The 72,089-nt window shown below is 36.3% G+C and overlaps 2 protein-coding genes across 3 annotated transcripts; both read right to left on the bottom strand.

Annotated features, from left to right (window-relative positions):
* Positions 1-35,394: 35,394 nt before the first annotated feature.
* Positions 35,395-39,368, bottom strand: LOC143575954 (methyl-CpG-binding domain-containing protein 9-like). Of its 2 annotated transcripts, XM_077060186.1 has the most exons (7): positions 39,171-39,368; positions 38,054-38,625; positions 37,699-37,974; positions 37,302-37,628; positions 37,113-37,211; positions 35,796-37,017; positions 35,395-35,717 (listed from the first exon to the last, which is right to left on the bottom strand). In XM_077060186.1, exons 2-6 carry the CDS (start codon positions 38,585-38,587, stop codon positions 36,589-36,591), a joined length of 1,665 nt encoding a protein of 554 aa, XP_076916301.1. In that variant the 5' UTR covers positions 38,588-38,625; positions 39,171-39,368; the 3' UTR covers positions 35,395-35,717; positions 35,796-36,588. The 2 variants fall into 2 exon arrangements, with proteins under 2 accessions (XP_076916301.1, XP_076916300.1); XM_077060185.1 differs by lacking the exon at positions 39,171-39,368 and having other exon boundaries at positions 38,054-39,152.
* Positions 39,369-46,559: 7,191 nt separating this feature from the next.
* Positions 46,560-48,710, bottom strand: LOC143575950 (uncharacterized). The gene is made up of 3 exons (XM_077060182.1): positions 48,217-48,710; positions 47,561-48,109; positions 46,560-47,211 (listed from the first exon to the last, which is right to left on the bottom strand). Exons 1-3 carry the CDS (start codon positions 48,708-48,710, stop codon positions 46,560-46,562), a joined length of 1,695 nt encoding a protein of 564 aa, XP_076916297.1.
* Positions 48,711-72,089: the final 23,379 nt, after the last annotated feature.

The following is a 72,089-nucleotide window of genomic DNA, read 5'->3' on the forward strand; positions in this document are numbered from 1 at the left end:
CACCATAATGTTGGTTTAGAGGCCTCAAACAGCACATGATATAGTCTTCCAACCAAAAGCGAGCGCTCTTCAATGGCAGGTGTTAGGCAAGAACTCAAACATGAGCGAAAGTAAACTCACATGTCACACATGTATCCTGCTAACCAATGTTGTTCAATATATCCGATTAAAAAGCTATATTTATAGGTATAAGGTTATTTAAAATAGGTATATATGAGTCCGTTGGGTTTAGATATAAAAGTTTTATTTAACAGTTTGTCAGGGTAGAGGTACTTTTGGTAAATCCATGGAATGCTTCAGAGGTGGCGTTTTGAAGGTATGCTATTGGTTTTTTCTGCTCTATGTTATTGGTTTATTGATTCTTGATTACGTGTTAAAAGTTTATTATCTAGGTCTGATTAAGGTTTTATTCCATTACCAAATCTGATTTATGTTGATTGATTCTTTAGCTTATTTGTTTATTGATTCTTGATATTGAAAAGTTTATTATTTAGGTGTGCAGGTCGGTTGAAAGCTTCCTAAAAGTTTATTATTTATTGACTAAAAGATATGTGTTTGGGTTGTACAATTTTTAATTTCTATTTTCTGTAGGCATGATGCAAGACTTTAGTTCAGTATTGCAATTATTGAGGCCAACATTAGATCGCTCTGTTGACTCATATCTAATGGAACTGGTTGACAGTAAGTTTAGAAAATTACTATAAACGATAGTGTAAATCTTAAATTGGTGCCAATTTTCTTAGCTTTCTTAATTTATGGTTTGGATCTACATGTTTCGCTTTATTTATTTTTCTTAGCTTTCTTAATTTATGGTTTGGATCTACATGCTTCGCTTTATTAATTTATGGTTTGAATATTTAGGATTGGCCAATTGCTTCAGTTTATATATTTGCGTCGGCAATATGTTACTAATATACAATATTGCAACTGACCCGCTTAGAGACCTGTCTCGACCCGTCTGGGGAACCGGATCCGGGTTGTGTACCGGTGGCAGATTCTGGATGAGCAGCACATGAAGACCTAGGCATTATTAACTTTTTTTTTAGTTTATTTCAATTTCATATTTAAGTTTCAAAATTGTCGTTAATTGTGGAATTGTGGGATTTATCTTTATCTTTTGTTGAGATTTGTCTCTTGGATCGGCTTCAAAAACCTCACAGATTTATCTTTTTTGTTGGTTGATTATTATTGACGAATTGTTATTTGAAGTTTATCGTTCTCTCGTGTTCTTTTCATTTCATTATCTTACCCGAATCGTATCATTATTATTGCCATAACTTTGTATCAATCCAATTTAATATACCTACTAAAAAAATTTTAATAAAATTATTTGTTCTTACAAATACAACATGTACAATACAACCAAATAAATAACATACGTGTTTAATTGACAATTTTTATATTTTAGTCGGTGTACTACATGGGTCTACCCTACCCGTGTAGTATTCATGTTTTTAATTTAGAATATTAACTAGAATAATGTTACATGCAACGAAATTAGACTTCAAGTAATTTATTTAGGTATGCGTTTTATCGAAGGTACATATTAAAATATATGTTGTCATTTGAAATTATATGTGTACTTAACGATTTCTATATTTCCACTCGTGTCGTACACGGGTTAATAACCTAGTTAAAAAATAAACTAATAAACTAAATAGAAAATAAAAATTTTCCATCTTTTATATTGGGCCAATTTTTAATTAGGCATAAATGCCAAGATTGATGTATAAAATTGAAAAAAATAATTATTTAATGAAATTTATCATTAAATAATATAATGTTGCTAAAGTCTTGACAATAATTTCATGATAATTAAAAAAATAATAGTGTATTGTTCTTAAGTAAACTTCTAAAAAAATAGAAAGTTTTTTATTATAATATTTACATTAATTTAATTATGTTTTTAAAAACTGAAATTCATCTTTTATATTTGACCAACTTTTATTAGCATAAACGACAAATTTAATGGATGTTGGAAATTTAAATTATATACTTTTGATTATACTTGAAAGTTAATAAGTTTTGTATTAAATACACATTAATTTATTTGACCAATTTAATATATTGTTTATTACTTATTTCAAATTTATATTTAAAAAATCTTAGATATTCACTATAATTGCTTATTTATACTAAATATTCATCATCTTTAATTTTAATGATAAATTACAATCATTTATACATAAATTTATTTCTGTTTTTAAGAACCGAATTTTGACCACTCTTTTCTAGTTTTTAATAGTTTCCAATCTCAATAAACATTCCATCATTTATATTTGAACAATTTTTAATTAGGCATAAATGTCAAGAGTTACCGATTTGTCTAACTTATTCCGGTTAAATTAAAAAATAAATTAATAAACTAAATAGAAAATAAAAATTTTCCATCTTTTATATTTGACCAATTTTTAATTAGGCATAAATGTCTAGGGATGGCAATGGGTCGGGTTTGGAACGGGTTTAGGCGGTCCCAAACCCATACCCGATTAGCAAACCCGTCCCAAACCTGTCGGGTTTTTGTCGGGTAATTACTCGTGTCGGGTATTGGAAAACCCGTCAAGTTTCTGGCACCCGTCGACCAAAAACCCATCCGGTATCTATCGGGTTTTGACAAATTATAACTAATTGATTATAACAAATGAACAATGATATTTACTGTAAATCTCTCAAATAACTACCTAAACAAGTTTCATATAAATTTATATATGTTGTTTGATTTTCTATTTTGCTACTAAGGTATCCACTGAATAATAATAATAATAATAAGTTATGTCGGGTACATAATCGGGTAAATGGGTTAATGTATCTGGTAATCGGGTCGGGTAAACGGGTAATTTAGAAATCCCAAACTCGTCCCAAACCCACGAAAATTTCAAAACTAAACTCAAACCCTAATGGGACGGGTTTTCATTTATGTTGGGTTTTGGGTATTCCCATCGTGTTCGGGTTTCATTGTCATCCCTAAATGTCAAGATTAATGTATAAAATTGAAAAAAGAATTATCTAATAAAATTTATTTTTAAATAAGGTAATGATATTAAAGTGTTGACAATAAATTTCGTGATAATTAAAAAAATCAATAGTATATTCTTTAGTTAGTGAACTTAAAAAATTGGAAAGTTTTTTATAATAATATTTACATTTATTTATTTCTGTTTTTACAAAACCGAAATTGACGACTCTTGCATACGATATATTTTATAAAATTGTGGGTATGTCGTTACAACATACCATTTTATCTTTCTTGACTTTGGTTTTCTTTTATTTCATACAAAAATGAGTTATGTGTGGTAAGACTATGTGTTGTAGAGACTCCAAGGAGTACCACCATCATGCCACATCATCCTTTAACTTGATGAACACCATTACACATAAGCCAAAGAAAGTGTCATGACATTGATGTGTGCTAATAAACATAATGGAGGCGAGACCACTAGTAATCCAACCAATCACATGTTTTCTTTTTCTATTTCTCTCGTTTTCTTTTGATTAATGTTTACACCCATTTGATAGATTAGTTAATTAATCAATCTCCTTCCGCATGTGTGGTAGTGACGTAAAGCCCCCCACACACATAGTCTAAAATATACAAGTTATAGAAACACAAACGAATATTTTATCAAAGCTATACCTTTCTCGTTATTCTAACAAAATAATGCAAATCTTTATAAAACTCCTAATATACTATTGCCACTTGATTATTATTTTTATTGAAGTTTCGATACAAGTTTGTTCAAAATTCAATGGAGTAATTAGAATTGATTTTCTTCTTATTATTATCAAAGACAGACAAATTTCTTGACCATTTTAGATGAACTATATTCCATATTATCAGCCGATGGGTCGATGATATGAGACTTTAAATAAGCTTTTTCATCTAATAGAAACATTCTTGATGTTCAGCTATTAGTGAATGGAATAATAGTAACCCCCAAAATAACCATATCGATAACACCTTTTCTAACTTTAGCCATCCCTTACACTTAATACCCAAAATAGACATTAAGAACCGTCATATACGACATCAGCCTCCGATGAAACACGGCCGATAATATCCCGCCACATGTCTACATGTTTTTATCATACGAAAAACTGTTAGATCGTCTCCAACCTGTCAACCCCTAAACCTACATAACCAACCTCCATCTCTGTGACATTCCTGATCACTATCGGTGCCTAACTAATATTGAAAACGACTTGGTAATTAACTCTGAAACGACTAGTTAAATGTCTATTGAATGAAATAATGAATTAAGAGATAATGATGTGCTTTAATGAGTTGAGATTGTGTGAATTGGGTTGAAAGACATGGATTTATGGTTAAAGAATAGACCATGATCTCGAATCATTAAGAAGCAAATATATGATTATGTGCAGGAAAGCACATGAATATGTGAAGGCTTGGATAAAAGCCTTAGAAAATGTTTTTGTGCCAAGATGTTTATGATAACAAGAATGATAAACCGAGCTACTACTTAATGAAATCCTAGTGTCTCATGATATAGAAACCATATTAATATCGAAAGACTTATTATAATTGTGAACGGTAGATCAAAATGATGTCAAGAGAACCGAATGAGATTGGGCCAGCAACATGTTATGTTAGTGTGGTCTAGTTAACTCAACATATGTTAGGTAGAATAACTAAGGCTTGTTCGTGATAAGTTCTTGATAATTTACAGCCACAAGACCAAGATTAGTAGGGGAGGTAACATATAAAGAGAAAGCTTGGATATAAGCCTCGTCCTTGAAATAATCGACAAGTTTGGTAATTTAATACTTAAGGATAAAAACTTGGAACATTAATGCTTCACTAATAAATTATGCATGTCTTATCAGGAACCATCACAACATCGGTTTCCCTAAATCGATTATAATGACAAAAGACATGTGAAAACATTTTAAACAAGTAACAAGAATGTTTTACAAGAGTACAATACAAGTGGACACTATATGCATGAATATTATGGTTGGCATGCATGGTAGGAGTTGACTACCAAGAATCCCTAGGAATACTAGCAATAAAATGGAAATACACACCTTCCCAGACCCAAAAATAACTGCAACCTTACCTTTCCTGAAACCTTGAACCATCACCATAGAGAAGAGAGAGCATGGAGCCAAATTATGACACTAGCATGTGTTTGCAGAAAATAGGCCCCTTACACTTCATTTGGATACCCCAAGGACCCGAGTAGATTGTGCACCTTGTTAGCCTTGAGGAATATTCGGAATCGAAAGAACCAAAAGGTGAGTTCGTAGCCCCCTTTTCTCTTATTAATTTTACTGTTTTCGGGGGAGAAATATGCTTAATATAGTTATAAACTGTTATACCGAAACGTGACTACTAGTTGAATTATCTTACTATACCTGTTTATTGAGATGAAATGGTTTTACCGTAATATATATTCATACATATATTTAAAGCCTTGTTTGGAATTAAAAGGATTGTATATGTTTATGGGAAAGAAAATTACTTAAGTGATAGAATTGAAATTATGTGAAGGATATTCTCAATGTCGGATGTTTATGCTTGAAATGAATAACGAATGAATGATTGCATAAGTTAGAATTATCTCTTAAGTCCCCTTATTTACTATTGTGTAACCTTTAACTCTTGTTGATATGAGCCGGTGTCAATTGGGATAGTACTATCGGGGACGTCCACCCCATTCACGGTTGGTAGCGCCAACTACGTATATGTGAATGCTTATTGTCATTTTGTCTTTGTTTACTAACGTTCCGCGATAAAACGTTAGAGATAGCGGGTCCTGGAAAGGCATTAGCGGGGGCAAAGACGAATCGGCTAGGTTACGCGCTTATGCTAGATTTCGAAAGAAGTGATTTATTACAGATTATCATGACATATGATAAGTAGAGGATCCATACATAATGTGAAATGATACTTTATCGGATTTTGAATCTATATTATTAATGTTTTAAAATGGAATAATGATTAAGTATTTGATAGCTATGTCATTGGTATCTAAGTTGAAATCATGATTATAGACATGGGAATGTCAATATCGAGTATCTTTTGAAATGAATTTGTGAACATAGACATGGGAATGTCAATTTCACGTATATATGTTTTGAAATGAAATTTTTGAATATAGACATGAGAATGTCAATGTCATGCATTGAAAAGAAATGGTGAACCTTGACATGGAAATGTCAATATCACTTATATTTATGAAATGGCTTTTTAAACCATGAATTATGAAACTAAAGTTATTCTTGGTATAATAACGTATACGTTTTTAAAAGAATTATGATTGCTAACGTACACGTTTTTCTTGATGAAATTATCTTATGAAAGAATGAAACTAGTTGTATAAAAGCTACTTTATAAGAAAATGTAAATGCTTTTATAAAGATATTTTTGTGATTACTTAAACCTGCGAGCTCACCAACTATTTTTAGTTGACGTTTTCAAGCATATTTTTCAGGATACGCAAATAGAGGACTGCTTGCTAGGATAATATGAGGAAGATTTAGAATTAGTACTTAGTCTCTTGGTTGAGCATCTTGTAATAGTACTATACTTTGTAAGAATTGTAAATTTAGAATGCACGTTTGCATTCTCTTGTAAACAATGTGTTCTTGATGAATCAATATACTGTACATTCCGCATTTACGCGTAGGCAGGGTGTTACAGAATTTGGTATCAGAGCCACTGGTTATAGAAAATTAGGTTTCTATTTGTGATGCCTGAACTATAACCGTAGGACTGGCTCAAATACTTTTTGGATTAGAGAGACTAGTAGCATTATGGTACATTGCCTGATTATAGGATGCTTCTTACTATATAGAATTCCTCTCTTAATTCAGCTTCCTCAGCGCCCTTTGTTTTTCGAGACATGTTCTTTCATTAATCAGAAACGATGTGTCAATATTTGCTATTCTTCGAATATAAATGGCATCCATTGATGAAAGCATTTCCATTCCCGATCTAATGATGTGAACTTTGGAAAGACGTACACACCGACAAGGAACCATAGGACGAGTAGCTGAGTGAGTTCAAGAATGGTTGAGAACTACAAGAATGGTTGAGAACTACTCTTCCAGATTTCATGTTTAATCTACATCATGTGTTTCCAACTCCAGTGGAACACTTTAGGGAATCTATCTCCTAAATCTCCCTAAGTTACTATCGAATTTAGCTAGACAGCGAGTGAACATTGATTGAACCTCGCGATTACTTGATTATTAGATGACAACTTGTTTGAATAAGTACATATGCATCATGATTAATGATGGAACAAGATTGGGGTAATCATGTAAGGTTGAATTACAGTTACGGTGCGCAACGTAATGGTAAATCCACAATTATATGTGAACTCTAGGAAGGACTGTCATGCAGAATGTTGCCATGGAATAGGAAATTATTAGCATTTGTCGAGGATTACTTGTTATGTGTTTAGAAATATAATAATCATGTTTAAACGATAGTATAATGATAACGTTGCTTAGATGTTCTGCGATATCTCCTATCCATCCTTGCCTTTATCAGCTTATAGCCTTCTCAATATAGGTGTTGCTCTGAGCATGATGCTTTAGATACAAGATCTTGATATTGCTCTACGTGTGGAGAATGTCATTACTTTACACAAGTGTATAGTAAACGATTGACGTGCACGAATGATATCTTAGTCTTATTACCTAAGTCTTTAGACTGTTGTAAGTCTAGACTAAATGGGTGAATCAAATTACATGAAATAAAAATTTCACCTCGTGAACATCTCCTTTCTCGAAGATAGATGTTCTAACGATAAAATGTGTGTTTCCTTGATAAATAATTTCTATCCATAGGATGAGCGTTTGAAGTTGATAGTGACCCTCGATGAATTGGCTCATTGTTATGACAACAAGACTGCACGTCTATTACGAGAATATTTCAAGAGTAACCACTTTGATTGGCTGGTTGAACTGAATACGTTCTTTGATATGTAATCGTTACCAAAGAACTTGGCGAAACTAGTTGATTGTTCCAATGCTCTTCTTTTGTGAATGGTTTAAGTTAAATTCGACCTATCTTTTTGTCTTGACTAAGTAGTCATGCAGAGCATGGCACCACCTCCCATATGAATGCTGCCAAAGCTACATCGAATTACAAACTCCTAATATTTCTTCATTGATAAAAATCAACGCTTATGTACAAATCTAGTTTTAAAATTTTATGCGTAGAATGCCCATCGTTTTTAGATATGAGGGACTAATGTCTAATAATTTCAATGGCTCTATTTACGCTTAATCATGGTAATCTTTCTGTTCTTGCCAAGTTGTGGGCAAAGTAATGAATTATCGAAGAGAACATTCCTAAATAACTTAAGTGGATGGCCTCATTCTTTTAGTAATCCTATGAGAATTCTAGTATTAGGTTTCGACAACGATGGTAAACCGACTATACCATTAATTGATTCATTAAAGAGAAGCTTGGAACCCTCCAATGACGCAGATTATTGACAATTGAGTCCGGGGACTTTTTTCGAAATGTATCCGACCAAGAACCGCAACCGTATCGCTATAATGTACTAGTAATTGGCTGGAACCCTATATACAACCTTTTAACCGGTAGATATATGAAGAAAAGATGAATTACTAGTGAATACCCTGTTGGGTTCCAGTGGTGATCAGTCAACAGTTTAACAATTAAACCGGTTTTAATTGGTTTCATAATTGTTAATCAAATTAATAATAAACAAGAAAACGCAGCGGAATATTAAATCGAGTAATCACCAAAAACGGAACCGTACAGGATCCGGTTACATACGATACGAGTACGAGTCATAACAACCAAAGTAAATAAAAACATATATGACATTATTTAACTTTTACCTCAGTTAATAAATAACCGGTTGAGACACCGAGAGTTAACGAGCGGCGCTAGGTGACGATAACGAGAGGCGCGGCAGCAGCAGAGAACGGCGCGAATTTTGCGGCGTTATGCGGTGGTGGCTGGTGGCTTTAAAATTTTGTAGTCGTTCCGAACGGCCTACGTGAGATAATATATACCACAATATATAATAATGGGATTTTGAAATCTTGGAGTGACGTCCAAGATTGTGCTTGCGGCTGGAGTTGTCAGTTCCCAAAAGGGATGATTAAGTATATATATATATATTAATCATATAAAGTTAACCTACATAAACAACTCTCGCATCCCATATTATGGTTCGGCCCGAAACTCATTTAAAAGCCCGATATATGTTTATTTAACTAGTAAACAAACTTTATAATATTACTATTGTTTATATTTAGTATAAACAATAATACTCGTTAATTATTCGTCAATACCGGTTAACTAATTTAAGCTGATTTCATGCTCGTTACCCAAGGTGTAACTCTTACGGTTCATAACCCGGTCGGCCGCGTTGACTTAAGCGGACCGGTCCATTTTTCCAACAGTCTCCCACTTGGACGGATTCGGTTAAGTTTCTCAACGCTGACAACCAGCGGTGCTCTAGCTACATATGGCTGCCCCCAACAGGTTATGACATTTTAAATTCATTAACCAAAAGATCTTGGAATACACTATTGCAAGATAATGAAAATATAGTAATCGTTGTCATCTATCCTTTCTGTATAAGACATCAGTTGAACAATGAGATATGGATCAGATCAATCTCATATGGCTTTCAACCATTATCGTTTTCGTTCTTGAGTTAAAATGGTTCAATCAAACTCACAGTAAGTTTGGGTGAGGCCTCACACTTTACCAATTTGAATCAACGAATGCGCCAAGATGTCTAACTGTTACATATCATGTAAGAGTACGGAATCCCATCTTGATTACATACAACTCCCACTGAACTTCAGAATACTCCCAACCAATGCCTTTATGACTGGCAGTTACGCGATAACGGTTGACTTTGATCAAAGAATATATTTAGTAAACGAAAGTTCTAATATGTATCTCAATTCTAAGGATACTAAATGAGCATACCAATATCAAATGCATCTTATGACTAAGATCCATGAAGATGATTTGATGCGAGTTACATCCAACATCATTAATAATGAGGTCTGTGAGTTTGGAAGTCAACCCTTTGAGTCCAAAGTCAGAATAGTCTTAATTCAGAATCGCTCCCACGAGTCTGGCCAACTACGGATAATTTAGAATAAAATATTCATGGATTAAACGTATTAAAATGAACATAGTTGTATTATTCAACGTTTGCATTTAACCATTAAATCAAAAGTGAACTGAAAAGTACAACCGTTTAATGTTCATACATCCAAATACTGAATCAAAATAAATCACTAGCAAATCTAAGCCCGATAGCATCTCTATGCTGATCATGCTTGTCCTGAGTCATTGGCTTAGTGAACGGGTCAGCTAGATTTTGATCTGTGTCAACTTTGCTTATCACGATGTCACCTCGTTTCAGTATTTCCCGAATAAGATGAAACTTCCTCAGAATGTGCTTGGTTCTGTGATGAGACCTTGGCTCTTTGGCTTGAGCAATAGCACCTGTGTTATCACAGAACACCTCGATTGGTTTGCGAATACTCGGAACCACATCGAGATCAGTAATGAACTTCTTCATCCAAGCAGCCTCCTTAGCAGCATCTGATGCGGCTATATATTCGGATTCGGTGGTAGAATCTGCCACTACACTCTGCTTGGAGCTCTTCCAATAAATGGCTCCTCCATTAAAAGTGAAAACGAAACCCGACTGTGAGCGAGAGTCATCTCGGTCAGTCTGGAAGTTAGCATCAGTGTAACACCTTACAGTGAGCTCCTCTTCCACTCCCCCAAACACCAAGAACATATCTTTGGTCCTATTCAAGTACCTTAGAATATTCTTCACAGCAGTCCAATGAGCCATGCCAGGACTCTGTTGAAAACGACTGGTGATGCTCAAAGCATACGATACGTCAGGTCTGGTGCATAACATAGTATACATGATAGAACCAACCGCAAAAGCATATGGAATTGCTTGCATATGCTTAGATTCAATGCCCGTTGCCAGAGATTGCGATTTGCCAAATAAAACACGGTTCCTTTAGTCATTGGAACAGCTCCTTTCTTGGAGGTTTCCATTGAGAAGCGTGCCATTACTTTGTCTATGTAAGTACTTTGACTTAGCCCTAGAATCCGCTTAGATCTATCTCTATAGATCTTTATTCCCAGAATATAAGCGGCTTCTCCAAGATCTTTCATTGCAAAACAAGATTCCAACCAGTGCTTAACTTCCTTAAGCATAGGAATGTTGTTTCCAATGATCAGTATATAATCCACATACAAGATGAGGAATGATATAGTGCTCCCACTAGCCTTTCTGTAAACACAAGGCTCATCTTCATTTTTAACAAAACCAAACTCTTTGATTTTCTCATCAAAGTGAAGATTCCAGCTTCGAGATGCTTGCTTAAGTCCACAAAAAGACTTGTTCAATTTGCAAACCCTAGTAGGATATTTTTGATCGACAAAACCTTCAGGCTGTACCATATAAACATCTTCAGAAAGATGTCCATTAAGAAAAGCGGTTTTGACATCCATTTGCCATATCTCATAGTCATAATATGCAGCAATGACAAGTAATATCCTTATTGACTTAGTCATAGCAACGGGCGAGAAGGTTTCATAATAGTCAACACCTTGAGTTTGAGTAAAACCTTTCGTGACTAGCCGTGCCTTATAGGTTTGTACATTTTCATGCATGTCGGTTTTTCTCTTGAAAATCCATTTGCTCCCTACTGCCCGACTATCGGGGGGTAGCTCAACCAAGTTCCAAACTTGGTTATCCTGCATGGATTGCATCTCGGCGTTCATGGCATCTTGCCATTTCTCGGATTCCGGATCCAAGATAGCAGTCTTGTAGTTAGTAGGCTCTTCGCTAGACTCGGCTACTAATAAAACTTCGGGACCATCTAGATGCCATAAGTATCTAGAATTTGGTACGGGAGTCCTACTACTTCTGCGAACGCTCGTGTTCACGTCTGATGTATCAGCAACAACAACTTGTTGATCAGACGCTCCAACTTCCTCAGCGGTTGTTTGTGGTTCTTGAATTTCTTCAAGATCGACAATGTTATCTCCAGTTCCTCGATTGAGAAATTTCTTCTCAAGGAAGTGGCCTTTCCTCTTGATAGAAATCGTATTTGTATCAGGATGAAAGAAGTAATAACCGCTTTGGTTATAGTATCCGACGAAAACAACTTTTATGCCGCGGGGATCAAGTTTGTCATCAGACTCACTTGAGATGTAAGCATCACATCCCCATACTCTAGGTAAGACAATTTAGGCTTCTTTCCCTTGTGCCATATCTCATATGGGGTTTTTTCTATCTTCTTAGTTGGAGCTACATTGACAATGCGGGCGGCAGTCATAAGGGCGTAACCCCAAAAGGAGTGAGGCAAGTTAGTTCTACACATCATCGATCGAACCATGTTTAGCAAAGTTCGATTTCTCCTCTCGCTCACGCCATTATGTTGGGGTGTTCCAGGTGGAGTGAGCTGTGAAACAATTCCATGCTCTTTTAGATGAGTGATGAATTCTGAGCTGAGATAATCTCCACCTCGATCTGATCGAAGCATTTTAATGGCTTTACCAAGTTGTTTTTCCACTTCGTTTTGAAACTCTTTGAACCTTTCAAAAGTTTCGTGCTTGTGTTTCATAAGATACACATAAGCGTATCGACTATAATCGTCGATAAAGGAAACGAAGTATCTTTCATAGTTTCTAGTCATGGTTCTGAAAGGTCCACATACATCAGAATGTATGAGTCCTAACAGATCACTTGCTCGCTCACTTTTATGAGTGAAGGAGTCTTTGGCGAGTTTGCCGGCTAAGCAAGATTCGCAATCATCAAACGAGTCCGGTCCTGTGGATTCAATAATCCCTTCGGATTGGAGTCTTTTAACTCTTTCCTTGCTTATGTGGCCAAGTCGGCAATGCCATAGAAAAGTATCATTGATGCTAGTCTTGATACGTTTTGAAAGATGATATACGTTATTATCTGGTTGAACATCAATCTCATAAATACCATTTCGAGGTTTAGCCTCAAAATAAAAGATATCATTTAAGTAAGCAGAAATAGCCATGCCATTAAAAACGTACTTAAAACCTTGTTCAAGCAACAATGAAAATGAATTGATGTTTCTGGTCAAACCATGAGCATACAAACAATTATTCAAAGAAAAAACTAGGTCAGATGGACAAGTAAAATGAAAAACTCCAGTTGCCAGAACTGGTACTCTCTTCCCATTTCCAACGATGAGTTCCATGCTGCCTTTATTCAGTTTCTTCCACTTCTCAGGCTCCTGCAAGACATTAACAATGTGGAAACCACATCCGGTATCAAATACCCATGTGTTGCTAGAGACAGTGAAAAGTTCAATAACGTGTATGGAAATACCTCAAGAAGTGCCTTCACCATTGGCCTTCTTCTTTGCTATCTCAGCTAGATGCTCGGGGCAGTTACGCATCCAGTGCCCTATATTGTTGCACTTGTAGAACTGGCGCTCCTCAGGAGGCAACGGTGGTGCCTTTGCAACTTTCTTGTTAGTATTGGTGGCAGATTTGGCAGTAACAGTAACTTTCTTCTTGCCTTTTTCCTTATAACCCTGATTCTTGGTTTTAGGCTTCTTTACACCAGCAGATCGGATCATCAGAACTTGATTGGTCCTAAAAGGAAGGTTCATCTAAGCCGTTTTGAGAATGTTGTGCAGCTCCGGCACTGTCTTTACCCAGCCATTCATGTTGAAATTCATTACGAACTGGTCGTAAGAGCTGGGGAGAGAGTTGAGGATGAAATCCGCTGCCATTTCATCGGGCAGGGGATAATCAAGTTTCTTAAGCTGATCGATGTGCCCCTTCATCTTAAGAACATGTGCACTGACGGGAGACCCTTTTGCCATGTTGCAACAAATTAGTTGTTTCATGGTATCGAACCGTTCCTGACGGGCTTGTTTCTGGAACATGCCCTTGAGTTGTTCCAGCATCTCATAGGCACCAAAGTCTTCTAAGCCCTTAGCGAGCTCAGAAGTCATGGTGGCTAGCATAATATAGGAGACATCAGCCGAGTCATCCCTATGCTTGTCAAGAGCTTTTCGAGCAGCGGCTGTGTTGTTTTCAAACTCGGCTGGAACAGGTCCATCGAGAACATACAGGCGCTTTGCCATGGTGAGAACAAGTCTAAAGTTGCGGTGCCATTCGATGAAGTTGGAACCGTTCAGTTTATCCTTTTCAAGGATAGACTTAAGGGCGTAGGGTGAGTTTTCGTTTGATGACATCTGATTAAAAAGCAAAAGTAAATTTAATTAGTATTTTCGATGTAGTAGTCCTATTATTAATGACCCAATAACATTAATGAAATAGGAGTATGAGAATCTGGCTTCCAGTTATTAAAGGCAGCTGTAGCACACAACATTAATAAGTGGTTAGGCAGACTGACAACGATTGTCAATTGTGAATAGAGCACAACTCTTGGTTATGAGGCCTATAAAGACAACGATTGTCTGTATCGATACGTTTAGCCTCATCTTTGCCCAGTTTAAGTCTCCAGACAGCTGTAGCATATAACAGGAGAGTAAAGTAATAGTTGTCCTAGTACAGTGACGTGTGAAAGGGCCGGATGTGTCAACGAAGCGCTTTCACCTTGATGGGATAGGCTAGAAAACAAGTGTGGTGCTTTAGCTCCAAACACTCGAAATTTCGCAGTATGCCTCAAGTGTGACTTGTAGTAGGATTGGCATAAACTATTGGTTTTAAATTGGGATTAATTTTATAATTACCAAATAGAGTAAAAGTCAAATTTTACTGTATTTATTATTGGGACAAAATGATGAACTCTTTCATCTCTCAGGACGCTTAGTTTTAAATAACCTATTAAAAACTAAGTTTGTCGCGATACGACTAACCAATTTTAAGTTAATAGAAAACTATTAAGTTATAAGGTTTTGGAAAATCAAATTTAGTTTAATTTTGCAAAAACTCAATTGGTTAATAAAAAATTTATTTTAATATATTTGGTATTATGTTGGTGGTATTATAACCTATTATAATCAAGCAAGTAACCAAGATAGCAAACAAGAATATGTAAATCTTAAATGGCCAAAAAGGTGATTGGTCTTGCTAGAGCCTATTAGCAAGACCAATCGGGTCAAGGGGTCACAACACAAACAACCACAAGGATGGACTCCTGGTGCATCCGGTCATCTTTGCTAACTCCCACTGACTTCAAGAACTCCACGAGCTCGTCCTCGGTTTTCCTTCGGGTCTTCTTCATTACAATATTCAAAATACATATAATGAAAAACCAAACCCTATCTATTACAATCTTGAACCATCAAAGTGGCCAAAAACCATAAAATAAAATCGAAAAATAAAATACAACTTTGAACCATCCATATGGCCAAAATCAAACAACCAGTCACACAAGGTCGGGCCAGATTTATATATTCAACAAGAATAAAATTGAGGAATATTTTGGTCAAATAAAATAAATAAAAAATGACCAAACCAAGATTGCTCAAAAACATATCTAGATCAAAAACTTCAACTAGCTTGAAGTTTATGATGTAGATCTGGTGAAAACACCGGATACGACTCGTATGTTATAACCAAGGCTCTGATACCACTGTTGGGTTCCAGTGGTGATCAGTCAACGGTTTAACAATTAAACCCGGTTTTAATTGGTTTCATAATTGTTAATCAAATTAATAATAAACAAGAAAACGCAGCGGAATATTAAATCGAGTAATCACCAAAAACGGAACCGTACAGGATCCGGTTACATACGATACGAGTACGAGTCAAAACAACCAAAGTAAATAATAACATATATGACATTATTTAACTTTTACCTCGGTTAATAAATAACCGGTTGAGACACCTAGAGTTAATGAGCGGCGCTAGGTGACGATAACGAGAGGGGCAGAAGCAGCAAAGAACGGCGCGAATTTCGCGGCGTTATGCGGTGGTGGCTGGTGGCTTTAAAATTTTGTAGTCGTTCCGAACGGCCTACGTGAGATAATATATACCACAATATATAATAATGGGATTTTGAAATCTTGGAGTGACGTCCAAGATTGTGCTTGCGGCTGGAGTTGTCAGTTCCCAAAGGGATGATTAAGTATATATATATATATATATTAATCATATAAAGTTAACCTACATAAACAACTCTCGCATCCCATATTTTCAACCCGAAACTCATTTAAAAGCCCGATATATGTTTATTTAACTAGTAAACAAACTTTATAATATTACTATTGTTTATATTTAGTATAAACAATAATACTCATTAATTATTCGTCAATACCGGTTAACTAATTTAAGCGGATTTCATGCTCGTTACCTAAGGTGTAACTCTTACGGGTCATAACCCGGTCGGCCGCGTTGACTTAAGCGGACCGGTCCATTTTTCCAACATACCCGACGACAAGACGAATTATTCTTCTAATAATGTTTTTCACACCTAAAGTACTTCAACTACCTTGGTATTCTACGAGCTGATCAACATGCCTAATTGAAACCTGTATATAATCATTCTTTTGATATATGGATTTGTCCTCTTGCTCCTAGAAAACCTAACAACCTCATGCAAAATTACTTCTTGATATTTTACTTATTTCCGAGTTTGAATTAGAACCAATAATTAAGTAGATAACACTTAACCTTCAACTTGAAATAATCTTTTGCTTCGTTTATCTTTAGGAATCTTTTCATGGTTTAGTTCTTTGTGAACGTAATGACAGCCTTCAGAAAAAAAAAAAGTATGTGTGATCTTATCGAATTTCAAAAACTCTTATATAGTACCTTATACTCTACTCTGTCAAGATTTTGAGTTGTTATCTTGGACACCTATCTGTCCGTCTTGAATCGAAACTCATCAACTAGAATCCTCCATAGATATTTGGAATATTGATCTTCGAAAAATTAGTTTGGACCATCTTGAAACCAAATTATTCTATTTGAGTTATGATATAACGATCTCATGATGACCCACGCAAGGAGTAGCCGCCAATATTTAATCCTTTAAAGAAGTTGAAAATTTCTTCGCTCTCTTGTTTAACGAAGAATGGCTAGCATAACTAAGAGTATGTAAACGTCATCCTCGAGATACTTTAATATATAAATTCCGTGGGTTAATCCTTCTTATTTTATCATGTCAATGTAGTTGCCTCATGAGATGGTCTCGTGACATCCAGTCGTAGTAATCATGAATTATTCAATGACTTGCCTTTGCGTCTTCTTTTCCTTAAAGCTAAGATGATTAGAATATATATAGACTTGGTGATTCTATATGCAAAATTTTGGTGGAAACCACTCTCTTATTGTAGAAACGATATTATAGTTATCTCGTTAGATAACTTTGTTAAAATTCCATTCCTGTGTGAAAACAAGTTATGACTAAGTAGATAATGATCATGCCTTCTTCCTTTGGTACTCCTTAGACTTTAATGTCTAGTATATCTATGGTATATGAAAAATCTAGCACCGTGAATTCTTTTCACAGCAGTGTATGTCTCCGAATTGCTCTCTCATGCGAAAAAATGTATGTTAATCAGATCAGTAACTCTGTGTGCGCAGGATGAAAACCTGAATCTATTGTCAAAATCTTTATACGAGGACTAGTAGGTATGATAGAAAAGAATTCCAACAGTCATGATACATGGTACGATTACCTGTATAAATTGTTCTTGAATTGAATGTGTACAACTAATAACAAATTCGAATTGGTTTATGTTGATAATGCGTGCTTAGTTTTATTGTATTTTATAGGATTTAAAGAGCAGCCTAGCTCGTGAAGTTTGATGATAATGTTTTTCCGTTTGGATATCCCAAATATATTTAGCAAGTCCAAACATCAATTTTTCGAAGTGATAGTTTGTCATATCTCCGATGAACTAAATGAGACATTGTAGCTTCGTCTACAAAGACTCACAGGGCGTAGTGACAATTCACTCATGATTAAAGTACCTATGATTAGATGATACAATGTTGTCTTTTTCTCGGATGAACTATTGAATCACTAGATTCTATATCGTAACCAACCCTATCTAAGCTTTCTTCTTATGGGTACTTGGTTGATAAGGCGTCACCAAAGACCTTAAAAATGGAAATTAGTGTACTGATGTATTTGAGAAAGTAACCCTACCGTCAAGGATAGCTAATCCTCTGACATCTTTATTAGTGGCTCTCTAAAAGTATCCAATAATTAGTTATGCTTCAATTGGATTGTAAAGATTAACTCTCGATGATATGGCGCTTTCGAAATCCCGTTCTCAAAATCATTCGCCTATTGATAAGATACCTGAGAATGTGATGACATAGGTTTTCTACATTGCAAAGGAATTTGTGAGACTCCTAACCATTGTAAATAAGATAAAAGAGTATTGGTATAGTAATCAGCCATATCATGTTGATGTTGATTATTAGGCGTTGCTTTTGCAATCGTTATCGTGAAGCATAAATAGTCATAGTAAGAGGTGAATGCTTTTAATTAAATGGTTTATTTAGATGATGGTATATGTATTGAGATCAAATGCCTAGGTGTTCATTTGTATAAGGGTAAACATACCGATTTGACTATCTATAGCTTGATTTTTGTGACCCGTCCGGTACTCGATATTATGATCATGATTAAATATGTTTCAAGGAACAACGTATTCTTGATATTGATTTTGATTGAAAAATTTTCCGATGTTATTTTCACTAGAACGCTCTAAAGTAACCGTTCCTAGCTCAACTAATAATCATGAACTATTTTTCGATATTCGGCCATATGCGTTGATGGCAAAATTATTGTTAAGACTCCATCTTATAACTCGATTTCATAAGTGCGAGTTTGGAAATAAGCGCTTTAGTGTTCGCTACTTAAATTCAAGTTCAAGGAAGAACTTGTCAAAAGTTTATACTAGCTGAATTTCGGGACGAAATTCTTTTAAGTAGGGGAGACTGTGACATTCCTCACTATCGGTGCCTAACTAATATAGAGAACGACTTGGTAATTAACTCTGAAACGACTAGTTAAATGTCCATTGAATGGAATAATGAATTAAGAGATAATGATGTGCTTTGATGAGTTGAGATTGTGTGAATTGGGTTGAAAGACATGGATTTATGGTTAAAGAATAGACCATGATCTTGAAGGATTAAGAAGCAAATATATGATTATGTGCCAGAAAGCACATGAATATGTGAAGGCTTGGATAAAAGCCTTAGAAAGAACAATGTTTTTGTGCCAAGATGTTTATGATAACAAGAATGATAAACCGAGCTACTGGTTAATGAAATCCTAGTGTCTCATGATATAGAAACCATATTAATATTGAAAGACTTATTATAATTGTGAACGGTAGATTAAAATGATGTCAAGAGAACCGAATGAGATTGGGGCAGCAACATGTTATGGTAGTGTGGTCTAGTTAACTCAACATATGTTAGATAGAATAACTAAGGCTTGTTCGTGATAAGTTCTTGGTAATTTACAGCCACAAGGCCAAGTTTAGTAGGGGAGGTAACATATAAAGAGAAAGCTTGGAAATAGGCCTCGTCCTTGAAATAATCGACAAGCTTGGTAATTTAATACTTAAGGACAAGAACTTGGAACATTAGTGCTTCACTAATAAATTATGCATGTCTTATCTGGAACCATCACAACATTGGTTTCCCTAAATCGATTATAATGACAAAAGACATGTGAAAACATTTTAAACAAGTAACAAGAATGTTTTACTAGAGTACAATACAAGTGGACGCTATATGCATGAATATTATGGTTGGCATGCATGGTAGGAGTTGAATACGTACCAAGAGTTCCTAGGAATACTAGCAATAAAATGGAAATACACACCCTCCCAAACCCAAAAATGAGCCGTAACCTTAATTTTCCGGGAACCTTGAACCATCACCATCTAGCAAGTGAAGAGAGAGCATAAAGTCAAATTATGACACTAGCAATTGTGTCTGCAGAAAATAGGCCCCTTACACTTTATTTGGACACCCCAAGGACCTGCATTATACCTCTTCTAACCTGGACAAGTCGCTATCAAGCATGGGAGAAGCAAACAAACACAAAGTCACACACACATACATGATTTGTGAGCAACACACATGATCAGCTACATTTTCGACCCTTGGGTCAGTTTTAGATTCACCAATAAATTGCAAGTACATGGATCAAGGCTCCCTTTATATAGCAGCCCTTACACACTTCACAATACACACTAATCTAACACCAAACTTCATGTTTATCTTTTCAGCTTCTGCCCAGAAAATAAGTCCAGTAAAAACGATTATAAATCTCTATCCACTCCCCCAAATTCCGATCTACCACTTGGAGATGAAGCCTGTACCTCCTCCTTAAAACCTCCAATTGGAATCACTCAATTTGAATGAGGGTTAGACCACCAAACCAGCTGTGAGGCAGAACTGCGCAGATCCGGATCTGCACGTCGATCTTCTGTTAATGTCTATGTTTGAGGTATCAAACGACCTCCAAATCACTTGAATCTTTTTCCTACATTCTTGGAATTCATTGAATATAACATATCCAAATTTCATAGGCATTGGATCCTGTTAGGACCCCAAACCTGGCCTCATATGATACACCATTCTTCATATACTTAGCCTCTTCATTTTGGTGAGCAAGAAAGGATCGAGCAAGGAGTAAGAAGAAAGAATAGCTAGGAGGTGCTGAAAAAACTGTGGATCAAAATCCACACACCTTAAACCTCCTTAGTTCTAAGCTAACTCTAACCGAAACACTATAGTGTAAATTAAAGTTTAGCCAAGAAAGATTAAGGCTATGAAGCTATGACTAAATCCGGTCCTTATAACCAACACATGAAGTAAAGAACCATATAGTGTTATAAATATAAGTATAATCTTAGGAAGATAAATAATGAGTGTATGCTAGCCATACTAACATATTATATGTGTATTTGAAAATGAAAGGTGATGGGTGGAAAACCCTAATTTTCATAAATAATTTTATGTGCCAAAGAAAGAAGAATTTTAAGTAAAGTTCTATGGCTTCAAGTATTAGCATACATACAGTATAACTTAGGTTATGATGGAGGTAGGTATTGTGTGGTCAAATTTTGAAAGGATTTGTTAAAGTATGGAAATAAGGTTTTACAGTGTGATTTTGTGAAAGTAAATGAATGACCATATTTGGTTTGTTCATATCATATAGTTATGAAGAAATGAACATAGTTCATGAAAGAAAAGGAATAATCCAAGATATATTTGATAAATGTGGATAATAGGGAATTAAAAAGAAAACACAAATATTGTTAAAACATAACTAGAATGGTTAAAATGACTTGAGATGATAAACGAAATGTATGATCCATGAAATCTTATATAAGGTCCCAAATAATATAGGACCCGAGTAGATCGTGCACCTTGTTAGCCTTGAAGAATATTCGGAATCGAAAGAACCAAAAGGAGAGTTCGTAGCCCCCTCTTTCTCTTATTAATTTTTCTGTTTTCGGGGGAGAAACATGCTTAATATAGTTATAAATTGTTTTACCGAAACGTGACTAATAGTTGAATTATCTTACTATATCTGTTTATTGAGATGAAATGGTTTTACTGTAACATATATTCATACATATATTTAAAGCCTTGTTTGGTATTATAAGGATTGTATATGTTTTTGGGAAAGAAAACTACTTAAGTAATAGACTTGAAATTATGTGAAGGATATGCTCAATGTCGGATGTTTATGCTTGAAATGAATGATGAATGAAAGATTGCATAAGTTATAATTATCGCTTAAGTCCCCTTATTTACTGTTGTGTAACCTTTAACTCTTGTTGATATGAGCCGGTGTCAATTGGGATAGTACTATCGGGGACGTCCACCCCATTCACGGTTGGTAACGCCAACTACGTATATGTGAATGCTTATTGTCATTTTGTGTTTGTTTACTAACGTTTCGCGAAAAAACGTTAGAGATAGCGGCCCAGAAAGGCATTAGCGGGGGCAAAGACGAATCGGCTAGGTTACGGGCTTATGCTTTTCGAAAAAAGTGATTTATTACACAAATTATCATGACATATGATGAGCAGAGGATCCATATATACATAATGTGAAATGATACTTTATCGGATTTTGAATCTATATTACTAATGTTTAAAAATGGAATAATGATTAAGTATTTTATAGCTATGTCATTGGTATCTAAGTTTAAATCATGATTATATACATGGGAATGTCAATATCAAGTATGTTTTGAAATGAATTTGTGAACACAGACATGGGAATGTCAATTTCACGTATATATGTTTTGAAATGAAATTATGAATACAGACATGAGACTATCAATGTTATTATTTGAAAAGAAATGGTGAACCTTGACATGGAAATGTCAATGTCACTTATATTTATGAAATGGGTTTTTAAACCATGAATGATGAAACTAAAGTTATTCTTGGTATAATAAAGTATACATTTTTAGAAGATTATGATTTTTAACATACACGTTTTTCTTGATGAAATTATCTTATGAAAGAATGAAATTAGTTGTATAAAAGATACTTTATAAGAAAATGTAAATGCTTTTACTAAAGATATTTTTCTGATTACATAAACATGCGAGCTCACCAACTACTTTTAGTTGACGTTTTCAAGCATGTTTTTCATGATACGCAAATAGAGGACTGCTTGCTAGGATAATATGAGGAAGATTTAGAATTAGTCCTTAGTCTCTTGGTTGAGCATCTTGTAAAAGTACTATACTTTGTAAGAATTGTAAGTTTAGAATGCACATTTGGCATTCTCTTGTAAACAATGTGTTAATGATGAATCAGTATACTGTACACTCCGCATTTCCGCCTTGGCGGGGTGTTACAATCTTCATCTTTCTTATTTCTTCACAAAATCAAGCATATCCATAGTATAAATCGTTTAGTTTTATGAGGATAATACAACCATAGTGTTTGTTTTCCAAAAATCACATCTGTTGTTGAGAAATTCACGCAAGAAAGTGACGAGCCCTAGACTTTCGGTTAAGAGGTTTTATGATTTCAAGTTCATAACGTAAAATCCAACAAAATGGTGAAACCATCGGACCCAACGGAAGTAGCCTCCTGCACTGTCGGTCCGACTGTTTCTCTTCTGAAAGTTACTTCAAAGTTCCATCGCAGCCATACTCATTTCTGTCGGGGAGAAAAAAACATATTCACATATGGCGAGTTGTTATAGGTTACTGAGTTTCATTGGCGGCTCGTGTGCTTCCTTCAGATTTGATGGTAGGAGATGGCTAATTTTCCCATGAAATAATCTCTTGGGTCAAATAATCAAAATACCAAACTATGATTGTCAAATTAGACCTTGGAAAAACTTTCCAGCTTTATGGAGAAGACGGATTAAAGATCCTTTAGTAATCCCGAGCATAGTTTTGATAAATGGCTCTCTGCGTGGGAGTTCAATGTTGTCGGGAATCCGACAAGTCGACCTGCTAACCGCTACCACCGGTTTGCTATGATTAGGGCAATTTTTGAGAAAGTGTTGGCCTTTATGGAGCCTGTACGGGAAAAAAGGGCCTGATATAACTTATATATGTACATGCAATTGGAAAAAGAACGATAAGTGTTGTTACATATTAACATCAAACAAAACAATACTATTATAACAAAATAGTTTATTTTAAATAGTTGTACAAATCGTAAGACTTTGACTCAAATTGAAGGTTTTGAATTTAAGACTCTATTTTATAAACCATTTCATCTTATAAAAATATAATGGATATCTTTTATCATCTTTCAAATCCATGTTTAAAAAAACAATGCTACCAATTATTTTTATTAGAAACGTACGGTCAAAATAATTTTATACGATTTTTTATATCTTTAAAAGACATAATTGAAAGAATTAAATATGAGTTCTTCATTTACGGTAACAAGTAACATTTTTAAATTTAGGAGATCTTAAAAATAAATAACTATTTTGAGTATTTAAATAATAAAACACTTAATTTATAAAGTTACTATGACGGTATGTCAATTTTATAAACCTCTAACTGTTACATTAAAAATAATTCATTATAGAAAAATGTTTACTTTGTAGAAAATACACTACACAATGAACAAGTAACATATATTGTAACCTATTTTAAAAGAAAAAGTAGAAATAATAAAGTAGGTTGGTCATAGAAATAATAAAGTAGGTTGGTCATCTAATTCTGGACTCACTCTTCCATGTATTTTATGTTTGGGCTAAGCCCAGTAAATTATTCATATAAGTCTTTTTATTATTTTCTTTATTAATGGGTTGTTATTTAACATTATCATGGGCCCTATGGAATTGGGTCTTGTGCAGCTGCACAGACCCAAATCCGGCCATGGTTATGGTAACCTTTTGTTTTGTCATATTGTCTCCATGGTGTTCTGATATAAACATTTAGAACTCTAACAACGGGCCTATATAGTATTTAGTGTATGCCAATGATGTGATCATGTTGGGAGAGTGTTTTGACCAAGGACTTAAAAATAAACTGAAACGCAAAGAACTCGGTAAGTACTCTAAGGAGGTTTCATTTAATAGCCGGACTTAAAAATAAACTGAAACAAATCCAACTTGTTTAGCATTTGTGTAGCAAATCCTTGTTCATCCTAACAAATGGAAACTTCGACGATTGCGTTTAAATGATAACTTACATATGCATTGATGGAAACCATAGAGGTCTCATCGGAAAGCCTAATGTCATTATTTAACTTTGCAATTAGCATTTGAATGATAACGTATATTAATAGACTATCCGCTATTTTAACCAAACCACGTGAACGATATATGCAATTTACTAACATTTTACATTTAACATATCTAAAGAGCACATTAAGAGATTTACAAGTTACCACAACTAGCAAAAGTAAGTAATTTACATCCGATATATAACCCAAATAGATCACAAAACTTGATACCGATATTTGGATGTACGACATTCAAAGATCTCATGTCAGATCTGTTCTATCTATCTTTTCTTCAAGTTCTTCTGTTTTCTTATACTTCTTAGCCTTTTCTGATGATTGTTTCATTTTTTTACTGTTGTTCGTCAAAGGCAGTTTTCTGGTATCAAGTGGGTAGATAAGAAGAGCAAGGACGAATATGGTGGACGTATTTGCATCAACTGAAACAGAATACCAGTACAACTACTAACTACTAGGTGTTGTTGATATACTCCATCCTGATCATGGTACTTTTCGGTGCTAAAGCTGCCAACACAATCTGCAATGCAAATATGAACAAATTTTTAAGATGGGTCAAAACCCAAAAAGGTTGTGTTGTTTTGAAAAAGATAAAGCTTACCTATGGTATTGTGGTAGCTGATCTAACAAATGCACACCAACCATTATGCCATGTGTTTTCCCTTAAACTGTACTGAGCCTCAAGCAAAACCGTCTCCAACCCATTTATGACTATCCTGCCATCTCGATCTGTTTACATGCCTAAGCCCCAAAATATTCACCCAACCGAGCAATGCCCAAAAAGTACGTAGCTAGCTTAATTTGCTTTTTGATTTACGAATATAGTTGGTGTCTAGCGACATGCCAAAACGAAACTTATGCAGAAATATTTTCTGAAAAATATTCAAAATAAAACTTTGATCAGTTGATTTTTTTCTTATAAATACATCAGTAATTAGGCTTCTTGTTATTAATATAAACCAACCATGTGTGCTTCTAATTGCCCATACTCTTGTCCCTACTAGAAAAGTCAGTATATCCAAAAGGTGATTTCTTCCTCACAACCTCCCTTATCAACAAAATGCAAAATATGCAGATGCCACATCTCTGATTTCTTCTTGCGGAATTTTAAAAAAAGGGATATAAATTCAGCGTGTATGTGTGGAACAATGCTTACATCATTCAGTGTCACACAACAACACTTTATCAGTTTATCATTATCTTGCTTAATGCCACATCTTTGCAGATTTCTGCTTCCAAGGATATTTTAGAGATTTTGTAGGTCCTGAAACCGGATCAAACAACAAAACAAACTAAGATACTAGTTGTTCTTGGATCAACCTAACAACTAGTTGGCGGAAACAACTAGTTGGACCGAGATCTCGGATCTTGTGTGGATGTGGGGAGGCCGAAAGTAGGAGCTGAGGGTGAGAGAGTTGAGAGTGTTTTTGTTACTTGGATAATATTGAAAGATGCAAGTGTTAGGTTGTGTATTCTATACACACACTTTATATAGTGTGTGTATTATCATACACTATTCATTGATATGGCCCAATGGGCTTCAAATACAAGAGGCCTCGGGCCCAATACATGCAACCGTAAACTAACAAAGACGTAAACTAAAATGATACAAATACGAAAGACTCAATTAAACAAAACCGGACCTTACAATCTCCCTCTAGTCTTTTGGTATTTGTCATATTTCCTTCTCACCACTCACATTCGGACTCGTAGTCAAAGACACCATAAAGACACCATCTGGATCTTCTTCAAAAGGTTGCTTTTCGATAAGTAGTCTGACAAACTTGTTGAATTTTCCAACGCCGGTGTCCATGTTGTCACGACGGACATCTTCGACTGTACATAGAGGCGACTCAATTAGCTTTCTGAGGTCGCGGAGTCCAAATCCAGTCAATTGGTGCTCATCAAAGAACGTGAGCTCGTGACTGCGAGTGCAATGCATGATGACATCATCGAATTTGTTGTTGACTTTGACCTTGCTTGCATGTTTCCCAATATGCTCATGCTGTAGTATTTGATTCCTCTTCTTGATCGACTTCTAGCAGAATCAGCAACAGGAGCGACATCATGCTTGTCAATGGTTGGCTCAACATTCTTCCTAGTTGGTGATGTGTCAGGTTTAGGAGAATAGTTGATGCCGTCATCATCATCTTTATTTTCTTCATCGGCTTTTTGAACTGAAGGAAGGGTACCTGCAAAAGAACAAACGTTAAGTAAAAAGGCTAGCTCAGCCTCCACCGCAGCTTCCGTTTCCCTAGTTTTCCCAGCCTCTTTTGACGTCTAGCATCAACCGTCTTATTTTCGGTAGCCTCACCGCTACCAATTCCACTACCACTACCATCACCACGAGTATCATCATAGCTATCATACTCATCCTCATCCTTGTCATCTCTCTTCTGACTCATCTTCGTCTCTATCCAAGCACTTTTCAATATATATTTTATCGGTTCAATACTTAACAAACAATGCAATGAGGACCTTGTTGTAAACAAAAACCCATTTTGACTAAATACTTAAAAGTTGAATTAAAATTTTAAAAATAAAATAAAATTAAAGTTTTAAAATAAGTTTAAAGTAAAATAAAGTTTTAAAGGTTTAAATTAAAATAAAACAGAAAATGAAACTTTTTAGACAAAAAATGAAATTTATACAAAATTTAAAAGAAGTTTTAAAATAATTACAAAGATGAAAACAAAAGTAAAATAACTTAAGAAATAAGAATAAAATAAGATAAAATGAAATAAGTTAGAAGTAAAGAAAATTTAAAAATAAAGTTAAAAATAAAAATAGAGTTAAAATAAAAATTTAAAATTTCAAATTAAAAATTAAGACAGACACAAGATTTATACAAACCTTAAAGAAAATAAGTTTAAAATTTTAAAGATAAAAAAAAATAAAAAAACAAGATTGTAAAATAAAGTTGAAATAAAATAAATTAAGATAAAATCAAATAATTTAAGAAGAAGTTAAAATAAAATAAGATAAAAGAAAACTAAAAGAAATACAAGTTAAACTTTTTAACATGTAAAATAAAATAAAACAAAAATTTAAGAATGAAGTAAAATTCAAATTTAGATAATGAGAATATTAATATTATATTAATTATATTAATTAATTTACAAAATAAGCTATTCATACTTGTTTTTGGTGAGAAAAATCACGACATGGAATCATATTGTTTATGGTGTCCTAGATCACACTTCTATTTGGATATTATTATGCCAATAACCCAAAGTCGATTGTAGATACGTTGGTTCACTCTAAACTTAACAAGTATTTTGATTTCACCGTGATACGTTAAGGTATAGTTAGGCACAATACTTTTGTGGTCCCCTGTTAATCCAACAAGTTACATACTTCATCATACCTCGGGCATACTTTGTGTTCATCAGTATCACCCCGAATTGACTCCGACCCACTAATGATTGATCAAAACATTTTGAGGTTCATAGACTTTTTGCAAACTTTTTTTTCAAACAATATGTAAAGGTTGAACCATGGACTTACTAGCCTTGTTGACTTATGCCTTCATATAAAGTGTTTAGGACTTACTTGTTTGCCCCACGTTACGTGGTTCTAATATACCCCTTTTTGTTGGATAAAATTATCAACATTTTTGTTGTTGATTTTGAATACTTTTTGAGTATTATGCAGTTTTTCTGCTTTTTCAATAATTTTTGATATTTTTCAATATTCGAAACTAAAGCAAGAAATAAGTTTTCATTTTGTGACCAATCACTAACAGGCTCGTGTATGACTGATTATTAGGATTTCTGCCTTCATTAATATGACTTATTTGGAGTCGGCAACCGCTTCATAAGAGTGTAACCACTAGCATAGGCAGATATTTAAGTTTATATCACTATGATACTTACTCATTTGTTAAGTCTATCTACACATCAAGCAATGATTTTGTTGGCTTTTGATATACTCTTTTCATGTGCTAGGATCACCTAAGACAATTTTCTATCATTTTCCAAAGGTCGGATCAATTTCTCAAAATTTTCTTATATTTTAATATTATCCGACTCCCTCTAAACAGGAGCTCCCTCTAAACGAGAGAATATACTTTTAAGACTTTTTCAGATTTTCTTAAATAAAATAAATAATATATAAAATATTTTTGGAGGTCAAATGACTTAATTTTAGATTTTCATAAAAAAAGTAAAATCTTTTTGGTGAGTTAAGACTCATTTTCTCCCTCTAATATTGTGACATATTTAAAAAAAATATTTACAAATTTTATATACAAAAAGATAAGAGAAATTTGAAATAAAATAAGATGAAAATTAAAAATAAAAATAAAATAAGACAAAAAGTTTCAAATTTTAAAACTTAAAAAAATAAATTTGAAAATAAAATTTTAAAATTAAAATAAAAGAAAATTTTAAGCTAAATCAAAAAGGAAACTAAATTAAAAGAACTTAGATAAAATAAACTTTTAAGTAAAAAAAATAAAAATAAAATGAAATAAAACAAAATAAATTAAAATAATTTTAAAATAAAAATAAAGAAAAGTAAAACAACAAAAAATTAAAACTTAATTTTGTACAAAAGAGATCATGCCAAGTGACTCAACGAGAAACAAACATCTGGCACGATCAAAGGCTTTAGTAAATAGGTCTGCATAGTTGTCATCAGTATCGACCCTTTCTATTGTGACAAGCTTTCGGTTCAGATTTGAGAGATGCTAAGCAGGTTGTGGTCTAGTTGTTCCACCAAGTTGACGTCTTCAAACGTCAGGACTCCATTTGACACTTTACCTTGTTTAGAGATATTTCCACCCATATCACCAGCAAAAGAAACGTATCCGCCATCAAACGGTTTAATGTCAAACAGCAAGGATTCGTCTCCTGTCATGTGTAGGGTACAACCACTATCCAAGCACCAAATACTATTTATAGAATGTTTTGGCTGACCCTTCACACATTAGCAGTTTAATTAGATACAGGTTCCCGAGACTTAGTTGTCTCAGGAGGGTCAAATGTCCTTTTCTAATTGTTGTTTATGAAGTTTTGGGACGTGTCAGAATCAGAAGAGCAGTCTTTAGGATTCCATGCATGAGCAGGTTTCCTGTTTTTAAAAGATTTTCGAGACTGTCTCCTTCTTGGTTTTAAAACAACATCCTCAGATTTTTCAATCTTTGGATTTCTTTTCTCCTTTTTTTTGATAAATTCTTAGACCTTTCAGTCCTTGAATTCCTTTTTGCTCTCTCCTTTTTGGTTATCCAAAAAGGAGGTTTATCATTCTTTTTATTTATGGATATCACATCCATTTCGCTGGCAGAACTGTCAGGTTGGTCATTTCTTATTCTTGAGCTTGGTTTAACTCTTGAACGGAATTGATTAAACCTACTGTTCGTTTCTCTTTTCGTCTTATGCCAGCTCTTGCAATGTCTTGCAAGGTGAGACGGGTTACCACACACAAAACAAAGTTTTCTTCTATCTTCCTTATAGAAACCTTCAGAATGATAATACATGGGTTGTGGCGAATAAGGAGATGGTTGTACGGGAATAAAGAAGCTGTCAGATCTTTGACCCCGATCATCAAAAATATTTGTTATAGAAAGAGTTCACATAATCTTGTGGATAATAACCATAGTAGCTATTATCAAATTGATTGTATAGTTGAGGTTGATAATATTGATTTGTGGATTGATAAAAATTGTTTCTATGAGGTGGCACATATTTACCAGATGTACTTGCCTTTTCCTTTTCAAAACGATTTTCATTAATTTTAGTCTCCCCGACCTTACAATCTTTTGACGAGCAGCTGGGTAGGTTAGTATTCACAGAAACCGTTTCATGAACAGTTCTATCAACATTGGTTTCATCAAAAATAGTTTCACAATCACTATCGGAAATAGAAACATCATTTTCATTTTCAAGAGTCGTGCCAACATGAACACTCTTATCAAATACATGATTGTTCAAAATGTTTTTGGAATCAATATTATTACAGATAGGGTTGACAATAGATGAATCAAAAAGTATGTTTTTATCTCCACAACCCTTGTTTGTTTCCACACACCCCTTTTCTTCTAAACAACCCGCTAAAGAAGATGAATCACTATTAAGATTAACTGAAGAATTAGCTGAATTAACAGTCTTGGGAGCAGCAGGAACAAATGTCTATGATAAGGGCACATGACCAATATCATAGACCGTTTCTTCATCAGGAGGAGAATTAAAATCAAAGTGAAGAAGGCTAGTATAGTTATTGTTAAATGGTGGAGGTACAGCAGAACTATCATAGCCAAAACCAGTCTTTAATCTTAATTCCATTTGTGACCCAATTAGTTTGTTCAGCTTTTCAGTGGCTAACTCAAAGTTTTCTATGGCAATCTTCTTTTGGGTTAACTCAATTTCTAATTTAACAATTTTAGCGTTTAGTTCAACTACTTGATTTTCATGACGTTTTGTTAAATTTCTAGAAATTGAAACTTGTTCCCTAAGATCGGCCATATCATTACCATGAGTGTTAATTCTGATAGTGTAAATCTTTGCATCCTTTTTAAGATCATCATTCTGAACTCTAATGCTATCAATTTGTTCAAGAATTTTAGCATTATGGTTTCTATAGTGAAGAAATTTATCAATACATTCTTGAGAGAAAAGTTTGTGTACCTCGGGAATGAGCGAGGCAGGTGTAGGAATCCCATCGGTGGAGCTTGACGAGGTGCTTGCTTGACTATTTCCACCTGCAACACACTCGTGGATGATAGGACTTGCTTGACTGCTCACACCCGCATCACTTGTCTCTTCTTTATTTTCTTTGCACAAAAACTTGATGGCAGAAGTCAACTCTGAGAGTGTTAAGGTCTCCAGGTTTGTCGTTCTCCTGATGGTAAACACACTGATGTTCCACGCGTAAGGCAGTGAATTCAACAACTTCATGTTGATCTCAGACAACTTATTTGTGATACCGGCACTTTTCATTTCAGTGACGAGTGACTCATATCTGTTAATGATAGAGGCAACCGATTCTCCTTTAATATGGTCAAACATGTTGAAATCCTCTTTTAATATGTTCTTTCGATTCTCCCTCATATCCAGATTTCCTTCAAGCTCAGAATTGTAATACATTTTTTTTAACAGAAGACTATGTAAAATAATAAAGTGTCTTTTTTTAACAACGCCAACGGTCAACAAGTAAAAGTCAACGGGTTAAAGTCAACGGTCAACTGGTCAACGCTTTTCTCAAAGATCAAACACTCTTGAAACAAAAACTGCTCAAAAACTAAGTACAATGTAATATTATGTAAATTGTATTCTAATGTAACAGAGTTTCAATTAGAATACAATTGACAATTTTAGATTACAATTGTGAAAAAAAAGTTTAGATTACAAATGTGATTGAAAAATTTAGAATACAATTGTGATCGAAAAAGTTAGATTACAATTGTGATCTAAAAGATTGAGATCGAAAAATTTAGATTACAATTGTGATCGAAAAAGTTAGATTACAATTGTGATAAAAAAGTTTGGATTACAATTGTGATCGAAAAAGTTAGATTACAATTGTGATCTAAAAGTTTAGATTACAATTGTGATCTAAAAGATTGTGATCGAAAATGTTAGATTACAATTGTGATCGAAAAGTTTGGATTACAATTGTGATCGAAAAATTTATATTACAATTGTGATCTAAAAGTTTAGATTATAATTGTGATAAAAAAAAGTTTGGATTACAATTGTGACCGAAAAAGTTAGATTACAATTGTGATCTAAAACATTGTGATCGAAAAGTTTGGATTACAATTGTGATCGAAAAATTTAGATTACAATTGTGATCTAAAAGTTTAGATTACAATTGTGATCTAAAAGATTGTGATCGAAAAGTTTGGATTACAATTGTGATCGAAAAGTTTAGATTACAATTGTGATCTAAAAGTTTAGATTACAATTGTGATCTAAAAGACTGTGATCGAAAAGTTTGGATTACAATTGTGATCGAAAAATTTAGATTACAGTTGTGATCTAAAAGTTTAGATTACAATTGTGATCTAAAATGATTGTGATTGAAAATGATTTTAAGCGAATTAATTGTAATCGAAATGGGAATGTAAGCGAAATGGGAATGTAAGCGAAATAGGATGTGAATGATTTTGGAATGTAAGCTAAAAGATTGTAAGCCAAATTTCAATGTATTCCAACAAGTTGCATGTGATCAAATCCAAATAAAGAAAGTCACCAACTCACTTTCCAATACATTTCTCAAACACACTCATATACATGTTTATCACAACTTTTGAAACACACCATCACATGCACCACACACTAACACAAATCTTTAGAATTCAAACACAAAATCTAACTACTTTACAACCAAACTTTATCATCTTCTTGAATATATGAACACAAAAAAACCGAAAATCAATTATTTTCTCTAAAAATCCGTCTTTTCACGCACAAGACCAAAATCCAAGGTTGTGATCCAAGATCTACAACTAGTAGAGCTCGAAAGCTCTGATACCAATTGTAGGTCCCGAAACCGGATCAAACAACAAAACAAACTAAGATACTAGTTGTTCTTGGATCAACCTCACAACTAGTTGGCGGAAACAACTAGTTGGACCGAGATCTCGGATCTTGTGTGGATGTGGGGAGGCCGAAAGTAGGAGCTGAGGGTGAGAGAGTTGAGAGTATTTTTGTTACTTGGATAATATTGAAAGATGCAAGTGTTAGGTTGTGTATTCTATACACACACTTTATATAGTGTGTGTATTATCATACACTATTCATTGATACGGCCCAATGGGCTTCAAATAAAAGAGGCCTCGGGCCCAATACATACAACCGTAAACTAACAAAGACGTAAACTAAAATGATACAAATACGAAAGACTCAATTAAACAAAACCGGGCCTTACAGATTTCTATAGAACCTAAGAGTTCTTTTAGCTCTGTCTCTACCTAGCCATTAAACTTCTCGTTCTTGATATATTTAGAAGAATTCTTCAACAGTGGGGGGCTACCTGGATTCATTAAAATCACTCCTCAGTTGTAAGGCTCCAAAAGAATATATAATGTTTTTTTGGCCTGAGCACGTTTAAGATTGGACCGGTTCGATCTTCTATCGAGCCAGCCTCGAGTAGCTCACAAAATTACTCGGCTCGTTTACACCTCTACAAACCGGTGTCTTAAAATGTGAATAAAATATTACCCTCAAACATTGCCATTCGGATAGAGGCCATTTTTCCAGATCTATCTTCTTTGCTATTTAACAATCTGGTGAGGGGATGCTCTTTAGTTTGAAGTTGTGATCCAAAATCCAAGGTTGTGATCCAAGATCTACAACTAGTAGACCAAAATCCAAAATCCAAGGTTGTGATCCAAGATCACAAGACCAAAATCCAAGGTTGTGATCCAAGATCTACAACTAGTAGAGCTCGAAAGCTCTGATACCAATTGTAGGTCCCGAAACCGGATCAAACAACAAAACAAACTAAGATACTAGTTGTTCTTGGATCAACCTCACAACTAGTTGGCGGAAACAACTAGTTGGACCGAGATCTCGGATCTTGTGTGGATGTGGGGAGGCCGAAAGTAGGAGCTGAGGGTGAGAGAGTTGAGAGTGTTTTTGTTACTTGGATAATATTGAAAGATGCAAGTGTTAGGTTGTGTATTCTATACACACACTTTATATAGTGTGTGTATTATCATACACTATTCATTGACACGGCCCAATGGGCTTCAAATACAAGAGGCCTCGGGCCCAATACATACAACCGTAAACTAACAAAGACGTAAACTAAAATGATACAAATACGAAAGACTCAATTAAACAAAACCAGGCCTTACAGATTTCTATAGAACCTAAGAGTTCTTTTAGCTCTGTCTCTACCTAGCCATTAAACTTCTCGTTCTTGATATATTTAGAAGAATTCTTCAACAGTGGGGGGCTACCTGGATTCATTAAAATCACTCCTCAGTTGTAAGGCTCCAAAAGAATATATAATGTTTTTTTGGCCTGAGCACGTTTAAGATTGGACCTGTTCGATCTTCTATCGAGCCAGCCTCGAGTAGCTCACAAAATTACTCGGCTCGTTTACACCTCTACAAACCGGTGTCTTAAAATGTGAATAAAATATTACCCTCAAACATTGCCATTCGGATAGAGGCCATTTTTCCAGATCTATCTTCTTTGCTATTTAACAATCTGGTGAGGGGATGCTCTTTAGTTTGAAGTAAGTTTATAAAATGCCTTACCAAAAACATACTTGTAGTCATGTTAAAAGTGCCCACTTTTTCAAGATATAATAAGGCTCATCATATAAGACGGCATTTCAATACGCATTTCACCATAATAATTAACTTTGAGCGACTCAGTGACCTGACCATAGGCTACTAAAATGGTGAAGTGCTCACCCTGCTATACATCCATAGATTCAATAATATACTTTTACCCATTTACTCTTATATTTCTGGATTTGGGTCAACAGCCTTAAAGTTTTAAGAAACCGATCTTTTGGTCATCGAACGTGGAAGGTCAAAACCTGGACATGGATTTTGGAATCAAATGCTCAATGTCTTGTGTAACAAAAGCCACATTTTAGACCCTTCTGCAACAAACCCTTGGGTGAAGCATACACCATCTTTACAAGTTACGAAAAAAAGCAAAAGTTACATGCCAAATGGGTGAAGCATGAAGATGAAGATTATAACATCTGTTCTAAAACACCAAATTTCATACCAATATTTGAAACAAAAAATTATATATAAAAAAAAAACAAGAATGGGACCAAGTCATTCATAGATCTCATGCAACATCAGTTCTTTTTAACTCGTTTTCGGGTTTCTCTGGTTTCATTTGCTTCTTAGCTTTTTTCTGACGATTGTTTCCTATTTTCCGGCTGTTGTAGTCAGAGATTGTGGCGGTTTTTGGGTTTCTTATAGCAGCATCAAGTGTGTGGATGCGAAAAGAAAGGGCAGCAAAGGTGGCTGTGTTTTCAGCAACTGAAGCAGAAGACCAGTACCACCACCAAGTGTTGTTGACATACTCTGTCTTGATCATGGTTTCCAGTGCTAAAGTTGCATGTACAATCTGCAATGCAAATATGAATAAATTTTCAAGACAGTCAAAATAGGTTGAGTTGTTTTGATTAATAAAGATAAAACATACCTCGTGTATTGTAGTAGCAGATTTAACAAATGCACACCAATCAGATCTCCACTCGTGACCTGCCATTGAATGTATTTTTGCTTCATCAGGCAGTGCAGCTTCCATATCCAATAAATTTATCATTAAATGCCTTAATATAGGATGAGGGTTCCCCAAAAGTGTGATCTCACAAGTCGAATTCTTGTGGTATTTGAATTCAACGTTCGTGAAGAATGTTACATGGCATTTGTCACAGTGATATCTTGACGGAAAAATGGGTTCCAGACAATCACACCTATTAAAACCATATTGGGGCTCAAGGAAATCAGCTTCTTTTGGATTATGACAATTATGAGAAGGAAATCTGTTCAAGCTTGTAGAACAAACTGTCTCACTCTTGATTCGGGAACGCTGACCACTCTGCGACATTATTTCTTGCCACAGCAAGATGGAATCTGTTAACTCTGTTTTTTGTGGATCATTAACTGTCAGATAACCAATAAGGTTGCTAATATCTTCCTCAGATTGGAACAAATAGCATTGACCATCATGTTTCGGCCCATATACGACTATCCCACTATCTGTGCTAAGAGAGGGAAAACCCCAATATACTCGCCCATGAGAGTCAATACCCAAACACTTATTGGCTGGCGTTGTTTTTGATTTATCAAGATAATCATGAATAAGCTTGGTGTCTACCGACATGTTAATGAGAAACTTCAGCAAAAATATTTTCTGCACAAAAATTAAACGAAACTTTCATCAGTGATTTAATTCAAACAAATTAGATCAATATTTAGGCTTATTATAATAACTAAACCTTATGTGCCTCTAATTGCCAAAACTCGGTTTTCTCCATAGCCTCCAGCATATCCAAAAGCTGCTTTCTTTCCTGCTTTGTTTCCCCACAACTGCTATTTTCCACAACTTGTAAAATGTTAGCACCTTTTGGTGGATCGTCCATTAGCTTCTTACAAGCAGGACAATACCAATTGTCTTGTGGGATTTCATAAAGAGGAGGAGTCAGGCAGTATGTGTGATACTCCGCATTACACCATTCAGTGTCACACAACAACACTTTATCATCATCTTGGTTAATGCTACATACTTTGCAGAGTCCTGCTTCCAAAGACATTTTGGGAATATCAATAGAAGCTAAGAGTTCTTCTAGCTCCTTCTTTCCCTCGCCATTAAAGTTCCCATTCACACTATATTTAGCAAACCTCATCAACAGTGGTGCTACCTGTGCATTCATTATAAAAATCACCCTTAAAGCATAAGGCTTCAAAAAGAAGAGATGCAATATACAACTTGACCAGATAGGACATCTTTACAAACCTCATTTTCATATTTCAAGGTGAAGTCCTTGGACATATCGTCTACCAACTTCACCATTCTAGATGTATTCGCATGGCTCTTCTTTAAGTTGACCCACAACTACAAATTACGAATCATCAAAAACGGGTGAGCATGTCCACATATAATAAAAATAATTATGACCAAAAGGCTGAAACAATAATATCTAACCTCCCTAACATCTTCAAGAAAAGCTTGCGGTGAACCACAATATGTATCGTGAAGCAATCTTAAATCAACAGTGGGAAAATCCAGAGGACGCCTTGGCACAGACCCATAAACAACTTTAATCTCCTCTTCTAAGTTGTTCCCCACAGGGATAAAAAGGTCCCTTTCATTATCATAACTAGCAGCTACCTCGCGTAGCACACTTCTGCACTTTTTCATTATAACTTCAGAAATCAGAAGCTCACACGATCGTTTTTCGTTCACATCAAATGATATCGGCCTTTGTGATGCCTCAGCTACTACTCTGTTTAAAACATCAATCACAGCCCTCTGTTTGGAACAATAGAAATGTCAAGGAATACTCATCAAAGATTAGTACTGTTTCAGAATTATGTATTACCTTAGTGGGCCCTGATGCATTGCCCTTGTAAACATCTTTAGAGATGGAAGCTTCCAGTTCTTCTTTTGCCCAATCAGACGGATTTTTCTCTAAAGCCTCACGCACACATTTCCTAATTTTCGATCCAACATTTGTGGGTAGCTTGTATACAGGATCAAGCACTATTGCCCACTGTGGAATACTGCCATCTGAACAGTCCCCCATACTGTCCTTAGATAAAATGTTCCTTACACTTTTCAGTTTGCCATAGACATTATTTACAGCACTTCCAAGGAACTAAAAAAAAAAAAAAACAGGCATTAGCAATCAATTTAGTTGCAATAACTATGAATCAGCCAAACATTAATCTAGCTACCTGAGCATCCAAATCAATGCCTGCCGCATTTGTGGGTGAGCTATAAAAGATACCACAGTCACTTAGTAGACAGTGAATCAGTTGACTCTTATTGCTGTCAGTAATCTTCGCAGAACTTGGTCTTCCTCCCATTAGCAAGTAAGCCATTATATATCTCCGAGCCACTTCTGGCCAAGTCAACTTGTTAACTGGAAGCATGTCTAATGCTATCTCAGCCACATGTTTTGCATTAATTATGGAAGCTATTATGTCAAGAAGCTCTCTTACTAGCTCAGGAAGCAATTCACTATGAACAAATTTTTCAATTTTATCCAGTGTTGGTTTGTCAACCCCATATGGTGACACACATAGAAGCTCTTGCTCAAGCTCCTCAAATAAGATCGGCTCTTCCAATCCAATAAGTTCTTTAAAACTATACATGAAATCATACACCTCAAGAAAGTTTCCTACTGCTTGAGAAGACAGCCTTGAGCTAATTAAACCTCCTTGTGGAAATGATTGCTTAATGATGACATTCTCTTTGATGATTCCCATGATCTGTTAATTTCAAACCTCCTTATAATGCAATTTATCTACAAAAAGAAAAAAATAGGTCAATGCAATTGAACTGTAGTACGTCAACCTCCGAATTGGGGAAACGATGTATGCTTTCCAAATATGTAACTACTAATTCAATTACAATTTACATATATAAGATCAGTGAGATTTCATCGTTACCAATCAAACAATCTCGAAAACATAATAACATGAAGTGAAACAATGCCATATGAATGAAAACCTAGCTTTAATAAAGCAAACAAATAGCAATCGATTCCTACTACAATTCGATAGCATTCAAAGCACATACTATAAAACATGATTCAAGAGAGGACATAATCATCAATCCTTAATTACCCCATTGATTATAAAATTTGCTATCATAAAGATCAACAAAAGGTGAACCGATCTACAGATTTTCGTTGAATTAACTACATTTATGATTACAAAACGATTCAAACGTTCTACATCGAGATTACCCGATATTACGACAAGACGCGAAAGAACACTTAGCAATAAATACAAAACACAAGATGTTGATGGATTGATCAATATATATAAAGAGAGCTTCACTTCTCACCTGCGCCCTTCTCTACTTGGATCCGCCGCTTGTCTAACAAAATTAGGGTTCTGGCCTCCTAAACTTAAGAGACGCATTTTATAGACGTGCGGAGGGTATTATGGTAAATGCATAATGTTTAGACCAATTTGAAAATTAAATCAATCACCAACATACACACTAGAGTAGATCTAGGGAGGGTGAGGCTATGACAAACCTTACCTCTATCCCGAGGATAGAGATGATGCTCCCATAAAGACCCCGACTCAATCAAATAAAACAATTAATACGGCATAATAGAGTAAACATGATTACTTCCACTCCATCATGCTCTAACAGTGACCTTTTTAGAAATACTCTGAAAAGTTCCCTTAACTGTCATCCATTTTACATACAAGAATAAAATGCACCGTACAAATATATGGATAAAACTGAAATCTATCTTTTATGATGATGGCGATGTTGTTCTGTCCTTTCATACTAATAAACTTCTAATCTTTCTTAGCATATATGATTTTACTATGATATAGATATGGTCATGAAAGTTCCACTATTATGTGAATGATATAATGTCATTAGTAATTTTGGGAAACTTATAAGTTATAATGTGGAAGGAGTAAAAATGAAGGTAATATACAGATCTAGGACAGATGTTTGGTCATTTTGGAGAGCTGCAGTCCATGGGCTGTTTGATTACTTGGAAAATTCAAAAATGAAATTGGGGAAAAGGTGTGGAGGGGACTTAAACCCAGGTTTCATCCCCAATACCCCAAAGAACAAGCCCATCACCGCTACACCAACATATGTTTTTGTTATTTATCTCATCTAAACCAATTTAACATGCCACCAGAGGTTATGATAGGTCATATTTTGCAATGCAGAATGTTACTTTCAGAATTCAAACTTGTTTTGACCATCTGAATAGCCTAAATATGGTGTTTTTTAATCATATTTACCAAAGTATCTAATTAAGATTAACTAGATTCAAAATAAATATGAACTGGAAACCAAATTTTGAATTCAATTTGGTTTTATGAAGATGTATATATGTGTGAACCCTCGGGTGGGCAAAAGTGAAATTGCACTAATTTTGACGTTATTTTACTAATCTCGTGAAAATAACGTTAAAAGTGACGGACGGTTAATCAGGCATCATGTAGTGGCGTTGATAGCAGAAAGACAAGGGTACATGCACCGATCAGCCGGTGTCCCGATGATTGAGTGCTATGTGCCTTATGTCCAAGGCTTGATGCAAAACTACTATCGAGCCGGGGGTCTCACCGGAAGCAGCCTCTCTATCCTTATGGGGTAGAGGTAAGGCTGTCTACATCTTACCCTCCTCAGACCCTACTATAGCTTTGCTATTGGTGGGATATACTGAGTACGATGATGATGATGATGATGATGATGATGAATCTGAATATGAATTCAAGTATGTTTACGAATCCAGTTACGGAAATCCTAAACCAAAGAAACAAGCAAAAACTAAGAAAATGTGAAATAAAGTTTTTACCAACCTCACTTAACTGGTCAGACTTCCTTGACAAGCTAATTGACCTTGATTTAAGATATTACACGCGTCTCCATTTGCAGGATGTGCATCACTAGTAGAATTCTCATGGTATCGAGATCAAAGAATGGGTTCTAGACAAGCACGCTTGCGCCATTTTGCCATGTTCTTTCTTTTTTTAGGCTTCTTTAAACATTTGGCTGCATCTGGCTCCAAAATTGTATCAGACCTGCCTCAAGCAAAAAAAAAAAAAACCTTAAATCAAGGTCTAATTCTAGTAAGACAATTAGGGGAAGCATTGTTATCAGTTCAGAAAATTACTTAGAATAAGATTGGTGTCTAATGACTTGTCTACTAGAAACTTGTGCAGGAAATTTTTCTGCATAAAAACATTTAACACTTTCATCAGTGGAATTATTACATATGAATCACATTCACGAAAAGATAATTGATTCATCAATCTTTATGCTTTCTGTTATAAACCAAACCTTATGTGCCTCTAATTGCCAATACTCTACCCAAGCAGTCAGTATATCCAAATCTTGATTTGCTTCTTCACAACAGATTTTATCTACAACTTGTAAAATATGAAAAATGACTTTTGGTTTATTCCACTAGAGAATTACAAGCAGTACAATACCAATAATGGTTGTAAAAATCATGCATAAGTGCCGGTTACTGGCTAGTCGGTACCCCTCACAGACTATTCGCTGATTAATCGTTATTTGGCCAAAATTGGCCAAAATTGAAAACTTTCGATATCACTTTTGGTATATGTGTGTGTGTGTGTATATATATATATATATTGCGTATTTGAAAATTTACATATAAATTCCAATCCGTGTAATCACGATTAATCCCTATAAATTCCGATAATTAGTTAGTCCCTTACCCACTGCGGCACCGCCCAACTAGTGCATAGAGAATTCTACAACGGCAGTTACCTTGTGGATTTTTAAAAGGAAGGGATTTCATGTAGTATATGTGGGGTACTCTACATTAAACCGTATCATCATCTTGGTTGATGTCACATACTCTGCAGATTCACACATCCAATAGCAATTTAGGGGTTTCAGTAGAAGCTAACAGTTCTTTTAGCTCCAACTCTGCCTCTGCGTAAAACTTTCTGCTACAGTTAAACTGATAACTTCCTCAAGAAAGAGGTACCCGCACGTGCTTAAAGAAAAAAAAAATCACCCTTTCCATTATAAGGCCTCAAAAGTGCTAGTTTTATCAACAGAATGTATGAACAGACGTCATCTATTTTTTTTTCTAAAAAGAAAAATTACAAGGAACTTGTACATAATAAGAACACAATACGACGACTTCAGAAACCTCGTTCTCATGTTTCAATTCGATTCATTAGATGTATCATCTTAACCAGACTAGGAGTATTCACGTGACTGTTCTCCATGTTGATCCACAGCTACATTTTAAAGAATCACGAAAAACGGTGAGTATGTCCACGAACAATAAACGATAAACAAAAGACTGAAAGAAAGGTAAACAAGCTTAAGTGAATAATATCCAACCTTCCTGACATCCTCAAGAAAAGCTTCAAGTGAACCACCAATTGTGCCATAAAGCAATCGTATGTCAACAGTCGGAAAATCAACAGATTGTCGTGATGCAGATTCAAAAACAACCTTAATAACCCCATCAAATTTTAACTTGTTCCCAAGAAGGTTAGGAAAGTTCCTTTTGCTTCTGCACTTTTTCATGATTAATATTATATAAGAAGCTCGTGTGATCTTCTTCTTATGTTCACATCTAGTGATAACTGGTACATCAGATTGTGCTCTTCTCAAAACACCAATCACATTCCTCTGTTTGGAACAATAATAAGGTCATTGCATACTCCATCAAAGATTAGCCTGTCTTAGAAAGCGAGAATCACAATAACGAAAAAAGAAAAATACTTCAAATTACATGTAAATCAATACCTTCGTGAATCTACGGATACATCAGCAATTTTTAAAGTTTAAATAACTGGTTAATGCAATTAAACCGTAATCGAGCTCATAATCGGGGAAACGATCTATCGTCTCCAAGTATGCAAAATCTGATTCAGTTTTTTAGTTTACAAGTAAGAGATCATTTGAGATTCATCATGATTATCAATCAAACAGTCTCGAAGTCAGAAAGTGCAACGATGGCATATGAATGAAAACCTAGCTTTAATAAAGCTAGCAGATAGCAATCATTGCACATATGATACCAAACAACATGATCAAAACATAAAGCTAGGGATTGAAAGACATGCATCAATAAACAAAAATCAAATTACAAGGAGAAAACTGCATAACTTATTATTCCGCTTCATAATCCATAACGACTTCATAGATATCTTCTCAAATCTACCATTATTTTCTGGGATAAAGAATTATTATTTTATTAAGGCAGCAACTTACACGCCAACAAAACATGAGTGACCGGTTAAAAACATAACATAAAAGAAAAAAAAACAAAGTTACACGGGTTAGGTCATATTTAATGGGTGTGTGACTATGTGAGCGTGAGTGAGGCTCGGCCACATCGGCACCACACTCACGGAACACCACAACGCAGTTAAAAGAATTAATTCCGAAAGATTTTGAATCCACGTGTGAACCGTTGTTTATAGGAAAGAACGATTTGAGTCTAGATTGGTTTTAGATTGAAGTGTCTGTTTTTAGAAACGATTCCGAATGATATTTGCCACTCGCCATGTTTTCTGGATGTGAACTAACGATCGACATGATTTTTTGGTTTCGATTATTGGGTGTGATCATTGAATTTTGTTTTCTTTGATTTTATGTTGAATGCGTGATTTATTTGATGATGGGTTGTTTTTGTGATATTTCTTCATTCCGTTTAAGGTTATGTTGAGGTAGATGTGTGGCACACAAAGTTTGACCGGATAAGAAATGAAGTTTTTAGGGGAAATGCTAGGGCGGCTAGTATATCAGATAAGATAAGGTAAGATAAGATAAATGGAGAAAGATTGAAATAGTTTGGCCATGAGGAGGGCGCATGAGACAACGGTCAAAACAATGGAAACCCTCACTACGGACGGGAGGGGGAGGAGGAGAGGCTGACCCAAATTTACTTGGGATGGCCGGATTAAACATGATTTACTCAAGTTACTTCTTAGATAATATTGCCGGGGATAGAAGTTCATGAAGACGTATGACTATAAGTTCGTTAAGACTTATGATTATGAAGGATTAGGAGTTCGTGGAGGAAGCTCAATTTGTATCACTTTTAAATATGTTCGATCAACACTCTTGGTCAAAGAAGAATGATTTGTAAGATTGGGAATTTGAAGATCAAAACGAATTTGTGATCTAACAAATTAGGTATTCAATGGAAAAAAAATGCTTTCGGAGGCTTCATGGATAACTAGATGAAATAAAAGTGATAAAAAAAATAAGAACATCTTTGTTTTGAGACTATATTGGTAGGCTACTAGGGCTAGGCCTCTAAATGAACAAAAACAAAGGCATGTTCCTGTACGTTCATTTAACTTTAATTAAAAACGAACACTTAATCAAACACATATTTTGTGTTCGTGTTCGTCTATCTAAAAAATGAGCATGTTCGTGTTCGTTCATTTAACTTTAAATGAAACACGAACACTTAATCGAATACATATTTTGTGTTCGTGTTCGTTTATTTAAAAAATGAATATGTCCGTGTTCGTTTATGTTCGTTTGTTTAAAATCTAAACGAATAGTTCACGAACATAAATAACGTAACTAAACAAAGATAAACAAATAGAAATGAACATATGTGGATGAATGCAAATGAACACAAACAAACATGAATGAACATATATGTACGCACTTGAATGAACAAAAATAAACAAATATAAAACCAATAAGTAGATAATTCTTCTAGATAATGTTTAATTATTTGCTCTTAATATGTAAACGAACATAAAGGAACATAAATAAACGGACATATATAAACGAACGTTCACGAACATAAATAAACAAACAAAACATGTGTTCATGTTCATTCGTTTAATTAAACGAATACAAATTTTTTGTTCATGTTCGCTCGTTTATTAAATAAACGAACATAAACGAACTTCTAGTTGAACAGTTCACCAAGCGTTCGGTTCGTATACAGGCCTAACTAGGGCTAACCTAAAGGGTTGGATGCCTCGTTCATAATGTGCCCATTCTACTTAAGATAACCGAAAATTGTTTAACCATGTATTTAACCATTGTGCAGTTGCATCCGCGACTTGGAAGTCAGTTCTTGCATGGTTACAATTAACCGGTTCGAGCTCAATGAACCTGAATGGATTCCATGCTTGGCTAGATCAGTGTCGCATAACAAAGAAGAATAAATTGGTTGTGGAAGAAATCATATATTCTTCTTGGTGGGTGATATGGAAGATTCAGAATGAAGCCATATTTAAAGCCAACGATTTGAAGTCGGTGCTTATTTATTATTCCAACCTACACCTTTCGTTTTTATGGATTGTTACTAGAAATAAATAAAATAATAACTATCCAGGACTAAGTGGATTCAAACCCCACTTATTCTGTAACTTTGTCTTTGTGATGCTGGGTTAGCTTTTTTTTAACCATCATCTTCTAATATAAGCCTTTGTTGTTTAAAGTAAAAAAAGAATTAGGAGTAAGGAACTTTATGGGAGACTATATTTTTGTCGGACTTTGCTTGTTATTGTCTTTCAGTAAATCTGCCTATAAGTTGTTCTATACATATTATACATGCTAAATAGAAGTAGAATCTAGTTGGTTTAAGAAATTTTCTTGATTTTATAAAAATCATATAAGAATAAGATCAAGGTGATTCTTTTTTGTTTGAAAAGCTTTACGACTATCCTCTTTTAAAAATTGAGTCCAATATAAGTAGTCTAAGATCGACAACATGCGTGAATAGTTGTAGTACTGGCAATAAAGTTTTTATACAATTATATAACAATGAATGTTTGAACCCAATTGAATTAGACAAGAAACGTTGGTTTTTGTGGCTACACTTAACAAAGTGTGTTTAATATGTCTAAAAGGCTGCTTGCAAATGGGGTATGCTGGTAATTACACTAATGGGTCAACACATGCGGGTTAGCAAACAATGAACTGCATTGATCTTGGTTGATGAACAAAAAATGGTATTGATTTATCATTAAAGGGGACTGATGTTTTAAATGATTGTAAATATGTATCATTATTGTTGTATTTTGGCTTGCAACTAAGCTAGGTACGATGAAGTTTACAAGACAACATATCAAAGTTAATGTAGTTCCTACAAGCTAAGTTAATAGAGAAATGTAATAGAGCTCCTACAAGCTAAGGCAGACCCGTCTCTGAGAATGCTAAAAAAATTAGGCCTCGTGCGAGACAAATTTTGGGCCTCCTTATAATATAAACTCATCAATTAAATATCAAAAAACCATAATACGAATACAACTGTTTTAAAATAAAGCTGACATATTTCTTAAAATAAACAAAACAAAACTAGTGTATCAAAACGATGAAACTTAAGTGAATTTTGAGGCTCTCCTAGCGTTTTGGGAAGCAAAGCTCTCGATCAAGTCTTTGTAGTCCATACTTTCTAATATTTTGTTTTCAATAGATATCAATGCCAATCCGTTGAGTCTTTCTTGCGACATTGTCGATCGTAAATAAGACTTCAACAACTTCAATTTTGAAAAACTTCTTTATGCCGACGCCACCATTACCGGAATTGTCAAAAGCACTTTATATGCATTTATAGCGTTAGGGAAATGACCAAGCCACTTGATATTATTTAAAGCATTAAAAGGGCTAACAATGTGACTCGGTAAGAATGTCTCAATTAGCTTCAACTCCAAATAAAGTTCATTAGCATCAACGTCCGACTCTTCTTTATATTTCAATGCATCTTGGAGACGATAACAACAAGACTTAAAGATATTTTTCATCAAGCGTCTTCAACTTTTCAGGAAACAAAAAACCAAATATTTTTTCGAATTTTTGGTATTGATCGAATCTTGTTTTAAGAGAAACTATAGCTTGATCAGCAATGCGTAAAAAGTAATTTACTTTAAAATCCTCCTCGGGTGAAAATGTAACTTCTTCTACGCTTGAAGTCTCATCAAATTGTTTTTTCCTATGTATCACACGCTTTTGAGGGAATCCCACATCGATACCCATTTCATTGGCAATTTCTCTAGCTTCATCAAATGCCTTAAACAACCCCACTTCTCTATAATCCTTGAAGTAATTAATCAATTTGTCCACTTCATCAATAGCAACATCAAGAACCACATCGTTTGATTGCAACTTTTTGCTCACCACATTCACGTTTGATAATATTTCATACCAAAGGACAATTTGTACCAAAAATTCAAATTCACCAACTTCATACTTTTCTAGTGACTTAGTTTCACTTTGAATTTTAGGATCTTTATCAGAGTCTCTAACTTGTTGCAAAGATTTTCTTACATCTACAAGTTGAGTTCTAATAGGATTAATACTATCTACACGAATTTCCCAACGAGTGGTAGACAATGACTTAAGAGTTAACCCTTTAACGTTCTCTTTTAAAACTTGCCACCTATTAATGGAATTGGCAAAGATAGTATAAATCCATTGTATTGTTCCAAAAAATTCTCTAGACTTAGTAATAGTGTTAGCCATGTCACATAGTGCAGGATTAAGACTCTGAAACCCACAAGCACTATACAAAGCTCTAGGATTTTTTTTCCAAGAATCTCCTTTGAACTCCACTATGTTTTCCTTTCATGTTTGCTCCATTATCATAGCCTTGACCACGCATATCATACCAAGAGACTCTAATTCCTTAAACGTAACTTCAAAAAGTCCTTTACCGGTAGTAGCATCAACCAAAAAAACCTAAAAAACATTCCTCAACGGTCACAGAATTAGAGTTAAAATTGACATACCTCACAATTATGGACATTTGTTCTTTGTGACTTGTATCGAGGGTGCAATCGAGTATTATGGAGTAATACTTTGCTAGCTTCATCTTTTTGATGACTTCTGTTTTAATTTGATGAGCTAGTAATTGTATAAACTCATTTTGAATATTATGCCCAATACAATGTACATGGAGTTCATTACTCATGATACGCCGCATATGGTCTTTCATAATTGGGTCAAACTCTTCCAACATCTCAACCAACCCCAATAAGTTTCCGTTGCTTTTTTTATACAGCTTCTCATTTGATCTGCGAAATGCTAAACCATTTTTAGCAAGAAATTTGACAAGAGCAATAATTCTAAAAATGGCCTCTTTCCAATAATCTCTTTCTTTTTTAAATTGATCATATGCCACTTTATCAATTGTTTCGTTGCATTCCAACCTTTGACGCATTTCAAACCATTGATTCATATTCTTGAGATGCTCAAAGCTAACCTCATGCTCTTTTAGAGCCTGAGAAGCATGTTTCCAATCCTCATAACCTTCACTTTCCAACCCACCTTGCATATGCCTTTGTTTAAAAAGCTTACAACAAAACAAAAGAGTTTGTCAACCTCTTTCCAATACACAAGCCATTCTCTTTCGCGTGTCTCCTGATTTGATAGGATTCTAGTATACATAACTTTAGAAAATCGCCTTCCATGTTTATCCACAGAACCTTTATCGATAGTCAAATCTCTTTTTGGACCTTTCTTAACCAATTCATTAATCAAGTTAGGTGTAAGCCCGTCCCAAGTTCTAGGATCAAAAATATCAATAAAATTAGCATTAGCATCATCTTCACCCACAGTAGCTTCATCTACACTAGCATTAACATTATCTTCACCCACATTAGCTTCATCCAAATTAGTTTCACCCACATTGGCTTCATCCACATTACCTTCATCTACATTAGCATTAACATCATCTTCACCCGCATTAAGTTCATTAACATTAACACCTTCTTCACCCACATTAGCTTCATCCATATTAGAATTAGAACTTTGAGGTAGTTTTGAGAAAAACTTATGTATATGGGGCCCTTTGTCATTCTTTGCTTTTTCTTCCTCTAGCTTCTTCTTTTTACGATTTTGGGCACCGGAGAGGTATTTATATTTGGGAACGGGAGGCATGATTTCTAGACAAAAAAAGTATTCACTAATAATATCCCATGATTTATGTATTTGATTATGTATTTTTGGATAGTCAATATGCTAATTTAGGTTACAGTTTATCTCCTCAATTATAGGAGATTCTTAGGCTATTTATGTATTGTAAATCATCACGGTAAATCAATTGAATCAAAGGTTTCACATGGTATCAGCCTAAACTTGGTGATCCTCTCCTTATCCTTCACTAAAACCTTTCTTCTCCGGTAACCCACCATGTCTGACGCCTCTTCCAGCAGCGTCTCATCCATCCCTCTTCAAACTCTACTTCATCTTTTATCTATTAAACTATCCACCACACCCTCTCTTATCCTTTCAAAATCTCACTGGTTATCTTGATGGAAGCCTAACCCCTCCACCTGCAACCATTATTGTTGAACAGAAGAAAACTCCAAACCCTGCCTTTATAACCTGGAAAGAAACTAACTAGAAAACTTTACTCTTGATACAATCCACTCTCTCCGAAGAGGCAATGACTGAAGTCATCGGACTTACCACCGCTCAGCAGGTGTGGCAAGCCCTTGAGGCTGCATACAGCTACAACTTGTTAGAACATATGCATACCCTACAGGATACTCTTCGTCAAATGCAAAAGGGTTCCTCTACTGTAGTGGAATATGGCCTAAAATTTAAACTTATCTGCGAGCAACTCGCGACCATCGGTCATCCAGTTCGTGAAAATGAAAAATGTCATTGATTTCTATGTGGTCTCGGATCGGCTTTTGAAACTTCTCTATTACTCATTGGGCTCTCCCCCCACCTCTAATATTTCGAGACTTGTTGGCCAAGGCGGAGAGTCATGAACTCTTCATGAAAACTATTCATGCTTCTTCACCACCACAAGCTGCATTTTTTGCTCTTTAGCACCGACACACCGGTTTCTATAAAAACACTCGTGGATCTACTTCCTCATATCGGGGACGGTCACAAAAATTTGGCATGGGTCGTGGACGTGGTCGTCACACAATCACCTGTCAACTTTGCTAAAAAGAAGGTCATGATGCTTCTTCTTGTTCAATATTAGCATCCTTTGCTCAACATGCTCCTCCTCTTGATGCACATCTTGCCTAAGCCTTTCAGGCTCAGTGTCACGTGAACGGAGACTATCCGGATTGGACAGCCGATTCCGGTGCAACTGCCCACATTACACCAAATACTCATGATCTTCGTCTACCATACACAAATCCGGGTAATGTTTCGGTCACTTTTGGAAATGGTCAATCCCTTCCTGTCTCTAAAATTGGTAACACCTTTATCAATAACAACCTTCCTTTACAAAATGTCCTTGATGTTCCTCACCTGACCAAACGTCTACTTTCTATTAGTAGACTCACCAATGACTTCCCTGTTGATGTCCTTTTGTCTAATAATTACTTTAATATTCAGGATCGAAACATGAAGGAAGTGCTAGCACGGGGAACGTAAAAATGGTTTTTATATTCTTCGGGAGGAACAAGAAGCATTTGTAGCTTCTATGTCATCACATCATCTTAAAGCTTATTTTGATAGATGGCACAACAGACTTGGTCACGTTTCGTTTGATGTTATTTCCAAATTACATAAAAATGGTCTTTTATGTCTTACTTCTATATTACCTAAAACAGGACTTTGTTCGTCATGTCAATTTTCAAAGTCACATCGTTATCCTTTTACTTGAATCCCAAATGTTCATCGCATGTTTTAGATTTAATTCATTGTGAACTTTGAGGACCCGCACCGATTATATCTACCGATGGTTATTTGTATTATGCTATATTTGTTGATGACTATTCCCGGTTCACGTGGTTTTACCCACTAAAATCCAAGTCGGAATTTTATAACGCATTAATGGTTTTTGTACCATTTGTGCAAAATCAATTTGCTTTCAGTATTAAGATTTTTCAAAGTGATGGTGGCACCGAGTTCATAAATAATCGTGTAAAGACACTGTTTCAACAACAGGGCATTCATCACCGTCTTTCTTGCCCGCACACACCCCCACAAAATGGGCGGGCCGAAAGAAAGCATCGACACATAACCGAAACAGGGCTAGCCATGTTATTCAACTCTCATGACCCAGTCAACTTATGGATCGATGCTTTTACCTCACAACTTTTATTATAAATCGGCTACCCTTGATTACAAGTCCCCATTTGAAGTCTTTTTTTGGAACACACCAACTTATGCAAATTTCAGAAGTTTTGGATGTCGGGTCTTCCCTTATTTACGTGACTACGCCAAACACAAGCTTTCTCCTAAAAGTGCTTCGTGTATTTTTATTGGTTATAGTCCAAAATATAAGGGGTATCGTTGCTTGGATCCGATTACTTCTCGCATATATGTTACATGTCAAGCGCAATTTGATAAAGACGTGTACCCCTTTCGTGGACATGTCACACCGGTAAATGAAGCAAAATTGGTCTTCTCAAATTTTGACGAGTCCATCCCATATCCATCACTTATGTTGCCCACTAACAAAACACCTTAAACTCACAACTCAACCAACTCAGCAACCCAAACCCATGGCCCGACATCTTGTGTGTTGTGTCAAGTACCCACTGCCACTATTCCAGCCCAACCAGAATCTATCATACCAGCCCAACAAAATCCCCCACTCCAAACGAACAACCCTCACCAACTCCACAAGCCAAAAACAAATCAGCCCATGCCACAAACACCTCACCCCAACAACCTCCACCCACAGCCCCACCACCAAACACCTCTCTTCATCATATGAACACTCGATCGAAATCCGGTATTTATAAACTCAAACATTTTGCAAACCTCTCCTTTCTTTCAAATAGCATTCATTATGCTCTTTTTGTAACTCATGATCCTAAAGGCTACAAATCTGCTGCCAAACACACTAAATGGGTAAATGCCATGAAAGAGGAAATGCTTGCTTTGCAAAACAACAACACTTGACAACTCGTACCGCGCACGGTTGATTCCAACGTTGTCGGCTCAAAGTGGATTTATCGCACAAAATACAAAGCTGATGGCTCCATCGATCGATACAAAGCTCGCCTTATGGCTCAAGGTTTTACGCAAATTCCCGGACTGGATTACTTCCACACTTTTAGTCCGATTGTTAAAGCATCTACTGTTCGGGTTGTTCTTGCTCTTGCCACAATATATGGATGGCCCCTACATCAATTGGATGTCAAAAATGCCTTCCTAAATGGAAATCTCACCGAAACTATATACATGGAACAACCACCCGGCTTTGTAAATCCACAACTTCCAAATTACGCGTGTCATTTACAAAAAGCTTCCTACAGTCTTAAACAGGCTCTAAGGGCCTGGTTTCAACGACTAAGTACGTTTCTTACTACTCGCGGGTTTCATTGTAGCCAAGCCGACACATCGCTCTTCGTCTTCAAGCGCGATAATACACTTCTATACCTGCTTGTTTACGTTGATGACATCATTTTAACTGGAAATAACCACTCGTTTATACGGGAATTTATTTCTCAACTTCATAAAGAATTTGCTATTACAGACTTGGGAACTTCGGGGTACTTCTTGGGTCTTGAAGTTACGCACACTAAATTGGGATTATTCCTAAGTCAGGCAAAATATGCCCATGACATATTGTCTCGTGTAGGTCTTTTAGATGCCAAAACGGTGGTTACTCCTCTTGCCACCTCCGACACTTTTATCTCTGATGGTGTGCCATATCATGATCCCACACTATATAGATCCTTGGTTGGTGCTCTACAATATCTCACCATCACTCGACCAGATCTATCGTATGACGTAAATCAAGCAAGTCAAAACCTTCAGTCGCCCACTACATCAATCGGTTAAGCGCATTTTGCGATATGTTAAAGGAACTATTTCCTTTGGCTTGACGTTTGATAGACAAATTACCACCACCTTGGTCGGTTACTCTGATGCCGACTGGGCTCGATGTATCGAAACGTGTCGGTCAACATATGGTTATTCCATCTATCTTGGTGGAAACCTTGTATCATGGAGTGCCAAGAAACAGCCAACCGTATCCCGATCTAGTTGCGAATCCAAATATCGAGCTATGCCAAATACCACCGCTGAGATCATATGGATTACACATCTCCTTCGAGAGCTGCATGCATTACCTCCCGATCGACCTACACTACTCTGCGAAAACAAAAGTGACATCTTCTTGAGTCAAAACCCCGTGTCTCATAAGCGAGCTAAACACATTGACATAGACTACCACTTTGTTCGTGAGTTAGTTTCAACTGGGCGACTATTCACGAAATTTGTTCCTACCAATCTTCAGGTGGCTGATATTTTCACGAAGAGCTTACCAGGACCTCTGTTTGAACGTTTCCGCTCCATGCTTCATGTTGGTCCAACACCTATTCGATTGACGGGGGGTAATAATATTCCATGATTTATGTAATTAATTATGTATTTTTGGATAGTCAATATGCTAATTTAGGTTACAATTTATCTCCTCAATTATAGGAGATTCTTAGGCTATTTATGTATTGTAAATCATCGTTGTAAATCAACTTAATCAAAGGTTTCACATTCACCATTTAGTATTACTAGCAAAAAAATAACAAAACAACTAATCTGCTCATGAAACTAAAAAAGACTCATGTTAGATAAATCACAAACACAAAGTGCTTAAAAGAATTTAAATTCAACACAAAAATGTTAAAAATTATCAAACAAAAGGGGGCATATTAGAACCACATAATGTGGATAAAACAAGTAAGTCCTAAACACTTTATATGAAGGCTTGTAAGTCTGTATGGTAAGTAAGTCCATGGTTCAACCTTTGTTGTTTAAAAAAACTGCAAAAAGTCTAAATAAGCTCAAAAATATATTTTGATCAATCATTAGAGGGTCAGAGTCAATTCAGGGTGATACTGATGAACACAAACTATGCCCGAGGTATGATAGAGTTTGTTCATGTTGGATTAAATGGGGACCACGCAAGTATTGTGCTTAATACAATCTTAACGTATCACATTGACATCAAAATACTTGTTAAGTTTAAAGTGGAGAAATTATATCTACAATCGACTTTGGGTTATTGGCATAAAAATATCCAAATAGAAGTGGGATCGTGGACGTTATAGATAATGTGATTTCATGTCGAGATCTTTCACCAAAAATATGCATTTTATTTAAACATTAAATTAATATAATTAATATAATATTAAATTCATTTTTACTCCAAATTTATTTTTAATTTTCTTTTGTTTTGTTTACATCTTAAATATAATTAAGTATGTATAAACTTTTAATTTTAATTTTTTATTAATCTTTACTTTTAATTTTTCTAAAATGGTTTTTATTTTGTTTAGATAATGGTTCCTATGTGAAGGTCATTATGCAAAGATTGTTAAGTGTCAATCCAACAAAAATATATCTTGTATATATTTAAAGTGTTTGGATATGGTGGGTAAGTATTTTGCGGGTCTAAATTTATAAATATTTTCAGAGTTTGAGGGTCGAGAGTGTAAAAACGTTTAAAACTCGAGATGTCTTGACCCTATCGCGAGACAGGCTGGCCCTATAAAATAGGGCCAACCCAAAATAACTTTCACTTTTACAACTCCGCCTTATCCATTCACACTCACTTTCTATCTCTACCTTTTTCTTTCATCCAGCGCCTTATCCTTTTAAACTCAGAAACCCTATATTTAAACATAACAAACATCAAATATGCTTCTATATACAAGATGAATCCTCCAGTGGTATAGCTTATTTATGATGTTCTTCATCTTGTTCTTATTCTTGTTTAAGAACAGTTCCGTACGTAACTGTTCATAATCAATAGGGTTATTGTTTGTTGTTCTTTGCTTATCTTGATGCTTGAATCTTGTTAGCGATGTCATTAAAATTATATGTGTTGTTTTAATTGAGTTTTCATTAGGGTCTGTATAGTTTTTGAGTTTTTAGGGCTTATCGGAACCGTTTGGGGCCAATTGAATATGGGTTATGATTACCCAGAAACTCATGACGAGGGTGTATGAACCCAGAAAAGTGAAAGGGAGTTGTATACATGTATTTTTGAATTATCTGATATTCTAATTGAATATGTTGTATTCGATTTGGAATAGATTAAACTATTCTAATCGAATGGTAAAATCTATTCTAATCGAATATACATTCGTTCAGAATATGCTAGGTAGGAAAAGTGTCTAAGGAAAATGTAATCGAGTGTAGACTCGATAAGAAAAGGTTTGGTCATAAAATATGTTCCAAGGAAAATGTAATCGAACGATTAATCGATAAGAGAAGTTTTAGCAAAATGTTTCCCAGGGGAATTGTAATCGAATGGGATTCGATTAGAAACAAATTAGTGAGAAAGGAATTGGAATAAAAAATAAAATAAAAAATCTTCAAGGACAAAGTTGTCGAATTGCCATTCGATTCGATTAGAAATGTTTCGGATAGAAAATGTCTCACGGACCAAGTAATCGAACTGTCATTCGATTAGAATGAAAATGGGACTGAAAAATTATACAAGGACATTCTGATCGATACGAGACTTAGATAAGAAATTCTAAATAATCGAATCGATTTAAAATTCTAATCTAATCGAATCACCATTCGATTCGATTAGAATCTAATTCGATTAGATTATAGCACTACATTCGATTAGATTAGGCAGAACTTTAACTTTTTATAACCAGGATCCTAATATAATCATCTCATATATGATTCTAATAGAATAGGCATTCGATTATATTAATACTTGATTCGATTAGATTATGTTCTCATTCGATTAGACTTGTTGACACTTAACATTTTCTTTGAAAACAACAGTTTCCTTCAAACTAATATTACTCACCATTCGATTCGATTACATGAGACTTAGAAGCTTTTGTGCATTGATATACAATCTAAGATGGGGATTGAGGACACTCGATTAGATTACATCAGGCTTAGACAGTTTTCATAAGCTATCTTCAAACATGTTTATACTATTTTTTAAACTTTTATTATTTTTTATTTTTTTTGTGTCTTGTTTAAATCTACTTAGTACATAATCTTACACTTTAATACTAAAATATCAACACTTATGTTCCTTTTGTGTCTTTTGTAGCATCACAACAACTCTTGTCCCTTAGAGCTTCTAAGAAAAAGAAAATTCAAGGTGTTTATCTCAATGATCAAAGGATTACAAGAATGCCCACTATCATATGCTATATCTGATGACCCAGAGATTCATGACTCTTGGGTTGAGCAGTTTTGGGTCAATGCAAAAATAGAAAAGAAAGGGACAGTGATTACACCAAAGGTGGCTGAGCAAAGCATTATTGTGAATTAGGAGGTTATAAGACGAGCATTGAAGATCAAGGATGGTGCTGGTGACCCGTTCAAAACATTCACAATGGAAGAGATCGCGGGATACCTTCGTGAGATAGGGTATGACAATGAATGGAGTATATGTGAAAAGAGGAATCTACCTTCATATTGGAAGTTTCTGTTTCATGTGGTTGCCAATTGTCTGTCATCACAGAAAGGAGGATTTGACAAGCTTAGTGTCGAATGGGTTGGAGTTATGTTATGCTTGACGCACAAGAAAAAGTACAATTACTCCATATTATTTTTCAAGCACATGCAACTCAACGTGCTTGTTAAGAAGAGAAGGATGATGTATCCCAGATTTATACAACTTATTTTGGATGTTCTACATCCCAACACTCTAAGACCTGTATATCCGGAAAAAGTTAATGAAGAAGGAGAGGTTTTTGAGCCATCTGAGCCTTGTCATGTGAGGATGGTTCGACAATCTGTTTTCAAGGCTATAGTTGAGCCTACTGTTAGAAGTGTGTATAAGTATCAAGGTGAAGAGCCTAGGGTCAAGTTCGGCCAGTTTACTGAGACTGAACCTGACATCGATAAAACAGAAGTTGAGGAGGAAGGGGCAGTGGTAATGATGATGATGATAATGATGAGGCTGGAGATGATGAAGAAGAGCAAGACGAGCCTGAGGCTGAACCTAAAACAACTTAAGCTGAACCTGAAACTGATGTGGAGGGTGAACATCGATCAAAGAAGAAACATGACAAAGGAAAAAGAAAGACCGGTGAGAGTTCAAAGAAGCATGTTGCTGCTGACACTGAGGAAGAGGAGCCCGAGCGCCCGCTCAAACATTTGAAGTGGATGAAGGACTCCAAGAAGTCAACCTCTGCAAATATGCCTACTCTCAAGGTAATCTTTCCTTCGACTGCTACTATGATTAGTGAACCTTTAGCATCCACACACTAACCACACTGACCACAACTCCATAAACCACCACCATAGTTGACCCTCACGTAGCATAACCCACCACCTTAGCCAAAACCATTGAGAAACTTAAAGCCAAACATACTAACTTTACCAAAGCCCAAACCAAAGCCCCATCAAAATCTAAGTCCCCATCCAAGACCCAACCAAAAACCCTACTTAAGTCCAAACCCAAATCCAAATCAAAATCCCCAACACTTGGAGACGAACCCATCACACCACCCGAAACCTCACCATCCAGATTGGATTAACCTTTGCCTTCAGTCCTAGAAAACCTATCCTTAACCACCCAATCCGAGACCGAACCAATAACCCAAGCCCTATCACCACCTAGGACTACCACACATGTTACTTCACCCACATATCAATTCACTTTACCGATTAGAGGGACATAATTTTGGACCTCTACATTTACATCATCCATCCACTCACAAACCACCACACCAACCTTAGAAACCACAACCGAACCTACAAGCCTACCCTAGCCATACCAACATCCTTTCCAACCCAAACCTTAACCAGGTCTATTCCAAAATCAACCATCTCAACCACACCTCCATCAACACTCAAAAGCCTTATCATAGCAGCCACTATCATTTCCAGTGGCAAGTCGAAGAAGTCCCCTGTGTTTCTTGATCCTATCCCCGATAGGATTAGAGAACTGGAGGAAGCAAAAGAAAACAGGGTAAAACGAGAGCTTTTGTTGATCAAGTTTGTAAAGGATCAACAAGCAATAAACGAGGAAGTGAACAGGCAGTGGGATGCTCTTGCTGATAAAGTAGCTCTATTGGAAGAAATTCGAGATCTGGATAGAGCTCAGATTGAGAGTCAACAAAATTGGATCAACAATCTTCAACAACGAATCAGCAATCAACAAGAGTTAATCAGCCAAAACTTTTTACGAAATGCAGAAAAACATGATGAGATTGAACGACTTCAATCAAGACTTTCTGGATTGGAGTCTGATCTTCCTTCCTCCTCCAACTTTGCAAACAATTTTAGGAGGGAGTTGGATTCTACTCTTGATCGTGTGTGGATAGATTTTGAGCGTCTGGACTCAAGAGTTAGTTTGTTGGAGAGCGAGTCCAGTTCTTCTAGGGACGTGGATAGATTAATGGGAGAGATTGTTAGGCTACAGAATATAATTGAGCAGCTTGAATATGAATAGAGGATCACATGATGTGAACCACAGCCAGAACCGCATAAATGAGTCCCTCATCAATCGTTACCTTGCTGTCATGTAGGTAATGCGCTTGACCGATGAAGATGTGAATAATCTGAGGACTCATTTGATGGAGACGTTCAGAGGATTCCTACATGCCAATGAGCCAAGGACTGGGCAGAGCAACAGACGTGCATCAGCTCTCGCCAACTTAGTCGCTAACAAAGAAAAGTTCAGAGCTCAAGGCAAGTTTCAGGAATCATTCCTAGTGTATCAGGGAAAGGAGATAGTGGAAGTAGTGCGGGTGTGAAAACCAGTGTTGATGAGCCGGTGATGGTTGTTGGAACCATCATGAGTACTGAACTTGTTGTTTCTACTGCCACTACAACTGGGCAGGTCAGTTCAATAAGTTCCTCACTTGTTGTAACTACTTTGTTTGAACAAGTAAGTGTTCCTGCCACTACCGCAATAGTTTCTACTGTTCAAAAACCTTTGGTTCAAAGAGGTGATGGAGACGATGGTGACAGAGAAGATGAACTTGATGATGGTGGTGGTGATAACGATGAAGAATATGAGAACGAGGATGATGAGATCAAGGATGATGATGATGGTGATGATAACGAGTATGATAGTATTGATGAACCTCGTGGTGGAGACGGAAATGATGGTGATGACAGTGACGATGGTGATGTCATTGGTAGAAATAGTGCGAGTGAACAAGAACCGCCGAGTGAGGCTCAAAAGACTCGTGAGACTGATGCTTCAATTGAGGCTGAAATAGCCTCTACTTTTAATGTTTATTCTTTTGCAGATACCATCTCACATGTTAAGAAGCCATGAAAGGAAATAAAAGAAATGATGATGAAATAAACTGCTCCCCAAATCCGGATACTCTGGAATGGGTAGTTGAAGAGCCTGCTCAAGAGCAAGTTGTCACTCCTCCTACCAAGCCTACTCAAAATTTAACAAGAAAGTGCATCAAGTACTACAGTGTGAGCATAATGGCAAGAATGAGATGAAGTTCGAAGTCATTCCATGACGACTATTTGATCCTCTATGCACGATGGCACAAGGATAGCAATAGTTGGACTATTCAACATGCCCATGGCGACCTGACATATCTTACTTACGGAGATATGCACTCTCTGTCCATATTTGACATGAACTACTTTAGGAAGACAGTGGATCATGGTGAAGAGGAAAGCACCGTGGAGTGTTGGTTTAAGTGGTTTCTAAGTCATGAGTGGAAGGACGACTACCCAAACTTTCCCTTAAATCCGGGTAAATCGTACAAGTCTAAAGAAGTGAATCATGTGACTGGAAAAATGTCGAAGGGATTGAGATACAAGATGCCCGATGATCATGGAGAACCAATTTTCCATGGAATGCCATTTGATGAAAATCTACTTTATGACTTCGTCTCATGGGAGTTTGACAACGAGAAAGATGAGGTGATAGTCCATTGTGACAACATGCATCACCTCTACTTTTTCGACGAGCTGGCGGGTTTGGACAAGGATGATCTATTCAAGCTTTATAGGTCACCCTTGTGCACTGTTGAAGACTTTGTCGTGACTGTACTAATGCCATCATCGGGAAGTTCAATAAGTTCGTTCGCCTTCTTGTTGAAAAACAACCATTCGACCACGAAAAGGTGTTCGAGTACGAGTCCGACTCTAACTGAAGACACGAGTTAACAGATTAAATACTAAAGACTAGAGGGAGATTGTAGAGCCCATTTTGTTAATAGTTTTTTGTATTTACTTGTTCATTAACGTTTATGTAAGTTAGCTAGTCGGATTGTCTTTCTTTGTATGTTTGGGCCCGAGGCCTTTTATTTTGGAGCCCATTGGGCCGTTCATAATAGAAGATAGCATGACATAGCTTCACCTATTTAAGGTGAAGCATGCACATGCTAACACAACATTTTGCAATTATTTTAACCTTATCCTTATCTTAAACTCTTTCTTCTTCTCCTTTCTCTCCTTGCCCTCACGGAAAAAACAACCAAACAAGATCCGAGATCTCGGTTCCTCACTAGTGATTTCCGCTAGCTAGTGTTGAGATTGGTCCAAGTAGACTAGTTGTTGTGTTGTTTGATCGTCTATAGGCCCTACAATATCAACAACCAATTAGGGCTTTTGTATTATCGTAAGTACTTATTTTAAATATAATGATGTTATGATCATTAGTTAGCTACAATGTTGTCAATTTGATTAGTGTGTATGTGTGTGCGCGCGCGCATTTGTATGATCAATATGTCAATTTGATCAATGAGTGTGCATGTGTATGATGTTATGTGTTTTGTACATCTGTATGATTAGTAGTAATCATGTTATGATGCTATGTATGTGTGCATAGAGTAAAATTAGAATAAAAAGTTACAGTTTTCTAAGAAGTGTAAAAAACAATAAGAAAATGACAAGTGGCCTCACGGTATAAAACACACTACGGGAATTTTTTTTTGTCTTATTCAGATCATTTATTTAGGAAATCATTAATTTAGGAAACTGTATTGTTGTTAATGTTTTTTTTGAAAGACCAACAAACTATCGATTAGAAATACTAGCTAGCCACTAGCCAAACAAGTACAGTTTTTAGATACATGAGATAACTATCTCCCTCCACCGCTATACAATTATCCATATTAAAAACTAAAATCATTCCTACCCTCCCAAGTAACAAAAGTGAGTTTCGCTCTATTACGTACCCAAAGGAAACTTATCATCTTGATTTCCTCCACTAAGCTCGCCGCCTGAATGACCGCCCCATCATGGACTACCTCATTTAGGGCCTTCCACAACCTCCAAAGCGCAACCAACATTATAGCATAAAAGGCTTTAGCCTTCTTCTTTGGAATGAAATAAAAATTGTGGAACTCAAGAAGATCCCGAACTCGAAATGCGTAAATCGCAGGGACCCGACACCCAACGGAGATGGCATGCCAAACTGCTTGGGCAAGGTCACATGACACTGTAATATGCTCCACCAATTCATTGTGATCTCCACAAAAAGCACAGTCAAGCGAGAGAACATTAATGTTTCAGGCCGCTAACGCAACCTGAGTTGGTAGACTAACTCCGCTCTCCAAGCCACCAAATTCACCTTTTTGGGTACCCAACTATTCCACATAAATAAAAACTCAGAAATAACACCCCGCTCGTTTGCAAGGTGCCATTTAATACTCTTAACATTAAACGAACCCGACTCATCTAGATCCCAACAAAGTATGTCTTCTCCCAACTCTAACACCACATTTTGACATACCATAAGCAATTGTCTAAATTCATCCACCTCCTCTGAAGATCTCATATTCCGGGACCAGCCCCACTATCTGCATATAAATTAGACTCCATGAATAAACGATCCGCTACCATGCAATTCTTCTCTGCATAAAACTCGAATAGTCTCGGAAACCGGGTATAAAACGGTTCGTTTCCAATCCATAAATCCAACCAAAAAGTTGTCTCGCCTCCACTACGTACCATAAATTTGATGTATGAGCTGAGATTTATACCTGTTAACGACAATTCAGCGGAATTTTTTATAGTATACCGCCAAGTGCCCGAAGCCGAAAGCCTAGCCGGGATCGCTTGCCATGACCTCGAGGAATGGTGGATGGACCAGAAAACTTGACACCATAGCCTTCTTTTTTCTCCCATGAATAGCCACCACCATTTAGCTAACATGGCTAAATTAACATCTTTCAATAACCCCAACCAGACTCCACCATACTTTTTCGGGGTGATGACCTTATTCCAAGCAACCCAACTGATTTAATAATTTTCTACTGGTCCTCCCCAAAAGAAAACCCTCCTAAATCTTTCCAGCTTTTCTAAAACAACACCTGGGGCATAAAATAATGAGAAATAGTATGTTGGTAGAGCGTTTAAGACCGATTTAATAACCGTAATCCGACCCCCGATAGACAATGTCTTAGCCTTCCAACCCGAAAGGCGTTTTTTAAAAAGATCCACAACCGGGTCCTATGATTTCTCCAAATGCATATTCCCCCAATTGGAAGACCGAGATAAATAAATGGTATGGATCCGACCCCACACTGTAAAAGATTTTCAATCCGAACCTTTTCCAAATCCCCCACACATGTGCCATACACTCGACATTTCGCCAAATTCACTTTTAGTCCGGAAACAAGGTAGAAGCACCGAAGTATTCTTTTCAAATTTATTACATTCTCGCTACCCCATTCACCTAAAACTACCTCATCATCCGCTTAGATGGAATGAGAAACTATCGGACCCGCCCGACCATAATGAAATCCCCGATAGATACCCCGATCAACCGCCCACCTCAAAAAACACGAGAGTGCTTCCATAGCAATGATGAATAAGAACGGTGATAAAGGGTACCTTTGACGAAGTCCCCGAAAAGATTGGAATTCTGGTTTTGGGGATCCATTCAGTAACACTGACGCCCGACCCGAAACCAGAATTCTGGAGACCACTTCCGCCATAATGTCGGAAAATTCAGTTGCTCTAATATAGAGTCCAAAAACTTCCAGTTTAACGAGTTATATTCCTTGTCAACGTCAACTTTAAGAATCAATCCTTTTTTCTTTGACCTCCTAAGCCAAGAAATAACTTTGTTCAGAACCAACGGACCATCAAGGATGCTTCTATTTGCCAAGAACGCGGACTGCTCCTCAGAAATTAATTTATTTATCACCATTTTCAACCTGTTTACCAACACCTTTGAGATTAGTTTGTTTACACACCCGATCAAGCTAATCGGACGCAAGTCACCAAAAGACATTGGATCTTTAACTTTAGGTATAAAAGCCAAAAAAGATGATAAACCGCCCCATGTGCATGCCTCAGTCCCGGACAATTTAGCAAAAATCCTCATAAAATCCGAGTGGAAAGAATTCCAAAATCGTTTAAGGAACTTAAAATTAAAACCATCGCGCCCTGGTGCTCTATCTCCAGCGCATTCCCAAACTGCCTCCTTGACTTCTAATTATGAGAACTCCTTAACCAACTCACCCGCCTCCTCTGTTGTCAATCGCTTAATTTCGTGGCAAACGGGAGTCAGTCTAGAGTTAACCGGCTCCTTAAACTTATTACCAAAAAACTCATAAGCCTTGTCTTTTAATAATGTTGGGTTTGAGATCCAATCCCCATCACACCTAACGCCATGTAATTGATTATTGCACATATTAGCATTTAGGATCCCATGAAAGTACCTAGAATTCTCGTCACCTTCAACAACCCACCGAACTGTAGATTTTTGAATAACATCTTTACGTCTAAGATCTTCAACAGTTTCCACGAATGCCATACATTCCGCTCTTATGTCTATGTAACATCCCTAAATTTCAAGTAATAATATTTTATATTATTTCTTATGATAAACGAATTCACTTGATTTGGTATGAAATAATAAAATGATAAAGGGAAGATAAGTAGGCTAATTAAAGGGTATTAATCATGGACTAAAAAGGAAAGATGGACCTTATGTCAATGGGCTTAAGGGAGTATAAATACCCCATTAAACCCTAAATGTACGAAGTAAAAGAGAACTAATATTAGACCACTAGATTAGATCAGACGAGTATTGATACATGTACCCTGTATACAGTTAGCATGGCACAATTAAATAAGGGAATTACGATAAACGGAGAAAGGAACAGAATCCAGGTGAGTTTCTAGCCCCATTCCTTGTTATGTTTTCAGGGATGTGTGCATACTCGACGTGATTAGTAAATACACTTATCCTAAGTGATAAGTGTATGCACTATATGCTATATGTGTAAGATATGAGTGATTGCTTGTCGGTACGTGAACGATCTTCGGATATTGCACGTACTAGCAAGCCATAATGAATGCTATATATAAGGTATGAATGTTATGTATGTATGTTATGAATGAATGTAATATTGGAGATGATAATAAAAGGCAAGATAAGGTTAAAGGGTTGCATACCCTACTAATATATGCGAAAGATAAAGGGTTGCATACCCTAATAATATATGCGAAGGTTAAAAGGGTTGCATACCCTACTAATATATGCGAAGGATAAAGGGTTGCATACCATAATAATATATGCGAAGATTAAAAGGGTTACATACCCTAATAATATATGCGAAGGATAAAGGGGTTGCATACCCTAATAATATATGTGAAGGTTAAAGGGTTGCACACCCTAATACGCGAAGGTTATAGGGTGTAATGCTCTTTAAAACGTAAGGTATGAATATAAAAGAAAGTATGAAGGCAAGCAAGTGTATTATAAATGAAAGTATGTAAGTATGAATGTATGGTATGTTGAATGATTAACTAGAACTCACTTAGCGTAGCTGACTTTTAGTATACACGCAGGTGAGTAGGATGAAGCAGCTCGCTTGAGGGGAACACGTGGCAATTGAATAAGAGACTGGCATCGGAAGACTCAAGGTGTTTTATGTTTAATGTTTTGTTGATTTTGAAAGAAAAGATGTTCGTTTAAGACAAGTAATGGATTGTTATGAAATGTTTTATGAAAGTTTTAATATTCCGCGTAATTTTTTTTATTAACTCTGATGTTTAGAACTATGTGAATGAGTAAATCCAAGGTCCAATGTAGGGCACCGGTAACGGTGCCTTACAGTCTATTTCACTCTGTTGGAGAGATCTCGATTCTGCCACCGAATCTAATGACCGAATCACCTCCTTGTTCCTTTCAAGATCTCTAGCCTGATGGGCTTTTGTAAGGCGCTATTACCGGTAGCCCTACTTTAGTGTTGAATTTACTCATAACCACATTTCTAAATATCAGAGTTAATTAAAACTTTCACGGAAATAATAGACTTCAACCAATATATTACATATCCATCATTCTTGTCTTTAACGAACATTCAAATCATTTAAACTTAAAACACTGTCTTTTAAAAGCATCATAACATAACACTTCTTTGAGATGCTAGTGTCTTCAAATCCATGCCATGTGCTTCCCCTCAAACAAGTTGCCTCATTCTACTCACCTGCGTGCATACTAAAAGTCAGCTACGCTGAGTGAGTTCTAGTTAATCAGGCGACAAACAATACATTCACATACTAGCATATGCACCTGGAGGTACATACCTTCATATTTTCTTACACACTTACTTACATACGTACTTTTATTCATTCTTTCGTACTTACATACATACTTTCATTCATACATATACGTTTTAAAGAGCAATCCGCCCTATAACCTTGGCCGATATTATTAGGGTCGGTTCCCTACATTTGCCGATATTATTAGGGTCGGTTCCCTACATTCTCTGATACTATTAGGGTCGGTTCCCTTCATTCGCCGATACTATTAGGGTCGGTTCCCTACATTCGTGCCACTATAACATACCTGTCATTTACATACTTTCCTTGACAATATGTGCAATCTCCGAAGAGCATTCACGTACAATCAACATTTCATACATGCATTGTTCATACATCATACATATTCATGCATACATGATTCATACATCATACATATCAATCATACCTTTAACTAACACTTGATGACACATGCAATATCCAAAGATCGTTCACGCACCGTCAAGCAATCGTCATACATAAATCATACAAGGCATACACTTACAACCTAAGGTAAGTGTATTGACTATCACTTCGAGTATGCATACAGCCCCGAAAACATAATAAGGAAGTGGGGCTAGAAACTCATCTGAACTCTGTTACGTTCACCGTTAATAGTTATTTCCTTCTTTAGCTGTGCACGACTAACTGTATAACAATTACACGTATCAATTAGCTATCACTATCCATATCACGTTTCTAGTCTAATTATAACCCTCAACGAACGGGGGTCCTGGGGTAGCGCCCCTAGCAGCGGGTTCTAGGGGCGGCAGTCCCTAGCAGGGTCCAAAGGGCAGAGCCCCTGGCTGGGTCGAGCTGCCAGGTCAGCTTGGAAAAAAATTTATTTCTATTAAATTAACATTTTAAATCATTAATTAATTTACTAACTTAAAAATTCAAGGGTTAATGTGTAATTATATCATTCTTTTATAGGCTAGGGACTGTTCTGTCATTCTTCCAAACATCCAGTTCGTTATTCGGTTCTTAACGAACGGGGATTCTTAACGAATTAGCCCCCATAACGAACTGAATATTGTAGCGAATTAACCCATTTAGCGAACTGATCTGCATAACGAATTGACCTCTAAGACGAACTGATCTGTTCAACGAATGAACCCTATAACGAATGGGGTTCTTTCGTCCCTCTCTTAACGAATGGGGTTCATTATAATCACAAAACGACGAGCCGACACCGTTACATCGTTAAAGTCACGAGATTCGGGTGGAATCGGGTATAAATCGAACCTAAGATGAGCTTAGGGGTCACCCTAGCTCAGATTTGGGTCGAACGGGACAAAAACGATGAAAAACGGTGTAAAGCGGTGAAAATACATTTTTCCGGTGAGTTTTACGATATTCCGACAATGGCAGCGCCGGAAAGGCGGCGCCGGAAAAGATATGTACGAGGTTAAGGTGTTGTTGGTGCATAATGTCAGTAGTTCATAGTCTAGTGTCTGTAATCGAGTCTGTAATGTTAATTGTGTTTTGTTTATGTTTAAGCGAAGTTACTGACAAGTTCGCTTATCAGGCGAACTTGTTAGTCAAAGCGAAGTTAGCAACAACTTCGCCTGAGCATATCAGGCGAAGTTGTCGTGTATATATACCTAGGTTACGGCTTAGGTTAGTAGTTGATCTAGTTCGTTCAGTTCGTGAATTGTAAGTCGTCAGACGTGTATTCAAGAGATATCTCGATCTACGTAGGTGCGGAATCCCTGCGTAGGTCGTTACGAGCGTAGAAAACTAATCGATAAAACACACGATACGAATAAACGAACACACGTTATATTATAACCAAAACACGTGATGTAATATCACTGATTACAGAGAACTCTTGAATACACGTCTGACGACTTACAATTCACGAACTGAACGAACTAGATCAACTACTAACCTAAGCCGTAACCTAGGTATATATACACGACAACTTCGCCTGATATGCTCAGGCGAAGTTGTTGCTAACTTCGCTTTGACTAACAAGTTCGCCTGATAAGCGAACTTGTCAGTAACTTCGCTTAAACATAAACAAAACACAATTAACATTACAGACTCGATTACAGACACTAGACTATGAACTACTGACATTATGCACCAACAGACTCCCCCTTGGCAGTAGCTTCATATCTTTATCTTTAAGCACTTGTCTTGTAATCTTCATGCATGCACTCCCTCTCTTACACAGACTGTGACAACACGTTGATATTTCCTCGCTTCGTCTTTCCAAGCAGGAATATAGAATATCTTCTTCTCGTTTAACACCTGCAGATCAGCTTTAGATAAATTAACAAGATGCATCGGATCATACACTCTTAGCACTTCTTGTTCGTCTTCGTCTTCCATCACGGCTTCAGCAGTCTGGCAATCCACATACCACCATTTCAGATCTTTCAGCACATCTTGAGGCATAGTCTTCATTGGAACCTCTTTCAAACACCGAATCGGCTTATATTTCATCACCATCCAAGGTTTGCCATCTGCTCTCATTCCTCTTTCAGTATCTTCAACTAATTTCCCTTTCTGTGGTTTTAACAACTCAAACTTTTTCTCTTTAATACTTTCTTTCCATACTATCTTCCCAATAACTCTGGCCATATTATCATCATTTCTATTAATCAACCCCAGTCTGGCCAAATCCTTTACCTCACACTCAGGTAAGGTATTTAGAGATCTCAACGTCCTCTTAAAGTATTGGATCCCATCATATCTTTTCACCACGAACACTTTTAGCTGTTCATCATATAACCAACAGATAATGCCTTTCTTTGACTCAACGTACCCTTTAATATTATAACTTTTCTTGAACATTATAGGTACCACTGGCTTCTTCGTTTTGATAAACCAATGAGCATAGCCTTCCTTCCATCTAGGCTGCTCCTCCCATTCTGTATCATCAACTACTGTATCTTCACATACATTCGACTTCTCAACGGTTGGAAGCTCGTGTTCAACATTCTCCTCTACAATTTCACCTTCTTCAACATCATCTTCTATCACTATCTGTGCACCAATCTTCTCAATTTCTTCTAATGGCAGCACATCATCATCACACACATCATCAACATCTAACATATCATCATCCAACTCCTTCAAGGCATCGATCACATCATCTCCCATCTCCTCGTCATCTACCATCACCACCTCATCACCACCAGAACCGCCAGCTGCACCTGCAGACTCCCCCTGAGCTGTGGTTGTCCCAAGAGCTTGAGTAGTTCTTGGCAACTCACCACCTGCACCTTTTGATGCATTGGGATCATCGTCTCTGTCATTCTTCTTCTTTGTCCTGAGCTCGTCGCCTTTACAGCTCGTCTCCCCCTGAGATGCCAAGAACTCCTTCATAGCATCGATAATTTTTCCATGTTCAACCAGGATGAACGACTGTAGTTGATTTTCTGCTACTAGGCGCTGAATAGTCTTTCCGAGTGCAGCTATTCTTTCCGAGTCCGATAGGGTTGCATCGAAATCGAACCTCATGTGAGATATGTCTTGAGTATACTGAGGAGGGATTTCGAATGAAACCGGGACATCAGAAGTAGCTGTGGACGTAACCGCAGGTGGTATCGTCATTGATAACCCTGCAGTGGCCACAACAGTCGACTCTATAAAGCGTGCCACGACCTCCGATGGAGTAACAGTCGGAGGCGGCAACGAAACGATCACGGGAGCCGAAAGTTGGAAAGTAGTGGGTGGAAGGCCAAATGTAGACGATGTAGCCACTACGGGAACACCCGTAGCGCTTGGCCTTGTAACCTGTAGGGATGAGGGAACCATTGTCATACCGGATAGTGCTGGTGGAATGAAACGTACCACCCTAGAGCTCTCACCGGCTCCTGATCCTGCACCTATCCGTTCCCTTCTTGACCTTCTTATCAACTGTTGTACCTCTTCCTCATAGTCTGACTCGTCATCATCATCTGTTCTCTTTCTTTTCCCATGTAGTCTTTCTCGAGTCACCATAATCCTTCTCGCCTCTGCCACTTCATCATCAGAATCAGAGCCAGCCACCGTTGTAGCTGCTATAGTGACATTCACAGTCGAGGCACGTTCAACTGGGACCTGAACGTTCTCCTCTGGATCCACCCGATCCATATCAAAGAAGCCTTGACCACCAAATTCTGCATCAAGGTCCACTTCCTCCTCCGGTGACACAACAGGAGCAGCAGGTATAACTTGAGGTGCTCCTGCCTATTGTGGTGCCGGGTCCCTAAACTCATCCCCACGAGCAGGCACATACCCCGGGTTGATTAAGTACCCAAAGAGTGGAGTATGGCGAGGACGAAGCTCAGGTTTGCTCCTCGCACTGGAGGATCGACACTGGGCGAAGATCCGTTTGTTCACACTCTCTACATATCGGATCGGACGGCGCTGAGGAAGCGTTGGAGCAACATGATTCAAGATCATTTGTAGGAATCTTGGATACATGATGAACCGCTCACGCGCCATCGCTCTTCGTTGACGATCAATCTCGTAAAAGACCATCTGACTAAAGCTGAATCGCTTGTTGTATGTCAGAGCAGTCATTGCTGACTGCATGGTCGCGCCCATGCCATCAGTGCCCGCCTTTCTCCCTGACATGCAGACAATCATTACGTGCATGAGGAAGCGCCACTGATCGAGCAAGAAACCTTTCCTTCTTTGTGTATCCCCCAAGGGACCAGAATATCCCATTCGTAGAAATGCTCCATCACGGAACGGAGCAACAAACTCAGTCGGATCATCCCTAGTCTCCTCTCCGAACTGCAGAGCCACCCGGATTTGTTCAGACGAGAACTGAACATCCTGACCATTCACCGTTGCACGCATCACCGGGGGGTTGACGCGGCAGTCATATTCCACCGTCTGCAAGAAATCCTCAATGTTGGGCAAGGAAATTGGCAGAGTTGTCGTAATGGCATGGAATATCCTCGAGCGTAAAAGGAATGTGATGATTTCGCGGAAATCATCAACTCCGCTCGCTTCCTGGTCTAAGGTGATATACATGTTGTGACCGGGGAAGAATTGCCTTTGATTATCTCCTCCCTCATCTCCTCCAGCACCTCCAGCACCTGATACTGCAGCCATATCTGTAACAAACAGATCAAGTTAGATGACCGTCAAGGCAAACCACAAGTTTGCCTGTTACCATGAGCGAAGTTGTGATTATTCTGTATAGGCGAAGTTAAATGTGGGGCGAAGTTGGTAAACAACTTCGCTTCAACTGTAACTTCGTCTATTAACTTTTAAGTAAAAGGTCCAGGCGAAGTTAATGATAACTTCGCCTAACCACAACATCGCCTCATATACTGTTGCATAATTCATTATCAGGCGAAGTTAAACCTTAGGCGAAGTTACAGATAACTTCGCTTAACCTATAAGTTCGCCTGAATATGAATCGGCGATAGTAAGCAGATTCAAAACTCGGAAATCTGATGTTTCATGGTTAGTTTGACGATTGAGGGGTCCGAAACACATGATTTTAAGGTTATTTAGACGATCAAACTGATTAGAACCACGTAAAACAATTTTTGAAAAATCCGATTGAACGGTCCGACGGTCCGAGGTCCATAACCGGGTTGAAACGACCACTGATTAACATCGATTGTCAGAGAATATACGAGAAATCAACACAACACACCTTTAATCGGACACGAATCGAGTAAAAAAAAATAACACAGATTGGTTGATCAAACCGAATAATCGATAAGTTCGCCTAGGTTTCTGTGAGTATAAGTTCGCTTGGTTTTGAAAAAAATGAACAGTTTGACCTTTAAATATTCATTATATAGGGGCGGAGTTACACAGGCGAAGTTGTGGATAAATTCGCCTAGGGCAGGCGAAGTTAATCACAAGTTCGCCGATTTTACAAAATAAACCCCTATAATTTGAACAATTTGCAATTAAGTTTTAAAACATCCTTTAAAGAATTAAATGACACGATCAAGACCAAGTAACCAGTTATAAAATCATAAACTACCTAAGTACGAAAAACTTTTAAAAATTAAAGTACAAGGGATCAAATTTCAGTCTAGACAGGGACTACCATGTTTTAGAAAAGATCCGAACAGGAATCATACTAACTACGTGACTGTCACATAGATCCGTGTTTAGCTGTATTATGACATAAAGAAACAGGTTGTAGGCAGGTAAATAACTTAAGATGGTTTTCATCGTTTCTGTGATACGAGTTAAGTTCAATTAAGCTCAAAAATTAAGTGGGCAACAAACTCAGAGATTATTATGCCTCCTATCTATTCTCAAAGCGTATTTGGCTTTCCCCAAGTCACCCCGAATTGACTTCGACCCATAGTGTCTGATTAAGTTATAAGTATTCTTCGATCTTTAGACTCTGCTTTCCGTTCTCTTTCTTACATCATGATTGACATTTTAAGTTAAAGAATGTCTCAATGACTTAAAATATATATTTTTTTTAACAAACACATAGAGAACAACTGCAAGTCCCGAATCTGGATCACTGCAGTCTCTTGACACGCTTTCTTCACGGGAATCAGAACACTAACAGGCTCGTGTATGACTGGGTAATAGCTTTTCTGCCTATCATACGGAAAGATATATATGAAGACATGCAGAACTCTTAAGAAGTTTCCACATAAAATCGAGTAGATTTAGTTTGTATCACATCTACTTTTACGCACCATAAAAAGCTACCATGACATACAATGACTGTTCTAAAGCCTTTTAAGCCTAATAACTTCACTAGTTAAGCACACAGAATCAGTATATCTATCATTTTCTAAGGTTGGATCAATTTTCTGTTAAACATAGTAAAGTAACTTCTTACGAAGTAGTAGACTTGAAAAATAATTTCATTTCCCTAAAAAAAAATTGACTTCAATCGCCCCGATCAGTTCAAAGTCTTCAGGTAAACGGTTATCCTGAGGATCCAATGGATCC

Source organism: Bidens hawaiensis, unplaced genomic scaffold, assembly GCF_021521415.1.
Source record: "Bidens hawaiensis isolate Kalapana, Puna unplaced genomic scaffold, B.hawaiensis_p1.1 tig00027815_1, whole genome shotgun sequence".
In the NCBI taxonomy this organism is placed as follows: Eukaryota; Viridiplantae; Streptophyta; class Magnoliopsida; order Asterales; family Asteraceae; genus Bidens; species Bidens hawaiensis.

Excerpts from the sequence above, each read along its gene's own strand:
- LOC143575950 (XM_077060182.1), bottom strand. The coding sequence starts at position 48,710 with ATGCCTCCCGTTCCCAAATATAAATACCTCTCCGGTGCCCAAAATCGT. Across the intron at positions 48,110-48,216 it reads AGGCGATTTTCTAAAGTTAT|GCATATGCAAGGTGGGTTGG; the intron begins GTATACTAGAAT and ends TTTTAAACAAAG. Across the intron at positions 47,212-47,560 it reads CAAATGTCCATAATTGTGAG|GTGGCAAGTTTTAAAAGAGA; the intron begins GTATGTCAATTT and ends TTCCATTAATAG.
- LOC143575954 (XM_077060186.1), bottom strand. The coding sequence starts at position 38,587 with ATGGGAATCATCAAAGAGAATGTCATCATTAAGCAATCATTTCCACAA. Across the intron at positions 37,975-38,053 it reads GCATTGATTTGGATGCTCAG|TTCCTTGGAAGTGCTGTAAA; the intron begins GTAGCTAGATTA and ends TTTTTTTTTTAG. Across the intron at positions 37,018-37,112 it reads CCTTGAAATATGAAAATGAG|GTAGCACCACTGTTGATGAG; the intron begins GTTTGTAAAGAT and ends ATGAATGCACAG.